Here is a 72,089-nt window from a genome sequence, read left to right on the forward strand (position 1 = left end):
GCGGTATTGTTGGATGAAGCGGCCCGGACCGACATTACGCGTACGCTTACGCGAGACTGGTTCTACCGGCGTGCTTTGCACACAGGTGGCTGGTGGGTGTCAGTTTCTCCAACTTTAGTTGAACCGAGTGTGGCTACGCCCGGTCCTTGAGAAGGTTAAAACAGAACCAACTTGACAAACTATCGTTGTGGTTTTGATGCGTAGGTAAGAACGGTTCTCGCTAAGCCCGTAGCATCCATGTAAAATTTGCAACAACAAAGTAGAGGACGTCTAACTTGTTTTTGCAGGGCATGTTGTGATGTGATATGGTCAAGACATGATGCTAAATTTTATTGTATGAGATGATCATGTTTTGTAACCGAGTTATCGGCAACTGGTAGGAGCCATATGGTTGTCGCTTTATTGTATGCAATGCAATCGCCCTGTAATGCTTTACTTTATCACTAAGCGGCAGCGATAGTCGTAGAAGCATAAGATTGGCGAGACGACAACGATGCTACGATGGAGATCAAGGTGTCGCGCCGGTGATGATGGTGATCATGACGGTGCTTCGGAGATGGAGATCACAAGCACAAGATGATGATGGCCATATCATATCACTTATATTGATTGCATGTGATGTTTATCTTTTATGCATCTTATCTTGCTTTGATTGACGGTAGCATTATAAGATGATCCCTCACTAAATTATCAAGGTATAAAGTGTTCTCCCTGAGTATGCACCGTTGCGAAAGTTCTTCGTGCTGAGACACCACGTGATGATCGGGTGTGATAGGCTCTATGTTCAAATACAACGGGTGCAAAACAGTTGCACACGCGGAATACTCAGGTTAAACTTGACGAGCCTAGCATATAACAGATATGGCCTCGGAACACGGAGACCGAAAGGTCGAGCTTGAATCATATAGTGGATATGATCACATAGTGATGTTCACCGTGAAGCAAATATGCCCTAGAGGCAATAATAAAGTTATTATTTATTTCCTTATATCATGATAAATGTTTATTATTCATGCTAGAATTGTATTAACCGGAAATATAATACATGTGTGAATACATAGACAAACAGAGTGTCACTAGTATGCCTCTACTTGACTATCTCGTTGATCAAAGATGGTTATGTTTCCTAACCATAGACATGATTGTCATTTGATTAACGGGATCACATCATTAGGAGAATGATGTGATTGACTTGACCCATTCCGTTAGCATAGCACTTGATCGTTTAGTTTGTTGCTATTGCTTTCTTCATGGCTTATACATGTTCCTATGACTACGAGATTATGCAACTCCTGTTTACCAGAGGAACACTTTGTGTGCTACCAAACGTCACAACGTAACTGGGTGATTATAAAGGTGCTCTACAGGTGTCTCCTAAGGTACTTGTTGGGTTGGCGTATTTCGAGATTAGGATTTGTCACTCCGATTGTCGGAGAGGTATCTCTTGGCCCTCTCGGTAATGCACATCACTTAAGCCTTGCAAGCATTGCAACTAATGAGTTAGTTGCGGGATGATGTATTACGAAACGAGTAAAGAGACTTGCCGGTAACGAGATTGAACTAGGTATTGAGATACCGACGATCGAATCTCGGGCAAGTAACATACCGATGACAAAGGGAACAATGTATGTTGTTATGCGGTCTGACCGATAAAGATCTTCGTAGAATATGTGGGAGCCAATATGAGCATCCAGGTTCCGCTATTGGTTATTGACCGGAGATAAGTCTCGGTCATGTCTACATAGTTCTCGAACCCATAGGGTCCGCATGCTTAAAGTTTTGGTGACGATTGTATTATGAGTTTATGTGATTTGATGTACCGAAGGTAGTTCGGAGTCCCGGATGAGATCGGGGACATGACGGGGAGTCTCGAAATGGTCGAGACGTAAAGATCGATATATTGGACGACTATATTCGGACATCAGAAAGGTTCCGAGTGATTCGGGTATTTTCGGGGGTACCAGGGAGTTACGGGAATACGAGGAAGAAGTAATGGGCCTCATGGGCCAAGTGGTGGAAGAGAGGAGGCAGGGGGCGCGGCCCCCTAGCCCAAACTGAATTGGACTAGGGGGGCGGCCCCCCTTTCCTCCTTTTCCTCCTTCTCCTTCCTTCTCCTTCTCCTCCTTCCTTTCCTCCTCCTAGTAGGAGTAGGAAAGGGGAGTCCTACTCCTACTAGGAGGAGGACTCCTCCTCCTGGCGCGCCCATAGAGGGCCGGCCAGCCTCCCCCTCCTCCACTCCTTTATATACGGGGGCAGGGGGCACCCCAAAGACACAACAATTCATCTCTTGATCTCTTAGCCGTGTGCGGTGCCCCCCTCCACCATAATCCACCTCGGTCATATCGTAGTGGTGCTTAGGCGAAGCCCTGCGTCGGTAGAACATCATCATTGTCACCATGCCGTCGTGCTGATGAAACTCTCCCTCAACACTCGGCTGGATCGGAGTTCGATGGACGTCATCGAGTTGAACGTGTGCAGAACTCGGAGGTGTCGTGCGTTCGGTACTTGATCGGTCGGATCATGAAGACGTACGACTACATCAACCGCGTTGTGCTAATGCTTCCTCTTTTGGTCTACGAGGGTACGTGGACAACACTCTCCCCTCTCGTTGCTATGCATCACCATGATCTTGCGTGTGCGTAGGAATTTTTTGAAATTACTATGTTCCCCAACAGTGGCATCCGAGCCGGGTTTTATGCGTTGATATAATATGCACGAGTAGAACACAAGTGAGTTGTGGGCGATATAAGTCATACTTCTTACCAGCATGTCATACTTTGGTTCGGCGGTATTGTTGGATGAAGCGGCCCGGACCGACATTACGCATACGCTTACGCGAGACTGGTTCTACCGACGTGCTTTGCACACAGGTGGCTGGCGGGTGTCAGTTTCTCCAACTTTAGTTGAACCGAGTGTGGCTACGCCCGGTCCTTGCGAAGGTTAAAACAGCACCAACTTGACAAACTATCGTTGTGGTTTTGATGCGTAGGTAAGAACAGTTCTTGCTCAGCCCGTAGCAGGCACGTAAAACTTGCAACAACAAAGTAGAGGACGTCTAACTTGGTTTTGCAGGGCATGTTGTGATGTGATATGGTCAAGACGTGATGAGATATAAGTTGTTGTATGAGATGATCATGTTTTGTTGAAGTTATCAGCAACTGGCAAAAGCCTTATGGTTATCTCTCTATTGCATAAGATGCAAGCGCCAAATAATTGCTTTACTTTATCACTATGCGATAGCAATAGTTGCAAGAGCAATTGTTGGCGAGACAACCATGTGACGACACATTGATATAGATCAAGATGATGGAGATCATGGTGTCATGTCGGTGACGATGGAGATCATGACGATCCTTTGGAGATGGAGATCAAAGGCACAAGATGATGATGGCCATATCATGTCACATATTATGATTGCATGTGATGTTTATCTTTTATACATCTTATTTTGCTTAGTTCGGTGGTAGCTTTATAAGATAATCTCTCACTGAATTATCAAGGTATAAGTGTTCTCCCTGAGTATGCACCGTTGCGAAAGTTCTTCCTGCTGAGACACCACGTGATGATCGGGTGTGATAGGCTCTACGTTAAAATACAACGGGTGCAAAATAGTTGCACACGCGGAATACTCATGTTAAACTTGACAAGCCTAGCATATAACAGATATGGCCTCGGAACACGGAGACCGAAAGGTCGAGCGTGAATCATATAGTAGATATGATCAACACAGTGATGTTCACCATTGAAACTACTCCATCTCACGTGATGATCGGACATGGTTTAGTTGATATGGATCACATGATCACTTAGAAGATTAGAGGGATGTATGTATAAGTGGGAGTTCTTAAGTAATATGATTAATTGAACTTTAATTTATCATGAGCTTAGTCCTGGTAGTATTAGCATATCTATGTTGTAGATCAATAGCTCGCAATGTTGCTCCCAGTTTATTGTGTTCCTAGAGAAAAATTATGTTGAAAAATGTTAGTAGCAATGATGCGGATTGGATCCGAGATCTGAGGATTATCCTCATTGCTGCACAGAAGAATTATGTCTTTGATGCACCGCTAGGTGACAGACCTATTGCAGGAGTAGATGCAGGCGTTATGAACGTTTGGCTAGCTCAATATGATGACTACTTGATAGTTTAGTGCACCATGCTTAACGGCTTAGAATCGGGACTTCAAAGACGTTTTGAACGTCATGGACCATATGAGATGTTCCAGGAGTTGAAGTTAATATTTCAAGCAAATACCCGAGTTGAGAGATATGAAGTCTCCAACAAGTTCTATAGCTAAAAGATGGAGGAGAGCTCAAGCAGTGAGCATGTGCTCAGATTGTCTGGGTACTACAACCAATTGAATCAAGTGGGAGTTAATCTTCCAGATAAAATAGTGATTGACAGAATTCTCTAGTCACCATCACCAAGTTAGTAGAACTTTGTGATGAACTATGATATGCAAGGGATAACGGAAACGATTCCCAAGCTCTTCGTAATGCTGAAATCGACGAAGGTAGAAATCAAGAAAAATATCAAGTGTTGATGGTAGACAAGACCACTAGTTTCAAAAAAGGGCAAAGGGAAAGAAAGGGGACTTCAAGAAGAACGGCAAGCAAGTGGCTGCTCAAGTGAAGAAGCCCAAGTCTGGTCCTAAGCCTGAGACTAAGTGCTTCTACTGCAAAGGGATTGGTCACTGGAAGTGGAACTTCCCCAAGTATTTGGCGGATAAGAAGGATGGAAAAGTGAACAAAGGTATATTTGATATACAGATTATTGATGTGTATTTTACTAGTGTTCGTAGCAACCCCTCGGTATTTGATACTGGTTCAGTTGCTAATAGTAGTAACTCGAAACGGGAGTTGCAGAATGAACAGAGACTAGTTAAGGATGAAGTGACGATGTGTGTTGGAAGTGGTTCCAAGATTGATATGATCATCATCGCACACTCCCTATACTTTCGGGATTAGTGTTGAACCTAAATAAGTGTTATTTGGTGTTTGCGTTGAGCATGAATATGATTTGATCATGTTTATTGCAATACGGTTATTTATTTAAGTAAGAGAATAAATTGTTGTTTTATTTACATGAATAAAACCTTCTATGGTCATACACCCAATGAAAATGGTTTGTTGGATCTCGATTGTGGTGATACACATTCTCATAATATTGAAGCCAAAAGATGCAAAGTTAATAATGATAGTGCAACTTATTTGTGGCACTGCCATTTAGGTCATATTGGTGTAAAGCGCATGAAGAAAATCCATGCTGATGGGATTTTGGGATCACTTGATTATGAATCAGTTGATGCTTGCGAACCGTGCCTCATGGGCAAGATGACTAAGACTCCGTTCTCCGGAACAACGGAGCAAGCAACTGACTTATTGGAAATAATACATACTGATGTATGCAGTCCGATGAATGTTGAGGCTCGTAGCGGGTATCATTATTTTCTGACCTTCACAGATGATTTGAGCAGATATGGGTATATCTACTTGATGAAACATAAGTCTGAAACATTTGAAAAGTTCAAAAACTTCAGAGTGAAGTGGAAAATCATCGTGACAAGAAAATAAAGTTTCTACGATCTGATCGCAGAGACAAATATTTGAGTTACGAGTTTGGTCTTCAATTAAAACAATGTGGAATAGTTTTACAAAATCGTGCCACCTGGAACACCACAGCATAATGGTGTGTCCGAACGTCATAACCATACTATTATTGTATATAGTGCAATCTATGATGTTTCTTACCGATTAACCACTATAGTTTTGAGGTTATGCATTAGAGACAGCTACATTCACGTTAAATAGGGCACCATCTAAATCCGTTGAGATGACACCATATGAACTATGGTTTGGTAAGAAACCTAAGCTGTCGTTTCTTAAAGTTTGAGGTTGCAATGCTTATGTGAAAAAGTTTCAACCTGATAAGCTCAAACCCAAATCGGAGAAGTGCGTCTTCATAGGATACCAAAAGAAAATGTTGGGTACACCTTCTATCACAGATCCGAAGGCAAGATATTCATTGCTGAGAATGGATCCTTTCTAGAGAAGGAGTTTCTCTCGAAAGAAGTGAGTGGGAGAAAAGTAGAACTTGATGAGGTAACTGTACCTGCTCCCTTATTGGAAAGTAGTTCATCACAGAAATCTGTTCCTGTGACTACTACACCAATTAGTGAGGAAGCTAATGATGATGATCGTGTAACTTCAGATCAAGTTACTACCGAACCTCGTAGGTAAACTAGAGTGAGATCCGCACCAGAGTGGTACGGTAATCCTGTTCTGGAGGTCATGTTACTTGACCATGACGAACCTACAAACTATGAGGAAGCGATGATGAGCCCAGATTCCGCGAAATGGCTTGAGGCCATGAAATCTGAGATGAGATCCATGTATAAGAACAAAGTATGGACTTTGATTGACTTGCCCAAAGATCGGCGAGCCATTGAGATTAAATGGATCTTCAAGAGGAAGACGGACGCTGATAGTATTGTTACTATCTACAAAGCTAGAATTGTCGCAAAAAGGTTTTCGACAAGGTCAAGGTGTTGACCACGATGAGAATTTCTCACTCGTATCTATGCTTAAGTCTGTCTGAATCATGTTAGCTATTGCCGCATTTTATGAAATCTGGCAAATGGATAAACAAAACTACATTCCTTAATAGGATTTATTAAAGAACAGTTGTATATGATGCAACCAGAAGGTTTTGTCAATTCTAAAGGTACTAACAAAATATGCAAGCTCCAGCGATCCATCTATGGACTGGTGCAAGCATCTCGGAGTTGGAATGTACGCTTTGATAAGTTGATCAAAGCATATAGTTTTATACAGACTTGCGGTGAAGCCTGTATTTACAAGAAAGTGAGTCGGAGCACTACAGCATTTCTGATAAGTATATGTATGACATATTGTTGATCGGAGATGATGTAGAATTATTCTGCAAAGCATAAAGGAATGTTTGAAAGGAGTTTTTTCAAAGAAAGACCTCAGTGAAGCTGCTTACATATTGAGCATCAAGATCTATAGAGATAGATCAAGACGCTTGATAAGTTTTTCAATGAGTACATACCTTGACAAGATTTTGAAGTAGTTCAAAATGGAATAGTCAAAGAAGGAGTTCTTTCCTGTGTTACAAGGTGTGAAGTTGAGTAAGACTCAAAACCCGACCACGGCAGAAGATAGAGAGAGAATGAAAGTCATTCCCTATGCCTCAGCCATAGGTTCTATAAAGTATGTCATGATGTGTACCAGGCCTATTATATATCTGCCCTGAGTTTGGCAAAGGAGTACAATAGTGATCTAGGAGTAGATCACTGGGCATTGGTCAAAATTATCCTTAGTGGAATAAGGATATGTTTCTCGATTATGGAAGTGACAAAAGGTTCGTCGTAAAGGGTTACGTCGATGCAAATTTTGACACTGATCTAGATGACTCTAAATCTCAATCTGGATACATATTGAAAGTGGGAGCAATTAGCTAGAGTAGCTCTGTGCAGAGCATTGTTGACATAGAAATTTGCAAAATAATTACGGATCTGAATGTGGCAGACCCGTTGACTAAACTTCTCTCACAAGCAAAACATGATCGATTATTGACTCTAGTAAACCCTTTGGGTGTTGGTCACATGTCGATGTGAACTATGGGTGTTAATCACATGGTGATGCGAACTATTGGTATTAAATCACATGGCGATGTGAACTAGATTATTGACTCTAGTGCAAGTGGGAGACTGAAGGAAATATGCCCTAGAGGCAATAATAAAGTTATTATTTATTTCCTTATATCATGATAAATGTTTATTATTCATGCTAGAATTGTATTAACCGGAAACATAATACATGTGTGAATACTTAGACAAACAGAGTGTCACTAGTATGCCTCTACTTGACTAGCTCGTTGATCAAAGATGGTTATGTTTCCTAACCATAGACATGAGTTGTCATTTGATTAACGGGATCACATCATTAGGAGAATGATGTGATTGACTTGACCCATTCCGTTAGCATAGCACTTGATCGTTTAGTTTGTTGCTATTGCTTTCTTCATGACTTATACATGTTCCTATGACTATGAGATTATGCAACTCCCGTTTACCAGAGGAACACTTTGTGTGCTACCAAACGTCACAACGTAACTGGGTGATTATAAATGTGCTCTACAGGTGTCTCCGAAGGTACTTGTTGGTTTGGTGTATTTTGAGATTAGGATTTGTCACTCTGATTGTCGGAGAGGTATCTCTGGGCCCTCTCGGTAATGCACATCACTTAAGCCTTGCAAGCATTGCAACTAATGAGTTAGTTGCGGGATGATGTATTACGGAACGAGTAAAGAGACTTGCCGGTAACGAGATTGAACTAGGTATTGAGATACCGATGATCAAATCTCGGGCAAGTAACATACCGATGACAAAGGGAACAACGTATGTTGTTATGCGGTCTGACCGATAAAGATCTTCGTAGAATATGTGGGAGCCAATATGAGCATCCAGGTTCCGCTATTGGTTATTGACCGGAGACATGTCTCGGTCATGTCTACATAGTTCTCGAACCCGTAGGGTCCGCACGCTTAAAGTTTCGGTGACGATTGTATTATGAGTTTATGTGATTTGATGTACCGAAGGTAGTTCGGAGTCCCGGATGAGATCGGGGACATGACGAGGAGTCTCGAAATGGTCGAGACGTAAAGATCGATATATTGGACGACTATATTCGAACATCGGAAAGGTTCTGAGTGGTTTGGGTATTTTCGGGGGTACCGGGGAGTTACGGGAATATGAGGAAGAAGTAATGGGCCTCATGGGCCAAGTGGTGGAAGAGAGGAGGAAGGGCACGCGGCCCCCTAGCCCAAACCGAATTGGACTAGGGGCCGGCCCCCCTTTCCTCCTTTTCCTCCTTCTCCTTCCTTCTCCTTCTCCTCCTTCTTTTCCTCCTCCTAGTAGGAGTAGGAAAGAGGAGTCCTACTCCTACTAGGAGGAGGACTCCCCTCCTGGCGCGCTCATAGAGGGCCGGCCGGCCTCTCCCTCCTCCACTCCTTTATATACCGGGGAAGGGGCACCCCAAAGACACAACAATTGATCTCTTGATCTCTTAGCCGTGTGCGGTGCCCCCCTCCACCATAATCCACCTCGGTCATATCGTAGTGGTGCTTAGGCGAAGCCCTGCGTCGATAGAACATCATCATCGTCACCACGCCGTCGTGCTGACGAAACTCTCCCTCAACACTCGGCTAGATCGGATTTCGAGGGACGTCATCGAGTTGAATGTGTGCAGAACTCGGAGGTGTCGTGCGTTCGGTACTTGATCGGTCGGATCGTGAAGACGTACGACTACATCAACCGCGTTGTGCTAACGCTTCCGCTTTCGGTCTACGAGGGTACGTGGACAACACTCTCCCCTCTCGTTGCTATGCATCACCATGATCTTGCGTGTGTGTAGGAAATTTTTGAAATTACTACGTTCCCCAACACACCGTTGAAACTACTCCATCTCACGTGTTGACCGGACATGGTTTAGTTGATATGGATCACGTGATCACTTAGAGGATTAGAGGGATGTCTATCTAAGTGGGAGTTCTTAAATAATATGATTAATTGAACTTAAATTTATCATGAACTTAGTACCTGATAGTATCTTGCTTGTCTATGTTGATTGTAGATAGATGGCCTGTGTTGTTGTTCCATTGAATTTTAATGTGTTCCTTGAGAAAGCAAAGTTGAAAGATGATGGCAGCAATTACACGGACTGGGTCCGTAACTTGAGGATTATCCTCATTGCTTCTCAGAAGAATTACGTCCTGGAAGCACCGCTAGGTGTACCACCTGCACCAGCAACTGCAGAAATTGTGAATGCCTGGCAGACACGTGTTGATGACTACTCGGTAGTTCAGTGTGCCATGCTTTACGGCTTAGAATCGGGACTTCAATGACGTTTTGAACGTCATGGAGCATATGAGATGTTCCAGGAGTTGAAGTTAATATTTCAAAAGAACGCCCGAATTGAGAGATATGATGTCTCCAATAAGTTCTACAGCTACAAGATGGAGGAGAATAGTTCTGTCAGTGAGCATATACTCAAGATGTCTGGGTACTACAATCACTTGATTCAACTGGGAATTAATCTTCCGGATGATAGCGTCAGTGACAGAATTCTCCAATCACTGCCACCAAGCTACAAGAGCTTCGTGATGAACTATAATATGCAAGGGATGGATAAGACAATTCCCGAGCTCTTCGCAATGCTAAAGGCAGCGGAGGTAGAAATCAAGAAGGAGCATCAAGTGTTGATGGTCAATAAGACCACCAGTTTCAAGAAAAAGGGCAAAGGGAAGAAGAAGGGGAACTTCAAGAAGAACAGCAAGCAACTTGCTGCTCAGGAGAAGAAACCCCAAGTCTGGACCTAAGCCTGAGACTGAGTGCTTCTACTGGAAGCAGACTGGTCACTGGAAGCAGAACTGCCCCAAGGATTTGGCAGATAAGTAGGATGGCAAGGTGAACAAAGGTATATGTGATATACATGTTATTGATGTGTACCTTACTAATGCTCGCAGTAGCACCTGGGTATTTGATACTGGTTCTGTTGCTAATATTTGCAACTCGAAACAGGGGCTATGGATTAAGCGAAGATTGGTTAAGGATGAGGTGACGATGCGCGTGGGAAATGGTTCCAAAGTCGATGTGATCGCGGTCGGCACGCTACCTCTACATCTACCTTCGGGATTAGTATTAGACCTAAATAATTGTTATTTGGTGCCAGCGTTGAGCATGAACATTATATCTGGATCTTGTTTGATGCGAGACGGTTATTCATTTAAATCATAGAATAATGGTTGTTCTATTTATATGAGTAATATCTTTTATGGTCATGCACCCTTGAAGAGTGGTCTATTTTTGCTAAATCTCGATAGTGGTGATACACATATTCATAATATTGAAGCCAAAAGATGCAGAGTTGGTAATGATAGTGCAACTTATTTGTGGCACTGTCGTTTAGGTCATATCGGTGTAAAGCGCATGAAGAAACTCCATACTGATGGACTTTTGGAACCACTTGATTATGAATCAATTGGTACTTGCGAACCATGCCTCATGGGCAATATGACTAAAACGCTGTTCTCCGGAACTATGGAGAGAGCAACAGATTTGTTGGAGATCATACATACAGATGTATGTGGTCCGATGAATGTTGAGGCTCGTGGCGGATATCGTTATTTTCTCACCTTCACAGATGATTTAAGCAGATATGGGTATATCTACTTAATGAAACATAAGTCTGAAACATTTGAAAAGTTCAAAGAATTTCAGAGTGAAGTTGAAAATCATCGTAACAAAAAAATAAAGTTTCTACGATCTGATCGTGGAGGAGAATATTTGAGTTATGAGTTTGGTCTTCATTTGAAACAATGCGGAATAATTTCGCAACTCACGCCACCCGGAACACCACAGCGTAATGGTGTGTTCGAACGTCGTAATCGTACTTTACTAGATATGGTGCGATCTATGATGTCTCTTATCGATTTACCGCTATCGTTTTGGAGTTATGCTTTAGAGACGGCCGCATTCATGTTAAATAGGGTACCATCGAAATCCATTGAGACGACGCCTTATGAACTGTGGTTTGGTAAGAAACCAAAGTTGTCGTTTCTGAAAGTTTGGGGCTGCGATGCTTATGTGAAAAAGCTTCAACCTGATAAGCTCGAACCCAAATTGGAGAAATGTGTCTTCATAGGATACCCAAAGGAGACTGTTGGGTACACCTTCTATCACAGATCCGAAGGCAAGACTTTTGTTGCTAAATTCGGAGTTTTTCTAGAGAAGGAGTTTCTCTCGAAAGAAGTGAGTGGGAGGAAAGTAGAACTTGATGAGGTAACTATACATGCTCCCTTATTGGAAAGTAGTTCATCACAGAAACTGGTTTCTACGACACCTACACCAATTAGTGAGGAAGTTAATGATGATGATCATGAAACTTTAGATCAAGTTGTTACTGAACCTCGTAGGTCAACCAGAGTAAGATCCGCACCAAAGTGGTACGGCAATCCTGTTCTAGAAGTTATGTTACTAGACCATGACGAACCTACGAACTATGAAGAAGCGATGGTGAGCCCAGATTCCGCAAAATGGCTTGAGGCCATGAAACCTGAGATGGGATCCATGTATGAGAACAAAGTGTGGACTTTGGTTGACTTGCCCGTTGATCGGCAAGCAATTGAGAATAAATGGATCTTCGAGAAGAAGACTGACACTGACGGTAATGTTACTATCTATAAAGCTCGACTTGTTGCAAAAGGTTTTCAACAAGTTCAAGGGATTTACTACGATGAGACCTTCTCACGCGTAGCGATGGTTAAGTCTGTCCAAATCATGTTAGCAATTGTCGCATTTTATGATTATGAAATTTGGTAAATGGATGTCAAAACTGCATTCCTGAATGGATTTCTGGAAGAAGAGTTGTATATGATGCAACCAGAAGGTTTTGTCGATCCAAAGGGAGCTAACAAAGTGTGCAAGCTCCAGCTCCTCTCGGAGTTGGAATAAACGCTTTGATAGTGTGATCAAAGCATTTGGTTTTATACAGACTTTTGGAGAAGCATGTATTTACAAGAAAGTGAGTGGGAGCTCTATAGCATTTCTAATATTATATGTGGATGATATATTGTTGATTGGAAATGATATAGAATTTCTGGATAGCATAAAGGGATACTTGAATAAGAGTTTTTCAATGAAAGACCTCGGTGAAGCTGCTTATATATTGGGCATCAAGATCTATAGAGATAGTCAAGACGCTTAATTGGACTTTGACAAAGCACATACTTGACAAAGTTTTGAAGAAGTTCAAAATGGATCAAGCAAAGAAAGGGTTCTTGCCTGTGTTACAAGGTGTGAAGTTGAGTAAGACTCAATGCCCAACCACTGTAGAAGATAGAGAGAAAATGAAAGATGTTCCCTATGCTTCAGCCATAGGCTCTATCATGTAAGCAATGCTGTGTACCAGACTTGATGTGTGCCTTGCTATAAGTCTAGCAGGGAGGTACCAAAGTAATCCAGGAGTGGATCACTGGACAGCGGTCAAGAACATCCTGAAATACCTGAAAAGGACTAAGGATATGTTTCTCGTTTATGGAGGTGACAAAGAGCTCATTGTAAACGATTACGTTGATGCAAGCTTTGACACTGATCCGGATGATTCTAAATCGCAAACCGGATACATGTTTACATTGAACGGTGGAGCTTTCAGTTGGTGCAGTTCTAAACAAAGCGTTGTGGCGGGATCTACGTGTGAAGCGGAGTACATAGCTGCTTCGGAAGCAGCAAATGAAGGAGTGTGGATGAAGGAGTTCATATCCGATCTAGGTGTAATACCTAGTGCATCGGGTCCAATGAAAATCTTTGGTGACAATACTGGTGCAATTGCCTTAGCGAAGGAATCCAGATTTCACAAGAGAACCAAGCACATCAAGAGACGCTTCAATTCCATCAGGGATTTAGTCTAGGTGGGAGACATAGAAATTTGCAAGATACATACAGATCTGAATGTTGCAGACTCGTTGACTAAGCCTCTTCCACGAGCAAAACATGATCAGCACCAAGGCTCCATGGGTGTTAGAATCATTACTGTGTAATTTAGATTATTGACTCTAGTGCAAGTGGGAGACTGAAGGAAATATGCCCTAGAGGTGATAATAAAGTTATTATTTATTTCCTTATATCATGATAAATGTTTATTATTCATGCTAGAATTGTATTAACCGGAAACATAATACATGTATGAATACATAGACAAACAGTATGCCACTAGTATGCCTCTACTTGACTAGCTCATTGATCAGCGATGATTAAGTTTCCTAACCATAGACAAAGTGTTGCCATTTGATTAATAAGATCACATCAGGAGAATGATGTGATTGACTTGACCCATTCCGTTAGCTTAGCACTCGATCGTTTTAGTATGTTGCTATTGCTTTCTTCATAACTTATACATGTTCCTATGACTATGAGATTATGCAACTCCCGTTTACCGGAGGAACACTTTGTGTGCTACCAAACGTCACAACGTAACTGGGTGATTATAAAGGTGCTCTACAGGTGTCAACAAAGGTATTTGTTGAGTTGGCGTATTTCAAGATTAGGATTTGTCACTCCGATTGTCGGAGAGGTATCTCTGGGCCCTCTCGGTAATGCACATCACTTAAGCCTTGCAAGCATTGCAACTAATGAGTTAGTTGCGGGATGATGTATTATGGAATGAGCAAAGAGACTTGCCAGTAACGAGATTGAACTAGGTATTGAGATACCGACGATCGAATCTCGGGCAAGTAACATACCGATGACAAAGGGAACAACGTATGTTGTTATGCTGTCTGACCGATAAAGATCTTCGTAGAATATGTTGGAGCCAATATGAACATCCAGGTTCCACTATTGGTTATTGACCGGAGACATGTCTCGGTCATGTCTACATAATTCTCGAACCCGTAGGGTCCGCACGCTTAACGTTTTGATGACAGTTATATTATGAGTTTATATGTTTTGATGTACCGAAGGTTGTTCGGAGTCCCGGATGTGATCACGGACATGACGAGGAGTCTCGAAATGGTCGAGACATGAAGATTGATATATTGGAAGCCTATGTTTGGATATCGGAAGTGTTCCGGGTGAAATCGGGATTTTACCGGAGTACCGGGAGGTTACCGGAACCCCCGGGGACTTAATGGGCCTTAGTGGGCCTTGGTGGAAAGAGAGGAGAGGCGGCCAGGGCATGGGCCGCGGCCCCTCCCCCCTAGTCCTAATAGGACAAGGAGAGGGGGGGGGGCGCCCCCCCTTCCTTCTTCTCCTCCACCTCTTTCCCCTCTCTCTCCTAGTCTAACACGGAAAAGGGGGGAGTCCTACTCCCGGTAGGAGTAGGACTCCTCCTGGCGCACCCCTCTCTAGGCCGGCCGCACCCCCCCTTTCTCCTTTATATACGGGGGCAGGGGCACACCATAGACACAACAATTGAACGTTTGATCTTTTAGCCGTGTGCAGTGCCCCCCTCCACCATAGTCCACCTTGATAATACTGTGGCGGTGCTTAGGAAAAGCCCTGCGTCGGTAGAACATCATCATCATCACCACGCCGTCGTGCTGACGAAACTCTCCCTCAATACTCGGCTGGATCGGAGTTCGAGGGACGTCATCGGGCTGAACGTGTGCTGAACTCGGAGGTGTCGTACGTTCGGTACTTGATCGGACGGATCGTGAAGACGTACGACTACATCAACTGTGCTAACGCTTCCGCTTTCGGTCTACGGGGGTACGTGGACAACACTCTCCCCTCTCGTTGCTATGCATCACCATGATCTTGTGTGTGCGTAGGATTTTTTTTTTGAAATTACTACGTTCCCCAACATGATGTAGAGGGATAAACTCATGCAATATGATATAAACCCCATCTTTTTATCCTCGATGGCAACAATACAATACGTATCGGTTCCCTTTCTGTCACTGGGATAGAACACCACAAGATTGAACCCAAAGCTAAGCACTTCTCCCATTGCAAGAAAGATCAATCTAGTAGGCCAAACCAAACTGATAATTCGAAGAGACTTGCAAAGATAAACCAATCATACATAAAAGAATTCAGAGAAGAATCAAATAGTGTTCATAGATAATCTGGATCATAAACCCACAATTCATCGGATCTCGACAAACACACCACAAAAGAAGATTACATCGAATAGATCTCCAAGAAGATCGAGGAGAACTTTGTATTGAGATCCAAAGAGAGAGAAGAAGCCATCTAGCTAATAACTATGGACCCGAAGGTCTAAAGTAAACTACTCACACTTCACCGGAGAGGCCATGGAGTTGATGTAGAGGCCCTTCGTGATCAATGCCCCCTCCGGTGGAGCTCCGGAAAAGGCCCTGAGACGGGATCTCTCGAGTACAGAAAGTTGCGGCGGTGGAATTAGGTTTTTGTGGTGCTCCTGGATGTTTGGGGGTACGTGGATATATATAGGAAGAAGAAGTACGTCGGTGGAGCAACGGAGGGCCCACGAGGGTGGAGGGCGCGCCCCCCTGCCTCGTGCCTTGCTCCCTTGTTTCTTGACGTCCACTCCAAGTCTCCTGGATCACGTTTGTTGAGAAAATCACGTTCCCGAAGGTTTCATTCCGTTTGGACTCCGTTTGATATTCCTTTTCTTCGAAACCCTAAAATAGGCAAAAAAAACAGCAATTTGGGCTGGGCCTCCGGCTAGTAGGTTAGTCCCAAAAATGATATAAAGGTGTAATATAAAGCCCGTTAACATCCAAAATAGATAATATAATATCATGGAGCAATCAAAAATTATAGATATGTTGGAGACGTATCATAGCCTAGATGGATTTAATGGTTCTTTTATCAAAGCACGTTGGGGAGTTTTTTGCAAGGACTTCTATAAGCTTTCTGGAGATATTTTATTTTGGCAGAGCAAGCTTGCTGAGTATCAATGCCTCATTCATTACTCTTATTCCTAAAAAAATATGCTCCTTTAAATGCTAATGACGTCAGGCCCGTCTCTTTGCTTAGTGGCATCATTAAGATCATAACAAACTGCTTGCCAATAGACTTCAAAAAGTGATCTTGCAGTTAGTGCACACAAATCAATATGAATTTCTCAACACAGAGCTATTCAAGACTACCTAACTTGGGCTTTTGAGTGTCTCCATTAATGCCATCAATCCAAGAAAGAAATCCTAGTTCTAAGACTTGATTTCGAAAAAGCTTTTGATCTGATTGAGCACAATACCATCCTTGCGATTTTGCAATCTAGAGGATTTGGCCCTAGATGGATGCTGGATGAAAATGATTTTCTCCTCTGGTACATCTTCAGTGTTGCTAAATGTCATACCTAGCAAAATCTTCCACTTCTAAAGAGGTGTTAGGCAAGGGGAACCTCTTTCTCCCGTGCTTTTTGTTTTAGTTGCTGATTTGTTGTAATCCCTCTTTAATGAAGCTCAAACCCACAAACTAATTAGAGCTCCAATTCAAGTGAATTCTTATCAATATGTTGTTGATACATTCTTGGTCTCGCTTGCCGAGGAAGGTAAATTAAATTATTGCAAAAATCTCATTCTCCACTTTGCAGATCAAAATGGGCTTAAGGTTAACTATCACAAATCTACGATAGTGCCTATTAATGTTTCCCCTAAAAGAATACTGAGAATGGTGGCAGTTCTAGGATGCCAGTAAGCATCCTTCCCTTTCACATACGTAGGTTTGCCCTTGTGCCTTCACAAGCCAAGAATTGAGGCTCTTATTCCTTATTATACAAAGGATTAATGGGAGGCTATTAGGTTGCTCCATTCTTTTATCTTGTGATGGTAAACTGCTCATGATCAAGCCTGTCTTTTCTGCCTTGCCTATATTTTTCATGTGTTATGTCTGCTTCCGATGGCAACTGTCAACTAAATAAATAAATATTTGAGACATTGTCTATGGACAAAGTATGGTATGGAGGCTCAAGCATCAGGGTGGTTTAGGCATCTTGTTTGTAGCTACCCATATAAAAGCCTTACTCATGAAGAATCTTAACAAAAAAACTTACCCTGGAATAAGCTCATTTGAGAGAAATATTATAGCACAATACCACCTGAAGATAAGATGGAGAGTTCTTTCTGGTATAGAGCTTATTCGCAACTTCCTCCATTCTTTAAGGAGTTTGTAGTTTGTGATAGGGGCAAAGGGGATACAGCTCTTTTCTGGCATGATAAACTGCCAGTGGAGCCCCTCAATCAGAAGTTTCTCAAGCTACATTCATTTTTTGCAAATGAAAATAATGTTTTGTGGCCAATTTCGTAATTGTTGATAGCTTGATTGATTATTTTCATACTCCCTTATCTACTCAAGCTTATGATCAATTCAATGAGTTTTAGACAATCATTCCACAAAGTCCACATCCAACTAAGGACTGCTGGAAAAGCAATGGCTCTCAAGTGAGGTACTCCTCAATCCAAATGTACTCTACTTTCATGGGCTCCCAAAGACAACACATTCTACTTCATAAGCTGTGGAAAATGCAAGTAGAATCAAACACAAGGTTTTTGGCTTGCTTCGCATGATAGTGTTAATGCTAGAGCTATGTTGAAGAGAAAGGGATTTCTATTGCCGAATTATTTGTGCTCTCTATGTAAACAGCCTGCCGAAGAGACCATCATGCATATTCTCTGGGATTGCTATTCTGCCTCCAGTTGTTGGCACTCCTTTGTTGCTAATAGAAGAATATGTACTTAAGTATATGAAGATTCTATGATGCTTTTGGAAGCTCTGCCCAGATAGATTAGTCTTGAAATTCTAATTTTGGGATGCTGACGTATTTGGTTGCACATAAATGGAAAAATCTCCAAGAACATTAACCCTTCAGTTACTTCTTGGAGGATCTGCTTAAAAGAGGACATTTCCATGCTTTTATACAGAGTTACAGACAAATATGTTACTTATCTACAAAATTGGATCAATGTTAACCTCTGAATGAGTCACGAATTCCTTAGAGTTGGCATAGGTTGATTGGTGTGTAGGCATTTCTCTTAGTTAGTTTGTTTCCTTTTCTTTCTCTTTGCTTCACCCCCTTTTGTATCATACTGATTTATACTAATAGGAAAATACCATAGGAAAATTGTTCTACGATTCAAGGCTTCCAAGAAATGTTATGCACATTCGAATCCTACAGGAAATTTATAAGATTTTTTGGAGGACTTGGATCCTCATGAATTTTCATACTTTGGTTGTTTAATCCGTAGGATTGAAATCCCTTTGATTTTTTTTCTTCATGTGATTCATGTGTACTCCATTTTGGAGGAAAATTTCCAACTACTCAGACATGTGGGCAGATTTCCTTTGTTTTCCCATGCTATCAAAGAGAACAAACACTCTTTTCCAAATTCCTATAGTTTTGTAATCTTGTAGGATAGGATAGAACATGAAATTATATTCCTATAAGTTTCCTATTCTAACATTCCGAGAATATGGAAAATCAACGCGGCCCTAGTTAGTTTGATTGTACCATAGGAAAATACACTTTTTTCCAAAAGGTTTGGGTGGATAGTATATTTCCTATGAAATGCAGGGTATGTTTGATTTGTTTCAATAGTTGCCAGGCCAAAACAATTAGCAAAAGAATTTATTGAGGTTTCACTTGCCTATGGATTGACAAACATCATAAAGTTGGACTTCATCCAAACAAAAGCCAATATTTTGTCCATGAACAAAAAATTGGTATGGTTCACTTTGGTCACAATCCAACCACACTCATAATACAAATGATTCAATCCTACGAATCAGAGAAACAACTCTTACAGGCTTCAATCCTACGTATAAAATAATCAACATAGAAGAAAGTCATAAGGATTCTAACGCTCGAAAAATCCTATGAAAATCCCCGAACCAAAGAGAGCCTTACAAAAGAATAATAATCATTTTTACGAATAGGTAAAAGTTCACATGGTAGGTGATGGTTTTATTGAGCTTCGATGAAAGCCTACCATCGACCTTTGTTGATGTCAGCAATGACAACATCATCTGACATGCTTTACCTCATTGGATCCATCATTGTGGAGCCCATTCACCTTAGTGGTAGACCTGGCGCTTGAGGTTTGCTAGGTGGAACACTCTTTCATGATGTGCTTGTTGGTCGACCAAGCCTATAGATAGGCAACTAAGGGGCGGGAAGTGCTCTTCTCCGCCACAGAAGACCCAAGGTGACCATCCCTGCTTGCCCCTATGGAATACCCGCCATTGCTTCACCTTCCTTGTCGTTTGAGTCTCCGGCTTTCTAGGTGAAAAGCAGTACCGGCCTTGGCCGGAGTAGTCGTCCTCCTCGTTCCCGTCAGTTTCCCCTTGGGATGGTCATCTTGGAGGTCTAATCTACCGCTAGATAATAATGGCTTGTGATGTGTAGTAGTTTTGTTATTGAGCTAGGTGTGTGCACGTTCTCGTCGCTGGTGTGGCAACCTGAGCGATGTCTGTGGGAATTATCTTTGACTGACTGGTGCAACGCCACATGACCAGTGTGTATGTAAAATCTAGAGTAACTCAACTTAGAAAATCATCATTGTGTTGTAGGGTAGCGACTCTAGTCGCTTGGACAACGAAGATATAAATTGATTGTTGCATGCGTACATGTTTTGTAAGCCAGAGTGACGGCTTCTCAAAGTGTTTTCATGTGACAGTATGTGCTCACTTGAATGGCAAACTCATCGACTCGACTGTGTGCGGCGTCGGAGTTAATGTGTGCGCCTTTGATGGTTTTAGATGAATTTTCTTTTATTATTGTATCGATTCATTTTTGAGTTAATGAATTAGATATCTACTATCGGTTGCTCGAATTTCTTTGAAAGTTGATTTGGCATGCATCTGAGGCATCGATGCACCAGCACACTACCTAGATGTATTATTTGATTTCACTGTGCAGTGCATGGCGCCTGCAAAACATTTGCAGCTTTGCTTGTTTCCCTAATAGTAGAAGCAAAAAAAAAAAAACTTTGCAGCTTTGCTTGTTTCCCTCCCTCCCCACGTACACGCAAAGCGCTCCACCCTTTTTTCCTAATCATGGGGCGGAGGCTGCATGGGCCATCGGCATAAGAGCCAAAGAGGAAGGCCATCCAACTTTCTCTTAGCCTAATAATTACCCTGGCTACTATAACGGGGGTAGCGCTCTCGTGGAGCATATGTTCTTTCCACTCCAGAGACATGGCCGATTAGATCGTGATCCGTCTCTGGATTCGCCAGTACTTCTTCTAATTAACGACGACGAGGAGGAGAAGAGATGCTCGGGCGCAGTGTGGCCGCCCCCACCATTACCTTTTGTTTGTCTAATCGGGGTGCGGCTGGCTGGCTGGCCGGCTGGCCGGCCTCCTGCTGCTGCCGCGGCAGCAATGGCTGGCAGGGCCGCAACGTGCTTTTGCCTTGGAAATGACAGGCGCTACAGTTCTGGTGTGGATAGAATAATTGCCTTTTCTCGGGAAACGCGTGTGACACACCGACGGACACGGCTGAACTGCAGTGGGCGTCGAAGCGGATTGGCATTGGATAGCGGCGGCAGCGGACGAGCCAGCCCTTCTTTTCTCTCGACCATGCTCGCCATGGCGCCATACATGCACACCGCAGTGCTGCTAGACCATCGATTTGTAGGATCGTTTATAAATTACTCACTCGTAGTAGTCTACTGCATGTAGTGCATTGTTTAGATTAATGGGAGTAGACGTAGACCACTGGAAATGTGGCTTCGGTGCTGCGTGTCCATTTTTTATGAGGTGGCGCTTGGATCTGAGCAGATCCCTTGAGATCTATCGGGTACTATAGCACGTTACGGTACAAAATGTGGCCGTACTGTGGTATCAAATGGGAAACATATGGTTGAAGTTTTCAACCAGATAGACACCATGGAAAAACAATAATGTAGCTCTATGCGTTGCTTATGCAACCACGTGAGACTCTCATGATTAAATATTTGTTCCTCAGTTCTCATTTTTGGATGATTTTCTGCTTCTTAGGAAATTTCTCTTGTACTTTGGTTGACCGTAAGACTGGAATCCTAAGAGTTTTTTAAAAGATTGGCCCTAAGATTGGAATCCTTACACTTTTTGCAGGGACTGTATTGCATTATGTTTTGTAGGGATTCTTTGTTGTTTTCTGTGATGTCAAATAGTCTTTGGGACAAAATCTTCTAGCTTTCAAATCATGTAAGATTGAAAATGACATAACACTACACTCCAGCCTTTTCCTATTCGTGTGTTTAAAAATCCTATGAACCAAAGAGAACATTATGGCTAGCGATAGGCTAGGATCCAAGTCTAAGTGGAATAGAATTTATTCCTTAAAAAAGAGCAATATGACTGCTCATTCGGTTTGTAGAAATTTTGGATGACACCCAAAGGATTCGTTTCCATATAAAAAAATTCCTATGTATGTAGTTCATTTCGTAGGAACAGAGGTACTAGATTCCTTGTGATTATGTCTATATTAGTCGACTCCCATGGATTCTTAGCATTAGTGAGCCCTCATGAAAATTTTGTAAGGATTGAAGTGGAGTGAGCATCCCAGTCCTTCACTTTTCCTATTTCTTTGGTATGGAAAACATGTAAACTGAATGAGCCCTAAACGTGCTGATATATACATTGAAAGGAATGCTTGCTGGCAAGAAGACATATGCCACAACTCAAACATGCTCTAGGACTATTTTTTTAAAGGGTTGTCTCTAGGACTGTTTTGCTCACTTATGTGTAGTAGTTATTTTCTGACTAGTAGTTGTGAGGTTCTTGGAGACTAATTGGTTTTTCCCCTTATATAGTTGTTATTCTGCATGGTGGTAGTAGGTTTTCATCTGATAGTAAGTGTTTTGAAGGCGAGCACTTGCAACGAGTTTCAAACGAGTTCCTCGTCGAGAACCAATCAGTTGTTGAATGGTTAGAAAGGTGGTTGTTTCCCCAGCCCATTAGGGATCCAGCCTGTTGTTTGAGGACCACCTATTCAGATGTGAAGGCTACATCTCACTCGGCAAATCCTATTTAGCGCTGCAGGCGCCGGTTTCTTCAGTTTCTGCAAACCGGCGCCTGTAGGCGCGGTAGCTGGGCTCGACCCATTTGTGTTTTTTTCTACCATTTAAAATGTTCAAAAAGATGCAGCCGCAGGACGTCGAACCCACACCCAGCTCCTTCGAGGCAACCAAGCGTAACCACTAGGACAACGAAGGACTTGTTCTCTCTAAACTTTTTTCTATTTTACTCTTCAATCGGGGATCCCCTAGTTTGGGAAGCTTCTAGAAGCTTCCCAAAAACGGGTTTTCACTGATTCGCTGGTCATTTTCAAGGACGGTATTATTTGAGTTTTCTTTTCTTTTCCTTTTTATAAACTTTTTGTTTAAAAAAACCGATGAACTTTTTCTCAAATTCCATGAACTTTTTTCGAAAACGATGAACTTTTTTAAATGCAATGAACTTTTTTGAAATTTTGATGAACTTTTTTCTAATTTGAATGATTTTTTGGAAAACAATGAACTTTTTTCAAAGTAAATGAACCTTTTTCAAATTTGATGAACTTTTTTAAAAATTTGATGAACTCTTTTGAAATTTGGATGAACCTTTTTCAAACACCGTGAACCTTTTTGAATTATCAATTTTTTCAATGTTTTGTAAAAAATATTCTTTTTTTAAGTCAACCGTGACCATTCAAACAGTGCTAGAGCGAACGGGCGACTAGGCAGCGCGCAAGTCGAGCGCTCTCGGAGCAGGCGAGCGCCCAGCTCTTGTAAATGGGCCGGCCCAAAACCAAGCTGCTGCGGGCGCCAGTTCTGGATCAGGCACAGCTGGTTCCTATTCGGCGCCTTAAGCGCCTGCTACAGTTGTTTCTACTAACGGGCGCATACCCCCCCTTGTCACATTGGGCCGGCCAATTTTTCGATTTTTTTTTGTTTTCTAAACAGCAAAAACTCCGCGAGAGCTGGGTTTCGAACCGTGACGGGCGAGTTCCGAGTGCGACGCAACAACCACCAGGGCAGTTCAGTTGGCGTGATTACATACAGGTTTTCTTTCTTCTTCTTCTTCTTTTCTTTTTTTCTTTTTTCAAATTCGTGAAACTTTTCTTTCTTCATGAGTTTTTCCTCTACAAAATCAATGGAGTTTTTCTCGAATTTGATGAGTTTGTGAAAAACTCGATGAACATTTTTTCAAATCGGATGAACCATTTAAAAATTCGATGATCTTTATCAAATTCAATGAACTTATTTTGAAATTTGGTGAACTTTTTCAAAACCAATGAACTTTTTTCAAATTCGATGAACTTTTTCAAAACCAGTGAACTTTTTTCTAATTCGGTGAACCTTTTTCCTAATCCGATGAGCTTTTTTCAAATCCGATGAACTTTTTTTCAAATCAGATGAGCCATTTAAAAATTCGATGAACTTTTTATCAAATTCGATGAACTTATTTTGAAATTTGGTGAACTTTATTTGAAAATCGATGAACTTTTTCTCAAATTCTATGAACTTTTTTCAAGTTCAGTGAACATTTTTCAATATCAATGAACTTTTTTCTTGAAAATCGATGAACTTTTCTTGAAAATCGATGAACTTTTTTTGAATTCAGCGAATTATTTTTGAATTTTGTGAACTGTTTTCGAATTCGATGAACTTTTTCTCAAACTCTATGAACTTTTTTCAAGTTCGGTGAACTATTTTCAATATCAATGAACTTCTTTCTTGAAAATCGATGAACTTTTCTTGAAAATCGATGAACTTTTTTCGAATTCAGTGAACTATTTTCGAATTCGGTGAACTATTTTCGAATTCAATGAACTTTTTCTCGAAATCAGTAGAGTTTTTTTTAAATTCAATGAACTTTTTTCAAAGGACAAGAGTACATACTGTAGCAGAACAGTTTGTTTTTTCCAAGAAAATCAATACACACTGTAGCATTTTTTCGAGTGAAGAAAAAAAGAAGTGATCGAGCGGGAGCCAAGGATCGAGCTGGTAGCTATCGAGCGAGCTGCGGGAGCGAATGATCGAGCGGGCAGCTAGCGAGCCAGTTGTCGTGGTTCTAAATTTGAAAGTAGAATGGGGGTAGGAATGTAGAGGCAAGATCCTAGCTATGGAGGAGTTGTACACGAAGGTTTTACGAGTTCAGGCCCTTCTCAGAGGAAGTAATAGCCCTACATCTTGGAGCCCGGAGGCGGTCGACTGGATTATAAGCGTGTGAATTACAGGGGGTGCGAACCCTTGTCCCAGAGGAGGGGGTGGCTTATATAAAGTGCGCCAGGACCCCAGCTCCCCTCCGTTACATAGGATTCAATGTGCATAAAGGGGTGGCGTTATAGGTAACGCCTGTATTGAAGTGCTACAAATGATCATTAAATATATGAGTAAATACCCGACCGTTGCTTCGTAGAGCGGCTTTAGGTCTTCTTCTATGTCGAGTGGTTTCATGGTCGAGTGACCTGGATTAAGAGAGGTCTCCGAGTGAATGGTAGGTCGAGTGGACTTCACTAGACACCTTTGCTGGATCCCTTCTTCTGATTCTTGAACTTCTTTGTTCTTAGGACAAGGACCTTAGGTAGGACGTATAGGTCAGGCCTATTACCCTACCCCAGGTTTGTGTCCTCATCATTAGCCCCCGAATGGATTGAGGTTTGTGTGAAAAAGAAGGATGGAGTTGACCTTGCTTTTGCTCTTGCTTTGTCTTGTCTTTATCTCCCGGTGGAGGCCAGTTGTTAGAACTTCAGCTTCGTTTCAATCGCCTTGATCAATTCAGGAATTGCCGACTGGTTTATGCAATGACATCCGTCGAGTGACATCTCTGACATGAAATCTTTGGCGTGATCGGTTGTAGAGGATCCCGGATCTCACGGGATTCGAACTTTTGGTGGACGCGCGCCAGGCGGAGCGCTTCGCGGTAAGTGGAGTAGATAAATAGGACGTTTCGATTTCCATGCCACCTTTTTCGCCACGTATCCCGTGTGCGACTGTTGGGGGGATTTGACAAGATCGCTCAGGCCCACGCGTCAGCCACTCGGAAGCAGGCCTTTAAAAGCGGCAAGGCCGAGGCATTTGCACTGTGCGCGTCCATTTCCCTTCTTCTTCCCCTCGCATCTCCACTCCATCCAGCCCAACCACCCTCGACGCCGCTGCTCCGCCGCTATGGGGAAGGAAAAAACGGCAGCGCTAGAGCGTGCGAAGAAGGCGACGGGGGCGGCGAAGAACAAGAAGATGAATCGGGGGTCTTCATCGCGCTCGGGGCTACCGTCGGGTTGGATCCAAGGAGACTGGATCCGATCTTCGCTTCGGCAGGAGGACTTGGATGATATGGCCGAGTTAGGGCTGATCGTCCATAAGTCTGCTCGTCTGTCGAGGGGGGAAACGGAGCCGCAGCCGCGACCGGGTGAGTGTGTTCTGCTCGCCACTCATGTCAACCGCGGCTTCTCGCTTCCACCACACCCCTTCTTTTGAGGTTTCCTGAATTTCTTTGGTGCCCAACTCCACCATTTTACTCCCAATACCATCACATATCTTGCTGCATTCATCTCCATGTGTGAGAATTTCCTGGGGTGCCGACCGCACTAGGGTCTTTTCAAGCACATCTTTACCATCCGATCCCAAACTGTGAAGAAAGCGAAATCGAACGATGAGAAGACCCACGTTATCCAGATGTGTGGGGGTCTGGGCATTCATAAGAGGAAGAGGAGTTCTTTTCCCCCGATGACTCTTCCGGAGTCGGTCAGGGGCTGGCAGTCGACCTGGTTCTATTGCCAGGATATCACGACCCCAGGCCAGTCGACCGGGCTCCCCCCTTTCTCTTTTATTAGCGTTCAAACTCCATCTTCATTGAAAGTGACTGCTGCAGAGAAGGCGGAGACAGGCATGCTAGTCGAGAAAGTAGTCCAACTGATCAACCAAGGTGTCACCGGTATGGACCTGCTCGAGGTGTTCCTCAGACAGCAGATCCAACCTCTCCAAGCTCGTGACCACTCCATGTGGATGTACTCCGGGGCTGGCGACACTGCTCGGGTTCATCCGGAGGAGGTGGAGGCCAAAACAGTGGCCAAGTGGTTGATGGGTATCACCGGGAACAAGGACAACCCCAGGGGTGCTAGGAGAGTCGACCCTTTCGGCGACAGCAACCTGCCAGACAAGGTCTGGTCATCATATCTGAGTTTTTGAACGTATTTTCCGATTGATTGTTGATCCGACTAACTTATAATCGGTCCCTCGTTTTGCAGATCTACACAGAGATGTATTCAATGCCCAATGGTGAACAAGCTCTGGAGCAAGACCAAGAGGGTGAGGACAGTGCCAAGGAGAGCGTCGAGTGGGAGTCCCCAGTTGACGATGATGAAGACGAGAGCGACGAGTCGGACGATGAGGAAGTGGCCGACTCACCGCCTCGTTCTGAACGTCGATCCAAGCTGCGCCATGATCCCGCGATCAAGCGCGGCAAGGCTGTGGCGTCAAATGTCCCATCTCACAAGCGCGCTCGGTCCTCGACTCCAGAATTGGCTGAGAAGGTCACCAAGCAGTCCAAAATTAATCCTTCGAAGGCTCGGAAGACCTTGCCTAGAATCAAGATGGACGTCCCTGTTGCCTCCGGGTAAACGTTCTTCTCGTATTTTCTTGTTTCGACCGATTTCCTGTTCCGGCCGGTTTTCTTGTTCTGACCGAGTGGATGATGAACCTGTATAGCCCGACCTTTGTTGCGACTGATATGGATGTTGACAAGACTCTAGCCGATGAGGAAGCTGACAACGCCATCACCTCCAAAGCTAGTAAGTCTGCCCGATTCGAATTCATTAAGTCGACTGGATGGTTTGTCAGTTATCCTTATGGCTTTCTCTGTTTATTGCAGTTCCACGAGACGTTGTTGTGCTCCCGGACGATGAAGAAGAAGTACCACTGAGAGGGAGGAGGAGGAAGGACAAGGAACTGGGCGGAAAGGCGCCTAAAGTCCAGGTTCTTCGGTCGACTGTGACTCCTGGGACGACGGTCGAGCGATCGACGGATCCGGCTCGAACCAACGTCACCTTCGTTGTTCCTCTGTCGACTGATTGCCCCTCAGGATCAGCTGCTTAGACTTCTGCTGCACCGATACAACTCTTTGCTTCAGATCCGGCGGCTGCTTCAATTGCTCTGCCTTCATCACTTTTTACTGCATATCAAACTCCGGACGATCCACCGGCTGCTGATAAGGAAGCTCTTCTTCAGTTGAATCTTGTGATGGGGCAAATGAAAGTGCTGCATGAGGCTAGTCAGATAGCCTTCAACGCCGGAGCTGCTCTGCAAGCCAATGTCCAGGTTAGCCGATTTTTCGATCAACCGTATTTCTTGTCTGATCACCCACTGGGGTGTGGCTGTTTTGAAATTGCATGTCTCTTTGTGTCGATTCAAGCTGAATCTTTGCACTAGTGGGGGCACGCTGAGTGCACCCACTGGGTGTAGTCCCCGAGACCATAGTTGGCTGCGGGCAGTTGACTGTGGTCTGAGAATCTGAACCTCTCTCTCTTCTTTTTTTTTCTTTTTTTTACAAAATTAGTGGGGGCACGCTAAGTGCACCCACTGGGTGTAGTCCCCGAGACTGCCATTGAATGTTTGATTCGGTGGTAGTCTTAGAGTAGCTATCATTGTGATGTCTTTTATCCCTGTCGACTGATATGGCTTTAACTGCAGAAATCTTGTGATCTTGGGGCTCAGCTTTCTGCAATGAACAAATAGCAAATCAGCCTCAACCTTGATCTGAAATTGGCCAAGAAGAATCTCAAGACCGCTCGTGACGAAGTAGCTGCCATGGGAGGTAACCAATCGCTAACTGTATATCCCACTGCTGGCACTTTTCCTTTCCATTTTTTGAACCGAGTGACTCCACTCGAGCAGATGTACGTAGTGAAAACCGCCAACTCCAAGCCTGTCTGAAGAATGTTGTTTCTTTAGAGAAAATGAAGCAGGCTTTGGAGAAGAAGGATCTGGATCTTGCTGCAGCACAAAAGGAGGCGCGCGATAAAACTGCACTTGCTGAAAGGAAGCTTGCTTCAGTCGGCAAGTTAGAAGAAGAAAACTCCAAGCTGAAGACTGTTGTTTCTGACACCAATTGGGAGGTCGAGCAACTGAAGAAGGACAAGGAGAAACTGGCCGACGAGCTTGGGGGTCTCAAGGCCAAGAATGGCGAACTGGAGTCTTATCTGGGCCAGCTTGCTGCGAAGCTGGTTTTGAAACTTGAAGGTACTGATTAATCTGTCTTATTTCTGTCGACTGCCAAGTCTAATTATACCGTCGACTCACCATTCACTCGACTGTGCAGAATTTTGCCAAGACTTTGAAGTAGAAACTGGGCGGGTCGAGACGGGTCTAGATCCCATAAACTGTCCAGTCAAGGATGATGTTGCGATGAACGTGTTGTGGTTGGAATCTCGTATGGACAGTGCGGTAGCTTATCTTGCGCGCCTGAAAGCTGCGATGACTCGGGTTGATGTTGAACTCTGGCCTCGGGCGGAACTGTCTCAAGACCTTGAGTCCCTGATGACTCGACTGAATCAAATCCCCGAGCGTGTGCAAGAATCAAAGAAGTCATCTGCTCGTTGTGGTGCTGATGTCGCGTTGTCTTTGGTCCGAGTGCACTGCAAGGACGTCAAAGAAGACAAGCTGGCGGAACTCAAGGTTGCTAACACGAAGAGGCACACTTTCCAGTCTTTCATGGACACCTTCCTTGATGCCGCCACTCGCATTGCAGACAACATTGACCTTGACAGTTTCTGCAACCCAGTCAGTCCTTCTCCTGATGCGTGACCGAAAAAAACATTATGCCTCACTTTTATTTTCCTCGGAATGCCGAGTGATTATGTAACCGTTAAACTTCTTCAGGCTTGATGCTCGAATACTTTTGATCCGTCGTCCGGTACTTTAGGATTTATCCGAACTTGGTTTATTTCCGAATAAGCTTGCGTTTGCCTTCGAGTGGACTTTGTTCTTCACTCAGAATAATCTTTGTGCTTGAGATGCAGCTCTGAGGTGGTGACTCCAGTCGACCTGCACTTCATCGTCCTTGCGGATAGGGACGGAGCACGCATTGTAGTCGACCTGCACCTCGTCGTCCTTGCGGATAGGGATGGAGCGCACATTGTACTTGTGGCGTAGCTCCGAAGGAGAAGGTTGCAGTCAACCTGCACCTCGTCGTCCTTGCGGATAGAGATGGAGCGCACATTGTACTTGTGGCGTAGCTCCAAAGGAGAAGGTTGCAGTCGACCTGCACCTCGTCGTCCTTGCGGATAGGGATGTGTTTCGAACTTAGGCGAGTACTGGACTGCAGCTAAGCCCCTGAGTGGGAGGGTTGCTCTCCACTCGGTAGGATTTTTCAAACTTAGGCGAGTACTATACTGCAGCTAAGCCCTCGAGTGGGAGGGTTGCTCTCCACTCGGTAGGATTTTTCAAACTTAGGCGAGTACTAGACTGCAGCTAAGCCCCCGAGTGGGAGGGTTGCTCTCCACTCAGTAGGATTTCTCAAACTTAGGCGAGTACTGGACTGCAGCTAAGCCCCCGAGTGAGAGGTTTGCTCACCACTCGGTAGGATTTTTTCAAACTTAGGCGAGTACTGGATTACAACTAAGCCCCCGAGTGGGAGGGTTGCTCTCCGCTCGGTAAGATTTTACAAACTTAGGCGAGTACTGGACTGCAGCTAAGCCCCCGAGTGGGAGGGTTGCTCTCCGCTCGGTAGGATTTTACAAACTTAGGCGAGTACTAGACTGCAGCTAAGCCCCCGAGTGGGAGGGTTGCTCTCCACTCGGTAGGATTTCTCAAACTTAGGCGAGCACTGGACTGTAGCTAAGACCCCGAGTGAGAGGCTTGCTCACCACTCGGTAGGATTTTACAAACTTAGGCGAGTATTGGACTGCAGCTAAGCCCCCGAGTGGGAGGATTGCTCACCACTCGGTAGGATTTTTTCAAACTTAGGCGAGTACTGGACTGCAGCTAAGCCCCCGAGTGGGAGGATTGCTCACCACTCGGTAGGATTTTACAAACTTAGGCGAGTACTGGACTACAGCTAAGCCTCCGAGTGGGAGGATTGCTCACCACTCGGTAGGATTTTACAAACTTAGGCGAGTACTGGACTGTAGCTAAGCCTCCGAGTGGGAGGATTGCTCACCACTCGGTAGGATTTTACAAACTTAGGCGAGTACTAGACTGCAGCCAAGCCTCCGAGTGGGAGGATTGTTGTAACACCCTTGATGCAGCTATATCTCCCACGTGTTGAAGCACGACTTAGAGGCATAACCGCATTGAAAGCAATGTCGCAAGTGAGGTAATCTTCACAACAACCCATGTAATACAATAAGGGAAAGGATACATAGTTGGCTTACACTCGCCACATCACACAAATGCATAAATAACATTACATTCATCAAAATATACTCAAGGTCCAACTACAGAACCAAAATAAAGATAAACCCCAAATGCAACATAGACCCCGATCGCCCCAACTGGGCACCACTACTGATCATCTGGGAAAGACACGTAGTAACGTCCTGATTCCTCATCGAACTCCCACTTGAGTTCAGTCGAATCACCTGGAGCGGTATCGTCGGTCCCTGCATCTGGTTTTGGAAGTAATCTGTGAGTCACGGGACTCAGCAATCTCACACCCTCGCGATCAAGACTATTTAAGCTTATAGGAAGGGTAAAAGGTTTGAGGTGGAGCTGCAGCAAGCGACTAGCATATATGGTGGCTAACATACGCAAATGAGAGCGTGAAGAGAAGGTAAAGGCACGGTTGAACAATTATGATCAAGAAGTGATCCTAGAACAACCTACGTCAAGCATTACTCCAACACCGTGTTCACTTCCCGGACCCCACCGAGAAGAGACCATCACGGTTACACACTCAGTGAATTCATTTTAATTAAGTTAAGTTCAAGTCTTCTACAACCGGACATTAACAAATTCCCATCTGCCCATAACCGTGGGCACGACTTTCGAAAGATCATAACCCTGCAGGGGTGTCCCAACTTAGCCCATCACAAGCTCTCACGGTCAACGAAGGATATTCCTTCTCCCAAGACAATCCGATCAGACTCGGAATCTCGGTTACAAGACATCTCGACAATGGTAAAACTAAACCAGCAACACCACTCAGATGTGCCGACAAATCCCGATAGGAGCTGCACATATCTCATTCTCAGGGCACACCGGATGAGCCAGACGTCGGGTAGGCCAGCCCAGAGTTGCCCCTGGTAGCCCCGGACATCGCTTAGTTGGACCAACACTTAGAGAAGCACTGGCCCGGGGGGGTTAAAATAAAGATGGCCCTTGAGTCCGTGAAACCCAAGGGAAAAAGGCTAGGTGGCGAATGGTAAAACCTATGTTGGGCATTGCTGGAGGAGTTTTATTCAAGGCGAACTGTCGAGGGGTTCCCATTATAACCCAACCGTGTAAGGAACGCAAAATCCGGGAACATAACACCGATATGACGGAAACTAGGGCGGCAAGAGTGGAACAAAACACCAGGCATAAGGTCGAGCCTTCCACCCTTTACCAAGTATATAGGTGCATTAAGATAGACAAGATATAATAATGATATCCCAACAATAAACAAGTTCCAAACAAGGAACAAACTCCAATCTTCACCTGCAACTAGCAACGCTATAAGAGGGGCTGAGCAAAGCGGTAACATAGGCAAACAACGGTTTGCTAGGACATGGTGGGTTAGAGGTTTGACATGGCAATATGGGAGGCATGATAAGCAAGTGGTAGGTATCGTAGCATAGGCATAGCAAAAGAGCGAGCATCTAGCAAGCAAAGATAGAAGTGATTTCGAGGGTATGGTCATCTTGCCTGCAAAGTTCTCTGAGTTGGCTTGATCCTCGTAAGTGTACTCAACGGGCTCCTCGATCACGTACTCGTCTCCCGGCTCTATCCAAAACAAGACAACAAGCAAAAGGGAACACAATCAACCACGTGCAATGCTCAAACAACATGATGCAAACATGGTATGATATGCGGGATGCGATATGCGATGCATATGCATGATTTGGAAAGGAATGATTGAACCTGGCCTCTACATGGAAATCCAAGAGTGCCACTGGAAATAGGAGTTGATTTCGGTCGAAATCGATATAAAGATCACCGGAATCGGATGCACGGTTTGGAAATGGCAAGCAAAACAAATATGACACCGGTCTGCGATTAACAGCAAGTAGCCTTCTAAATGCATCACGATAATTAAGCTACTGCACTCAAACATAGCAACAAAGTACATGGCAGGGATCCACTCAAGATGCTTGACAAAAGATGAGCACTGAGCTACGGCTAATTCACTCAATAGCAGGTTCAAACAAGCATGGCAAAAGTGCAAATGATAACAGGTTACAAACTTAGTGAAATAATTAACAAGTCTGGAATTTAACATCAGGAAGCAATGTTTAGAGCACGATAACAACATGCTACAGGAACATATCATGGCAAAGCAAAGCATGGCATGAAGCTACTCAAAGCATACAACAAAAGTCCCTTAGTGACCATGAGCCAAAAGGGATCAGAAAATACAATTGCAAGCATGTGAACATAGCAATTAACGAACACAGATTCAGACTTAGTGAAAAACTAGAACATGGCAAAACAGTTAACAAGTAGGCATGTTTACGAGCTCGATGCACTCACTACAAGGCAAGACATGACAAACTAAGCATACACCCAGCAAGTAGACATGGCATAGAAGCTATACATGGCAAGAGAAGCATCATAGCATGCACGGATCAACAACAACAAGCTCGGCAAAATTGCTAAACATGTTAACAATCTGCCAGGAACATTTTATAGCAAAAGTAGAGCTCGATTGACTCAAGCTAGGGTGCTCCATAAATGCAAACAAATACATGAATGGATAGAGCACCACAATATCTACAAAACATCCTTACTGATCATGCTCAAAAGATGCACGGATCACTAGGAATCAACATGAACATATGGCATAACAATTATAACAAGACAAGGACTTAGAATATTTGTAAGTCCCTGAAATCAGCAACATTGAGTAAGCTACTTTGCATGCTCGTGCTAGTCACCATGACGATCACAAAAATACATGGCACATACCACTGTAAAGATAACATGGCATACTACAAAACACATGTAGAGATCAGGATCATAGCATGCACACATTAATCATGGCAAAAATGACAAAAGTGCATTTGCTGAAACAGATCTGAAACTATCATCACATAGCCCTCTTCCAACAGTATTTCGGGCATCAAGATGAGCTCAAATGAAAATGATGCAATGAGATGAAATGGAGTACTCGTCGAGACGAACATTTCATATGCTACACGCGCGAATCGGAGCAACGGTGATGAAGTTATGCTGCGTCAAAGTATGCAAAATATTAGGGTTTCGGGGGGGGAAGTCAACCGAGGGGATTTCCAGATCCAGATCAGATCGGGCCGATGCACTGTAGCACGCACGTGAACCGAGGATCGACGGCGCCGGAGCTATTCACCAGAGGCGCGGTACTTGCCGGTCTTGAGAGGCCGGGGCGGCGCCGGCGTTCGGGCGGCAAGGGGCGACAGCCGCAGGGTCGAGGGACGAGACGACGGGGCCCGGCGAGGTGCGGCTGCCTCGGGGCGGCACTGGCGGAGCTCGCCGGAGCTCGGTGGCCGGCGATGGCGGCGAAGGGCGGAGCCGGGCGGCGCGGTTGGTGGCGTGGGAGGAAGGCGCGGGGCGACGCGGATCTGAGCCGCGAGGGCCGGTTGCGGGCTCCCGCGGGTCGCGGCGGCGGCGGGCGCCGGTTGCCATGTGGCGCAAGCCGATAGGGCGCGGGCGGCGGCGGCGGCTTGTCCTGCTGGATTCAGACACGTCCGGCGCGGGGCAAGGGAAATAATAGGGTTAGGGGGGAGAGGAGACCCGGGATTTCGTTGAAGTGGTCTTTATATAGAGGTAGAGGGAGCTAGGAAGCTCCAAATGAGGTGCGGTTTGCGGCCACACGATCGTGATCGAACGGCCTAGGTGATGGAGGAGGTTTAGGTGGGTCTTGGGCCACTTTGGAGAGGTGTTGGGCTGCAACACACACGAGGCCTTTTCGGTCCCTCGGTTAACCGTTGGAGTATCAAACGAAGTCCAAATGGCACGAAACTTGACAGGCGGTCTACCGATAGTAATCCAAGGCTGCATGACAAGTCTGGGTCCAATCCTAAAACGGTTAGCACCCACACACGAAAAGAGGTAGAAAGGGACACCGGAAGACATAGGAGCGAATGCAAAACGGACAACGGGGAAAATGCTCGGATGCATGCGACGAACACGTATACAAATGCAATGCACATGATGACATGATATGAGATGCATGACAAAGACAAAACACATGGAGACAAAAACCCGACAACGAGGAAATAAAATAACTTAGTACCGGAAACGGCAAGAGTTGGAATACAAATAAGGTAGGTTACATCCGGGGTGTTACAACACTCCACCACTACGAAAGGATCTCGTCCCGAGATCTAGGAATGGAAAAAATCCGGGTACTCAGAATGGAGGTGATCCTCGCGTTGCCAGGTGGCTTCACGGTCGGAATGATGTGACCACTTGACTTTCAGGAATTTGATAGACTTGTTGCGAGTATTGCGCTCAGTTTCTTCAAGAATAGCAACTGGGTGCTCACGATAAGACAAGTCTTCTTGAAGATCAATGTCTTCGAAGTTGACGGTGCAGTCAGGAGTCTTGAAGCACTTGCGGAGTTGAGACACGTGAAACACGTCGTGCACGTTTGCAAAGTTAGATGGAAACTCAAGTTGATAGGCGAGATCGCCTCTTTTGCTGATGATCTTGAAAGGACCCACGTATCTAGGGGAAAGCTTCCCTTTGATACTGAAGTGACAAGTACCTTTCATTGGAGAGACGCGGAGGTAGACATGGTCTCCGTTCTCGAAAGCCAAGTCACGATGCTTACTATCATAGTAACTCTTCTGGCGTGATTGCGCGGCTTTGAGATTATCACGAATGACTTTGCACATTTCTTCAGCCTCTATGATCAAGTCATTTCCAAGAAGTTGACGTTCACCAGTTTCTGGCCAGTTAAGAGGAGTACGACACTTCCTGCCATAGAGAATCTCAAATAGGGCCTTGCCCGAACTCGCTTGGAAGCTGTTGTTGTAGGAGAACTTGGCATATGGAAGACAATCTTCCCACTTCATACCGAAAGAGATGACGCAAGCCCTGAGCATATCTTCAAGAATTTGATTAACTCGCTCGACTTGGCCACTAGTTTGAGGATGAAAAGCTGTGCTGAAGCGAATGTTGGTGCCCATGGCCTTCTGAAAAGAATCCCAGAACTTTGAGGTTAAGATGCTACCACGATCTGAAGATATCAACTGCGGAATGTCGTGCAGAGAGACAATCCTGGAGGTATATAGCTCTGCCAACTGAGCTGCTATGATAGATTCTTTGATAGGAAGAAAATGAGCCACTTTAGTGAGTTTTTCGATGACAATGAAGATAGCATCATTGCCACGCTTGGACTTTGGAAATCCAGTCACGAAGTCCATCTCAATATGGTCAAACTTCCATTCTGGAATGGCAAGAGGTTGGAGGAGACCAGCTGGTCGTTGGTGTTCTGCTTTAACTCTTCTGCAGACATCACATTCATTCACGAACTGAGCAATCTCGCGCTTCATTCGAGTCCACCAATACGACTGCTTGAGATCATGGTACATCTTTGTACTTCCAGGGTGGATAGAGAGGAGTGAATTGTGAGCCTCGTTCATAATGACTTTGCGAAGGTCACCTTTAGGCAAAACAATGCGATCCTCGAAGAATAGAGTATCCTTGTCATCAAGGCGATAGCACTTGTACTTGGGTTTACTCTTGGCAATCCCAATCTTCACCTTCTTCACCATAGCATCAACAAGTTGAGCCTCATGAATCTGATCTTCCAAAGTAGGAGAGACTTGGAGGTTGGTGAGGAAACCTTGAGGAACAACTTGAAGGTTGAGTTTGCGGAAAGCTTCACAAAGCTCTGAAAGCACAAGTGCTCCCTAGGTGGTTTTGATAATTGATGACAACATATCTCTTGTTGGACTAACATTTCTATCTAGCATGTTTCAGATAAGTTCAACAATGGAGTGGCATGGACTAAAGGTTGTGGGAACTCCTTCAAGATGATAAGGACAAAGGATTGGCTAAAGCTTAAAGCTCAAGACTCTTCATTTTACATTTTAGTGATCCAAGATCACATTGAGTCCATAGGAAAAGCCAATACTATCAAGGAGGGATGAGGTGTTGCTTAATGAGCCTCTTGCTTCATGTGCTTAGTGATATGCTCCAAAACCCTCAACTACTTTCCCACTTCCACATATGACCTAAACCCAAAGCCAAACTCGGACCTACCGATTATTCCTATCCGGCGCCACCGAGTTTCACCTGTCATAGCCACTGCCAGAAACCCTAATCAGTTCGGTCTCACCGATGGGATCTCGGTCTCACCGAGATGGGCTTGCAAACTCTCTGTTACCTATTGCAATATTTTCGGTCCCACCGAGATATGCAATCGGTCCCACCGAGTTTGAGTAATCGGTCAAACCGAGTTTTGGATTTACCCTAACCCTAGCACATCGGTCCGACCGAGTTGATCCAGTCGGTCCCACCGAAAATCTCTAACGGTCACTAGGTTTCCTATTTCGGTCTGACCGAGTTTGTTGATTCAGTCCCACCGAGATTGGTAAATCGTGTGTAACGGTTGGATTTTGTGTGGAGGCTATATATACCCCTCCACCTCCTCTTCATTCGTTGAGAGAGCCATCAGACTAAGCCTACACTTCCAGCATCCTATTTCTGAGAGAGAACTACCTACTCATGTGTTGAGGCCAAGATATTCCATTCCTACCATATGAATCTTGATCTCTAGCTTTCCCCAAGTTGCTTTCCACTCAAACCTTCTTTCCACCAGATCCAAATCCTATGAGAGAGAGTTGAGTGTTGGGGATACTATCATCTGAAGCACAAGAGCAAGGAGTTCATTACCTACACACCATTTGTTACTTCTTGGAGAGTGGTGTCTCCTAGATTGGCTAGGTGTTACTTGGGAGCCTCCGACAAGATTGTGGAGTTGAACCAAGGAGTTTGTAAGGGCAAGGAGATCGCCTACTTTGTGAAGATCTACCGCTAGTGAGGCAAGTCCTTCGTGGGCGATGGCCATGGTGGGATAGACAAGGTTGCTTCTTCGTGGACCCTTCGTGGGTGGTTGCTTCTTTGTGGACCCTTCGTGGGTGGAGCCCTCCGTGGACTCGCGCAACCATTACCCTTCGTGGGTGGAGCCCTCCGTGGACTCGCGCAACCGTTACCCTTCGTGGGTTGAAGTCTCCATCAACGTGGATGTAGGATAGCACCACCTATCCGAACCACGGGAAAAACATCCGTGTCTCCAATTGCGTTTGAATTCTCCAAACCCTTCCCCTTACATTCTTGCAAGTTGCATGCTTTACATTCTGTTGCCCATATACTCTTTGCATGCTTGCTTGATATGTATTGTGTATGTTGAAATTGTGCCTAAAACTCCACTCAAACCAAAAAGGCCTAAAAATTGCAACTTTAGCACTAAGTGTCTAATCACCCCCCCCTCTAGACACATCTACTTCTAGATCCTACAAGTGGTATCAGAGCTTTGGTCTCCATTGCCTTGGTTTAATCACCATTGGAGGAAGATGGATGTGTCTACCTTAGGGAGTCTTAGACATAGAGTGCCTATTCTTGACGGAGAGTATTTTCATGAGTGGAAAAATGAGATGCTTGTAATTTTCAATCAATATCATTTGAACAAGTATATTGCTAGCCCTTGTGCACCTCATATTGATCCTTTGCATCCTACCCTAGATGAAGATATTGACATGATTCGCAATCTTAGAACTATTGAGCTCATCATTAGAGGATTGCCCAAAAATTTGATCGCTAGTTTGCCTACTCTTAATTGTGCCTATACTATATGGAAATTTCTTGAGGAACGATTTCCCGATCATTCCTTGAAAACTTTGGATGAAATTCTCCATAAATCTATTGCCTTAAGTAAGATGAACTCTAGTGATCCTAGTTTTGGTAATTGTCTATTTGAACTTACCAATCTTAAGCATGCTAAAGGAGATGTTGGAATCATTAGTGATATCATATTCGAAGCTATAAGAATTCATAAAAGTGACCACTTTGATGATCATTTATCTAATGAATTACCCTCTCTAGGAAATGATGAGTCACAAGATCATGATGAACATGGATACTATGATGATGATGATGATGATAGTGACTTCGATCTTGATGATGCAATGAGACATTTTGGTCTTATGGAAAATCTTCGGGGATATGAATCAGGAGGAAAGGAATGGGTTCTTGATAGTGGATGTACTGATCATATGACCGGAGATGAAGAGATGTTTCGTGAGCTTGCTGAAAATGACGGCCCTCAAAAATATGTCACCTTTGGTGATAATTCAAAGGGTAAAGTGGTTGGCCTTGGTAAGGTGGCCATCTCACATGATAGTTCCATTCAAAATGTCATGCTCGTTGAATCTCTCGGCTACAACTTACTTTCAGTATCTAGACTTGCTGATTTCGGTTTGAATGTCCTATTTACTGAGGTAGATTGCCAAGTATTTCGTCGAGACAATCATAAATTGGTCTTTACCGGTATGCGTAGAGGTGATCTTTACATTGTCGATTTCTCTAAAAAGGCACAACCTAAAACTTGCTTTGTTGCTAAATCCTTAAAAGGTTGGTTGTGGCATAGACGACTAGGTCACGTTGGCATGAGAAACCTTGACAAGCTTATTAGAGGAAATCATATCCTTGGAGTTAACAATGTCATATTTGATAAGGATAGACTTTGTAGTGCTTGTCAAGCAGGTAAACAGGTTGGAGGAAGGCATCCCGTGAAGAACATCATGACCACAAGAAGGCCACTCGAGCTACTTCATATGGATCTTTTTGGTCCCAACGCCTACAAGAGTCTCGGTGGAAATTCTTTTGGTCTAGTTATAGTTGATGATTTTTCAAGATTTACGTGGGTGTTCTTTCTTAATGACAAGTCGCAGGTCCAGAAGATCTTCAGAAACTTCGCTAGGAAGGCCCAAAATCAGTTTGACGTGAAGATCAAGAAGGTTCGGAGTGACAACGGAACGGAGTTCAAGAACGCAAATGTGGACACCTTTCTTGACGAAGAAGGGATTTCACACGAGTTCTCGGCTACGTACACACCTCAACAAAATGGAGTTGTTGAGAGGAAGAACCGGACGCTCATCGAAATGGCAAGAACGATGCTTGATGAATACAAGACGCTGAAGCACTTTTGGGCAGAAGCGGTTGAGACAGCTTGTCACGCAACAAATCGCTTATATCTTCACAAGCTACTCGGCAAGACGGCATACGAGCTTCTCACCGGTAACAAACCCCAAGTTGGATACTTTCGAGTATTCGGCTCAAAGTGCTACATTCTTGATAAGCATCGTCGTTCAAAGTTTGCTCCTAAATCTCATGAAGGTTTTCTACTTGGTTATGGATCAAACTCTCACACTTACCGTGTCTACAACAATTTCACCCGAAAGGTTGAAGAGATGGTAGATGTGAAGTTTGATGAATCTAATGGCTCGCAAGTAGAGCAATTGCCAATTGATGTAGGAGACAAAGACCCTTCAGAAGCAATCCAAGACTTGTCCATTGGCAAAATTCGTCCAACGGAGGTGAAGGAGAGTACTTCATCCGTCAAAGTGGAAGCTTCTACTTCACGACAAGGTGAACCAAGAATCGACACGGAAGCATCCACAAGTGGGACACACCAAGATGAAGAAGACAAGGAAATGCATCAAGACAAACATTAACAACCTCTTTCTCCACCACGACAAGAGAACGACGACGTCAACAATGAAGAAGGCCAAGAAGAAGAACAAGATGAATAAGATGTTCAACGAAGACCCAAGCAAAAGCTCTCACGAGTTCGAGCAAGAATTGCCAAAGATCATCCCGTCGAGCAAATCCTCAATGATATACAAACCGGGAGAATCACTCGCTCAAAAACTCGTTTAGCTAACTTTTGTGAAAACTATTCATTCATCTCTAGCATTGAACCTATGAAGGTTGAAGAAGCATTGGAAGATCCGGATTGGATAAACGCTATGCATGAAGAGCTACACAATTTTGAGAGAAACCAAGTTTGGACATTGGTTGAGAAGCCCGACAACAACCACAACATCATTGGTACCAAATGGGTGTTTCGCAACAAGCAAGATGAAGATGGACAAGTGGTTCGCAACAAAGCACGTCTCGTCGCCCAAGGGTACACACAAGTCGAAGGTATGGACTATGGTGAGACATATGCTCCCGTTGCTAGACTTGAGTCCATTCGCATCTTACTTGCCTATGCTAATCACCATAATATCACCTTGTACCAAATGGACTTTAAAAGTGCTTTTCTAAATGGTGAAATAGAGGAGGAAGTTTATGTCAAACAACCTCCCGGCTTTATCAATCCTAAGAAACCAAATCATGTTTACAAACTTCACAAAGCTCTTTATGGTCTTAAACAAGCTCCTAGAGCATGGTATAAATGCTTGACCAAGTTCCTTATTACAAGTGGTTTTGAAATTGGTAAAATTGATTCTACTCTTTTTACTAAAAGGGTTAATGGAGAACTATTTGTATGCCAAATTTATGTCGATGATATCATATTTGGTTCAACTAACCCTCTCTTTAGTGAAAAGTTTGGAAAGCTAATGTCAGAGAAGTTTGAGATGTCTATGATGAGTGAACTCAAATTCTTTCTCGGTTTGCAAATCAAGCAAACTAAGGAAGGTACATTTGTCTCTCAAGCGAAGTACACCAAGGACTTATTCAAGAAGTTCAATATGCAAGAATGCAAAGGTATGTCTACACCCATGCCTACTAGTGGACATAATGATTTGACCAAAGATGGTGAACCGGTTGATCAAAAGGTTTATCGCTCTATGATTGGTTCATTGTTATACATATGTGCTTCACGTCCCGATATTATGCTAAGTGTGTGCATGTGTGCACGATATCAAGCTGCTCCTAAAGAATGTCATCTTAAGGCTGTGAAAAGGATAGTGAGATCTTTAATCCATACACCAAATTTTGGCATTTGGTATCCTAAGAGGTTTTCTTTTGATCTTGTTGGCTATTCCGACTCGGATTATGCCGGAGACAAGGTTGATAGAAAGTCCACTTTGGGTACTTGTCAATTTCTTGGTAGATCTCTTGTGTCTTGGTCTTCCAAGAAACAAAACTCGGTATCCTTATCCACCGCCGAAGCAGAATACATTGCCGCTGGTTCATGTTGTGCTCTATTACTTTGGATGACCCAAACTCTTAAAGATTATGGGATTTATGTGAAACATGTTCCACTGCTTTGTGACAATGAAAGTGCTATCAAAATTGGTCATAATCCTGTACAACATTCTCGAACTAAGCATATTGAAGTTTGTCATCATTTCATTCGAGATCATGTTGCTAAGGGTGACATTAATCTTAAGCACGTTCGCACCGATAAGCAATTAGCGGATATATTTACTAAACCTCTTGATGAGAAAGTATTTTGCAGGTTGAGAGGTGAATTGAAAATCATTGATGCTTCGAACTTGGAGTAGAAACTCCATTGGATACATGCAAGACATGAGCTTATGACTAATCCATGATATATCTCTTATGATGACTATCTTATGTCTTGGATATATTTGTACCTTGCATGTTGTCTAACCCATGTAGGTGCTTGGTTGAATCTAATTCCATGAGATTGCAACTCACTCACATCTTGAGCAATCTCTACATCACCAAGTCTCTACACAATGGCGGTTGAAGACAAGGAAGCACAAAACCATTCAAACATATCCTTTGACAAATTCTATGTTGAGCTTCATGATTGTCATTTTTGGATACACAAGTGCTCTTCCTTGCAAGAACTAACCCATGTAGGTAGATGAACTCAAACTCCAAGTGGTACTCTCAACTCTTGATGAGCTACATCAACCTTGAGCACACACACAAGTTCAACTACATGAGCAAGAACCACACCACCACCCAAGGTATGTTATTCCATCTTAGAGAAGATTTACTCCAAGACATGAGTCAAAGCAACTCAACAAGATGTGAATACATCAAGATGCTTAAACAAAAAATGGTAACCCCATTTTGAGCTTAAACGATGAGTATGACCTATGATCAAGTGTTCTCACTTGACTCCTAAGTCAATATACTCTAACATAGGTGACTATGTCACCGCCCAACTCTAGATGAAGTTCTCTTGTGTTCTTTTTGTGTGTATCTCATGCATGTTTAGTTTCTTTCTCTTTTTCAAAAACAAAAAAAAAACTCCATCTAGATTTTTCAGTCTCTTCTCTTTTCTTTCTGTTTATGTTCTGCATTTTCTGCATTTAATTCCTTGTAAATCCTTCAGGTAATTCATTGCAAATCTTTGTGAGATCCTACATGTCTAGTGAGCTGAGGTGACAAGTGTTTTTCTCTATGTAAACTCGGTTTCACCGACTTGTAATTTTCGGTCCAACCGAATCTTTTCGGTGCCACCGAAACATACCACTCGGTGCCACCGACTTCGCAACAGGAAAAATAATTTGCCACTTGTTCTATATTTCTTCTGATCCAGCTCTACTCAATGAATCTTGTCCTCTACAAGCATCACAGTTTTATCCATTGCTTTGTGCTGAGTCTCAAGGACCAAACCTATACGACGGATTCCAGAAAGCCCTTCTTGGAAATTGATGTCAAAGGGGGAGAGAGAGAGATCACATCAAAGCTTGTAGGAGAGAGAGATCACATCAAGGGAGAGAAAAAGTCTCAAGGACCAAACCTACAAGAGAGAAAGTATTAAGGGGGAGAGAGAGACTTCCAGGGGGAGAGAATACTCAAGGATCCCAGATGTCCCAGATGCTTGATGCTTGATGTTCAAGAGGAGAGATGTCACATGCCTTTTTGGGGGAAAGACATGTATTTGCATTAAGTTCTATCCATTTGTATCTTTCAGCTCTGATTTTATGTTCCCTATCTTCTCCCAATATCCCATGTAAGATTCAGGGGGAGCAAGACACCTAAGGGAAAGAAATCAATCAAATTCATTGCATATCTTTATTCTTGGGGACATGTTGAATCCAATGTGGTACCTTGTACTCACTCTCTACATGTCATCCCAGTCTTGGTATTCTTGTGGTTTCTTTTGTTTGCTCTGGCTAGTGGATGTACCTGTGTTATCTAACTTTGTTTGTGCAGGTTCATTCCATCATAAGCCAACTCAAGACCACAAGGTAAGTATATGCATCAAAATCATGAGTATGAGGAGTTATTGCTTATGTACATACTGTTTGCAAGAAGGACTCATGAGCATGAAGGTATTTTCCTTGATAATCTTTTGCTCTGATGCATATGGCCAAGATACATGTAACACATTGCCTACTCTATCATGGTTATGCTCTCACATGCCTCTATATTTCATATTTACATGAGTGCATACATGTAGGGGGAGCCTATGCTTGTTACATGTCCTTCCAAAGCTTTACTTGCTGTTCTTTATATCTTTATCTAAAGCTTTGATGTATGTTGCCATCAATTACCAAAAAGGGGGAGATTGAAAGCACAAGTGCTCCCTAGGTGGTTTTGATAATTGATGACAACATATCTCTTGTTGGACTAACATTTCTATCTAGCATGTTTCAGATAAGTTCAACAATGGAGTGGCATGGACTAAAGGTTGTGGGAAGTTCTCCAAGATGCTAAGGACAAATTATTGGCTAAAGCTTAAAGCTCAAGACTCTTCATTTTACATTTTAGTGATCCAAGATCACATTGAGTCCATAGGAAAAGCCAATACTATCAAGGAGGGATGAGGTGTTGCTTAATGAGCCTCTTGCTTCATGTGCTTAGTGATATGCTCCAAAACCCTCAACTACTTTCCCACTTCCACATATGACCTAAACCCAAAGCCAAACTCGGACCTACCGATTATTCCTATCCGACGCCACCGAGTTTCACCTATCATAGCCACTGCCAGAAACCCTAACCAGTTCGGTCTCACCGATGGGATCTCGGTCTCACCGAGATGGGCTTGCAAACTCTCTGTTACCTATTGCAATATTTTCGGTCCCACCGAGATATGCAATCGGTCCCACCGAGTTTGAGTAATCGGTCAAACCGAGTTTTGGATTTACCCTAACCCTAGCACATCGGTCCGACCGAGTTGATCCAGTCGGTCCACCGAAAATCTCTAACGGTCACTAGGTTTCCTATTTTGGTCTGACCGAGTTTGTTGATTCGGTCCCACCGAGATTGGTAAATCGTGTGTAACGGTTGGATTTTGTGTAGAGGCTATATATGCCCCTCCACCTCCTCTTCAGTCGTTGAGAGAGCCATCAGACTAAGCCTACACTTCCAGCATCCTATTTCTGAGAGAGAACTACCTACTCATGTGTTGAGGCCAAGATATTCCATTCCTACCATATGAATCTTGATCTATAGCTTTCCCCAAGTTGCTTTCCACTCAAACCTTCTTTCCACCAGATCCAAATCCTATGAGAGAGAGTTGAGTGTTGGGGATACTATCATCTGAAGCACAAGAGCAAGGAGTTCATTACCTACACACCATTTGTTACTTCTTGGAGAGTGGTGTCTCCTAGATTGGCTAGGTGTTACTTGGGAGCCTCCGACAAGATTGTGGAGTTGAACCAAGGAGTTTGTAAGGGCAAGGAGATCGCCTACTTTGTGAAGATCTACCGCTAGTGAGGCAAGTCCTTCGTGGGCGATGGCCATGGTGGGATAGACAAGGTTGCTTCTTCGTGGACCCTTCGTGGGTGGTTGCTTCTTCGTGGACCCTTCGTGGGTGGAGCCCTCCGTGGACTCGCGCAACCATTACCCTTCGTGGGTGGAGCCCTCCGTGGACTCGCGCAACCGTTACCCTTCGTGGGTTGAAGTCTCCATCAACGTGGATGTAGGATAGCACCACCTATCCGAACCACGGGAAAAACATCCGTGTCTCCAATTGCGTTTGAATTCTCCAAACCCTTCCCCTTACATTCTTGCAAGTTGCATGCTTTACATTCTGTTGCCCATATACTCTTTGCATGCTTGCTTGATATGTATTGTGTATGTTGAAATTGTGCCTAAAACTCCACTCAAACCAAAAAGGCCTAAAAATTGCAACTTTAGCACTAAGTGTCTAATCACCCCCCCTCTAGACACATCTACTTCTAGATCCTACAAGCTCGGGCTGGTAAGGCTTGAGAATCAAACTGTTGCAGTAAGCCTTCCTGCTCAATGCGTCAGCAATTACATTGGCCTTGCCTGGAGTATATTCGATACTCGGATTATACTCTTGAATCATTTCGACCCAACGAGTCTGCCTGAGGTTGAGATTAGGCTGAGTGAAGATATACTTGAGACTCTTATGATCAGTGAAGATGTCCACTTTTCTTCCCAATAAGAGATGTCTCCAAGTTAAAAGAGCATGGACAACTGCCGCCAACTCGAGGTCATGAGTGGGGTAGTTCTTTTCGTTGGGCTTCAACTGGCGAGAGGTATAGGCCACAATTTTCTTCTCTTGCATCAACACTGCACCAAGACCTTGAAGGGAAGCATCACAGAAGACCTCAAACAGTTTGGATTCATCAGGAGGAGTCAGAACTGGAGCAGTGACTAACTTCTCTTTCAGGGTGTTGAAAGCGATGTCACATTCAGGAGACCAAACGTACTTCACATGCTTCTGGAGAAGGTTGGAAAGAGGCTTCGCGATCTTAGAGAAGTTCTCGACGAACCTTCGACAATAGCTTGCGAGCCCAAGGAAACTGTGGAGTTGCTTCACATTCTGAGGTGGTTCCCAATTCACAATTGCAGACACCTTCTCAGGATTAACCGTTATGCCCTTGGCGGAGATGATATGCCCAAGGTAGAGAACCTCATCGAGCCAAACTCGCACTTTGAAAACTTCGCATAGAACTGATGTTCTCTGAGTTTATCCAGCACCAATCTCAAATGCTTGGCATGATCCTCCTTGTTCTTGGAAAAGACCAAAATGTCATCGAGGTAGACCAAGATGAAGTCATTTGTGTAGGCGTTGAAGATGAAATTCATCATGAGAGAGAACGTTGGCAGAGCGTTGACGAGGCCGAAAGACATGACAGTGTATTCATATGAACCATAGCTTGTTCTGAATGCTGTCTTGGGGATATCTTCTTCACGAATGCGAATCTGATGATAGCCCATATGGAGATCAAGCTTAGAGAATACTTGAGCACCTTTGAGTTGTTCAAATAGCTCATTGATGTTGGGAAGTGGGTACTTGTTCTTTATAGTCTTCTTGTTCAATGGACGGTAGTTGACACAAAGTCGGTCCGTTCCATCCTTCTTCTTGACGAAAAGAACACCACAACCCCATGGAGAAGAACTTGGTTGGATGAGACCCATACGCTCTTGAATATCGAGTTGCTTCTTCAGCTCCTTCAACTCTTCAGGTCCAAGCTTGTAAGGACGTTTGCAAACAGGTTCCGTGCCAGGCTCAAGATCGATGACAGATTCAACTGGCCGGTGCGGAGGCATTCCTGGAAGCTCTTCTAGAAAGACGTCTTGATATTCACAAACGACCGGAATATGCGAGATGGCATCTAGCTCGCCCTTCTCATTGAGAGAAAACAGACGGATGGTATCGTCATGAGCGGCAAAGACAATTACATCCTCAGACGAATGAGTCAATTGAATCTGCCTGGCAGCACAATCAAGGTGAGCCTTGTGCTTAGAAAGCCAGTCCATTCCAAGAATAAGATCGATATCCGAGTTACCAAGGACCACTGGAGAGGATAGAAACTTATAGTCGCCCAACGTGATAGTAACATCCGGGATCATAGCGCTTGCATTCATGAATTTACCCGGAGAAACAACTGATAACTGTCTAGGCAAATCTTTTAAATGCAACTCATGCTTAGATACAAATGGTCTTGAAATGAAACAATGCGATGCACCATTGTCAAAAAGGACTTTTGCAGGAATATCATTAACAGGAAGATTACCCATGATGACATCTGACGAGTCCTCTGCCTGAGATGCATTCATCAAGTTGACCTTTAGAGACTTGGGGTTATGCTTGACCACTGCGGTGCTGGCAGATCTCACAGGAGGAGGAGGAAGACGCCTCTGATTGAAGCATTTGTTGGCATAGTGACCCTTCTGCTGACACTTGTTGCACGTGACCTCCGATAGCGGACGGTGATACGGAGCACTTGATCTTGGAGCATGAGACGAAGTCTTGTTCTGAAAGCCTGGGTTGGGTGGGTGGAAGATCCATTGCCACCTTTGCTCTTCTGTTGATAAGGCTGACGGAACAGAGGAGGAGACAGCCAATACTTTTGCTGCTTAGAAACCACTTGAGTTGAGGAAGAAGGAGTCGCATCTCTGACTCGCTTCTTGGAAGCATCGCACTTCAGCTGAGCAGTCTCTTGTTTCAGTGCCATGTTGTAAAACTCATTGTACTTCTTCAGCTCGAAAAGCACGAGAGCTAGTTGAAGATCTTCTCTGAGGCCACCCCTGAACTGATATATCATGCTCTTCTCGTCAGGGACGTCCTGCTTGGTGAAACGAGCGAGCTTCTGGAACATGATGTTGTACTAGTAAACAGACAAGCTGCCTTGCTTCAAGTTGCGGAATTCCTCACTCTTGCTCTCAACAACACTCAGAGGAATGTGGTGAGCTTTGAAGTCTTGACGGAATTCATCTCAGGTAATCACACGGCCTCCTCTGGAATCTTTGTACTGCTGAAACCATTCTGCAGCTTGGTCTTTGAGTTGGAAGGAGGCAAAATTGACAAAGTCCTCAGGCCTGACGTTGCTGCACTCGAAATGCTTGCAGATATCCACGAGCCAATCATCAGCGTTTGTTGCCTCAACACAGTTGCTGAAGGTCTTTGGCTGGTTAGCGAGGAACTGGTTGAGTGTAGCAAATTGATTCTGATTGTTGCCATGGCCATGATTCCCTTGGTTGCGCTCTTGCAAGATTTGCAAAAGCATCTGCGTGTGTGCATTGGTAACGGCCATCACAGCTTGCCATGCCTCCGGAGGTGGAGGTGGTGGTGGAAGATCAGGATTTGGAGTCGTGCGCGTTGGAGGAGCCATCCTGAAGAGGGTGACATCCATTAGCATCTTGACAGACAAATATTCAAGCTGAATCAAATAGATCGATATTGCAACATATAGTCTTCACATCCGAACAAAATGAACGAATGAATTCCAATTGAAATGGTCACATTTCCATAAATTGAGAAGCCACTTCGATAGAGGTAGAAGAATAAAACAACAAGGTACGAACAAGAACAAATACTTAGTGAGGATTACCCAATCACAAACCAAGTATTCGCGGAAGAAATATGAGAGCTACATGAATTCCCACCTATGAAACTCCCGAACCTTTCCGGTTATGCAATCAGGTGTTGGGGTTACAGGGGAAGCATAATATCTCACCCAAAGCTAGCAAATCCTACATCCAGTTGTATCCATCCTTCAACACATAACCAAAAAACCTTCAGAAATCATTTACCTCAACCTTCGAAAAGCATCCGTTATACGAGTTATGGCGATACTCCCGAACTCCCGCCCCAGTACTGGGTGGCGTCGAGGTTATCTCACCAACAACTACATAAAAGAGATTTTCGATGTCGGCGAAACTCAGGTATTCCAGAATTGCAACGATAAAATTGTGACGATAACACCTCGGAGCTCAACTCCCCGGGACACTTCCATAACCCCTAAATGTTAGGAGGCACCAAGAACAATGTTCTCGTCACAAAACCATCGAAACGATTCCAAGATACCCGCGTGATCCTAATTTTTTTAGTGAAATTTGAGAAGAGAAGAGTCAAAACTCTACGTCAGGATGCCTCACCAGAGCGACGAAGGGACTGAGGAGTAAAAAGAAGCCCTACTCTCCGATATATATAATTCCTAAATGACTCAAAACTTTTTGCTAGACTCAACAACGCCAACGATTCGATCAAGCAGGGACTGTCAAGGGGTTCCCATTATAACCCAACCGTGTAAGGCTAGGTGGTGAATGGTAAAACCAATGTTGGGCATTGCTGGAGGAGTTTTATTCAAGGCGAACTGTCAAGGGGTTCCCATTATAACCCAACTGTGTAAGGAACGCAAAATCCAGGAACATAACACCGATATGACGGAAACTAGGGCGGCAAGAGTGGAACAAAACACCAGGCATAAGGCCGAGCCTTCCACCCTTTACCAAGTATATAGGTGCATTAAGATAGACAAGATATAATAATGATATCCCAACAATAAACAAGGAACAAACTCCAATCCTCACCTGCAACTAGCAACGCTATAAGAGGGGTTGAGCAAAGCGGTAACATAGCCAAACAACAGTTTGCTAGGACATGGTGGGTTAGAGGTTTGACATGGCAATATGGGAGGCATGATAATCAAGTGGTAGGTATCATAGCATAGGCATAGCAAAAGAGCGAGCATCTAGCAAGCAAAGATAGAAGTGATTTCGAGGGTATGGTCATCTTGCCTGCAAAGTTCTCTGAGTTGGCTTGATCCTCGTAAGTGTACTCAACGGGCTCCTCGACCATGTACTCGTCTCCCAGCTCTACCCAAAACAAGACAACATGCAAAAGGGAACACAATCAACCACGTGCAATGCTCAAACAACATGATGCAAACATGGTATGATATGCGGGATGCGATATGCGATGCATATGCATGATTTGGAAAGGAATGATTGAACTTGGCCTCTACTTAGAAGTCCAAGAGTGCAACTGGAAAGAGGAGTTGAGTTCGGTCGAAATCGATATAAAGATCACCGGAATCGGATGCACGGTTTGGAAATGGCAAGCAAAACAAATATGGCACCGGTCTGCGATTAACAGCAAGTAGCCTTCTAAATGCATCAAGATAATTAAGCTACTGCACTCAAACATAGCAACAAAGTACATGGCATGGATCCACTCAAGATGCTTCACAAAATATGATCACTGAGCTATGGCTAATTCACTCAATAGCAGGTTCAAACAAGCATGGCAAAAGTGCAAATGATAACAGGTTACAGACTTAGTGAAATAATCAACAAGTCTGGAATTTAACATCAGGAAGCAATGTTTAGAGCACGATAACAACATGCTACAAGAACATATCATGGCAAAGCAAAGCATGGCATGAAGCTACTCAAAGCATACAACAAAAGTCCCTTAGTGACCATGAGCCAAAAGGGATCAGAAAATACAATTGCAAGCATGTGGACATAGCAATTAACGAAAACATATTCAGACTTAGTGAAAAACTAGAACATGGCAAAACAGTTAACAAGTAGGCATGTTTACGAGCTCGATGCACTCACTACGAGGCAAGACATGACAAACTAAGCATACACCCAGCAAGTAGACATTGCATAGAATCTATACATGGCAAGAGAAACATCATAGCATGCACGGATCAACAACAACAAGCTCGGCAAAATTGCTAAACATGTTAACAATCTGCCAGGAACATTTTATAGCAAAAGTAGAGCTCGATTGACTCAAGCTAGGGTGCTCCATAAATGCAAAAAAGACATGGATGGATAGATCACCACAATATCTACAAAACATCCTTACTGATCATGCTCAAAAGAGGCACGGATCACTAGGAATCAACATGAACATATGGCATAACAATTATAACAGGACAAGGACTTAGAATATTTCTAAGTCCCTGAAATCAGCAACATTGAGTAAGCTACTTTGCATGCTCGTGCTAGTCACCACGAAGATCACAAAAATACAGGGCATATACCCCTGTAAAGATAACATGGCATACTACAAAACACATGTAGAGCTTAGGATCATAGCATGCACACATTAATCATGGCAAAAATGACAAAAATGCATTTGCTGAAACAGATCTGAAACTATCATCACATAGCCCTCTTCCAACAGCATTTCGGGCATCAACATGAGCTGAAATGAAAATGACGCAATGAGATGAAATGGAGTAATCGTCGAGACGAACATTTCGATATGCTACACGCGCGAATCGGAGCAACGGTGATGAAGTTATGCTGCGTCAAAGTATGCAAAATGTTAGGCTTTCGGGGGGGAAGTCAAATGAGGGGATTTCCAGATCCATATCGGATCGGGCCGATGCACTGTAGCACGCACGCGAACCGAGGATCGATGGCGCCGGAGCTGTTCACCGGAGGCGCGGTACTTGCCGGTCTTGAGGGGCTGGGGCGGCGCCGGCGTTCGGGCGGCGAGGGGCGACGGCCGCGGGGTCGCGGGACGAGACGATGGGGCCCGGCGAGGTGCGGCTGCCTCGGGGCGGCACTGGCGGAGCTCGCTGGAGCTCGGTGGCCGGCGATGTCGGTGAAGGGCGGAGTCGGGCGGCGCGGTTGGTGGCGTGGGAGGAAGGCGCGGGGCGACGCGGATCTGGGCCGCGGGGGCCGGTTGCGGGCTCCCGCGGGCCGCGGCGGCGGCGGGCGCCGGTTGCCACGTGGTGCAAGCCGATAGGGCGCGGGCGGCGGCGGCTTGTCCGGCCGGATTCGGACACGTCCGGCGCGGCGCGAGGGAAATATTAGGGTTAGGGGGGAGAGGAGACGCGGGATTTCAGGGAAGTGGTCTTTATATAGAGGTAGAGGGAACTAGGAAGCTCCAAATGAGGTGCGGTTTGCGGCCACGCGATCATGATCGAACGACCTAGGTGATGGAGGAGGTTTAGGTGGGTCTTGGGCCACTTTGGAGAGGTGTTGGGCTGCAACACACACGAGGCCTTTTCGGTCCCTCGGTTAACCGTTGGAGTATCAAACGAAGTCCAAATGGCACGAAACTTGACAGGCTGTCTACCGGTAGTAAACCAAGGACGCATGACAAGTCTCGGTCCAATCCGAAAACGTTTAGCACTCACACACGAAAAGAGGTAGAAAGGGACACCAGAGGACATTGGAGCGCCGGAATGCAAAACGGACAACGGGGAAAATGCTCAGATGCATGCGACGAACACGTATGCAAATTCAATGCACATGATGACATGATATGAGATGCATGACAAAGACAAAACACATGGAGACAAAAACCCGACAACGAGGAAATAAAATAACTTAGTACCGGAAACGGCAAGAGTTGGAATACAAATAAGGTAGGTTACATCCGGGGTGTTACAACACTCCACCACTACGAAAGGATCTCGTCCCGAGATCTAGGAATGGAAAAAATCCGGGTACTCAGAATGGAGGTGATCCTCGCGTTGCCAGGTGGCTTCACGGTCGGAATGATGTGACCACTTGACTTTCAGGAATTTGATAGACTTGTTGCGAGTCTTGCGCTCAGTTTCTTCAAGAATAGCAACTGGGTGCTCACGATAAGACAAGTCTTCTTGGAGATCAATGTCTTCGAAGTTGACGGTGCAGTCAGGAGTCTTGAAGCACTTGCGGAGTTGAGACACGTGAAACACGTCGTGCACGTTTGCAAAGTTAGATGGGCACGTTTGCAAAGTTAGATGGGCAATATTCCGTGTCCTCAGCATATTTGAGAGATCCCTTCTCTCTCTCTCTTGCCCCAGCGGTAGTACCTCACTGCCTGCGGTACTACGACCGAAGGGTCGCAAGCGGCAGTACCGCTCCACAGCGGTACTACCGCCCTTGACCCCACTGCTATAGTACCGCTGGGTAGTCTGGGTCCTACCGCCTCGATTCGAGAGGTCTTTTTCTTGTGTCGGGTTTTGCGGCACTAGTCACGGTTTTAGTGGCGGTAGTACCGTTCCAGGAGCGGTAGTACCGCCCTACCACCGTGGTAGTACCGCAATTGGGGTCCGTTCCCTACTAAATCTCCTCAGCGCGGCAGTACCGCTGAGTGGCGCGGCAGTACCGTCGCCTGGCGGTAGTACCGCCCCCCTCTCAGCGGTAGTACCGCCCTGTGCGGGGCTGGTTGGTGGGGGGCAACGGGATTGTTGCCCCCACTATAAAAGGGAGTCTCCTTCCTCCTTCTCACCTACCTTTTCCTCCCCCAAGCTCCATTTATTGCTCAAGCTCCATTAAATACTCCAAGCTTCATTTCCGCCCGATCTATCTCTCTAGCCAATCAAATTTGTTGATTTGCTCGGAGTGGTTGAGAAGGCCCCGATCTACACTTCCACCAAGGGATTTTCGATTCCCCCACTCATCCCTAGCAGATCTTATTACTCTTGGGTGTTTGAGCACCCTAGACGGTTGAGGTCACCTCGGAGCCATATTCCATTGTGGTGAAGCTTCGTGGTCTTGTTGGGAGCCTTCGATTAAGTTGTGGAGTTTGCCCCAACCTTGTTTGTAAAGGTTCGGTCGCCGCCTTCAAGGGCACCAATAGTGGAATCACGGCATCTCGCATTGTGTGAGGGCGTGAGGAGAATACGGTGGCCCTAGTGGCTTCTTGGGGAGCATTGTGCCTCCACACCGCTCCAACGGAGACATACTTCCCCTTAAAAGGAAGGAACTTCGGTAACACATCCTCGTCTCCACTGGTTCCACTGTTGGTTATCTCTTACCTTTACTTGTGCAAACTCTTTATTGTTTCTACCCTTGCTTGCTTGTATGATTGTTGTTATTGCATCATATAGGTTGCTCACCTAGTTGCACATCTAGACAACCTACTTTGATGCAAAGTTTAATTTGGTAAAGAAAAGCTAAAAAATTGGTAGTTGCCTATTCAACCCCCCCCCCCCTCTAGTCAACAATATTGATCCTTTCAATTGGTATCAGAGCCTCGTCTCTTTGTTAAGGACTTTACCGTCCAAAGAGTATGGTTGATACCGTAGACGGTGTGGAGAAACACTCCGGTGTGAATCCGATCTCGTCTACGGGAGATGGGGGAACTTCGGTCTCTCGTGAGGAGTTCAATGTGGCCTTGGAGACATTGAAAACCTCCATGACGACCGAAGTTGAAAGCATGTTTACTAAATTTCTTGAGGGGCTTAAACTTTCCACCGCACCGTTGAAAGTGGGTGATCCCGCCAACAAGGTGACGGATGCTATCCCCGACAAGGGGGAAGCTAGTAGTGAAAAGGCTCCTTCTTCTAGTGGCAAGAATGGCACCAGCATCTTTGCCCATGTGGAACCACCACTTGTTTATGGTGGACCGGTTCCTTCCACTCATTTGAATCATGCCGGTTCTCCCCCTAAGATTGTGAAAAATGAGGATTTTGATTCTTGGGTTTACCGCTTTTAAACGTCGTTTAAATCATGTGAACACTAACCTTTGGAGAATCATTGAAGAAGGCTTCTATCCACATGATCCAAGCAACTTCACTCCTCGAGAAGTCGCGGACAATCAATTCAATGAGAATGCTCTCTTCATCATACAAGATGCAATTCCACCCGAAGACCTACCTCATCTTCGTCCCTTCGCCTTGGCCAAAGATGCATGGCATTGTGTCGTGTCTCTCTACCGGGGAAGCGCAAGCATTCAACGCTCCAACTATGAAGTGGTACAAGATGAGGCCGATGAGTTTGCAATGAAGGAAGATGAAGAACCTCGTGAGCTTTATCGGAGAGTAACCAAACTCTCGGTCTCACTACGAGATCACGGGAGCAAGGACACGGATGACAATTGGATCGAGCGCAAATTCCTCAAGGCAATGATGCCCTACCACAAGGCCATGTCCTCTGTCATTCGTCAAAGACCGGACTTCCACACTTTGACCTCAAGTGAAGTGTTGGATGAGTTTGTGGCCATGAACATTTTGGACAAGACCGCCGACAATGCGGTGCTCCATTCTCAACGGGCAAAGAAGCCTAACCTTGCATTGAAGGCCAAGCTCACCATGGAAGAAGAAGAAGAGGAAGAAGAGGAGAGCAACCCCAAAGATACAAAGTATGCATATCATGAACACATGGCACTTGCTTCAAGTCAATTTTGGAGCAAGAAAAACTCGAGGCCCAACTTTAGCAAAAACAACTCGAGTGGCACAAGGGGCAAGCAACGTGTAAGAACTTACTACAATTGCGGCAACGTGAGTCATTTCGTTGCGGAATGCCCGTATGAGAAGAGGGAAGACAATGGTGGCAAACTCATCCGAAAGGACAAGGCCAAGTCGTTCCCCAACAAGAACAACTTCACCAAGAAGACTCCTCCCAAGGCCTTGGTTGTGCAAGAAGAGTACAATGAGGATGATGAAGATAATGAGTCGGTTGCCATGGCCTCCGTTGCCATTGCAACAACGTCATGGGTGTCTCTCTTCGACTCACCCAACGAGAACATCACCGCCAAGTGCCTCATGGCTAAAGCCACCAACAAGGTAACCTCTAACATCAAAACTACCATCATTAATCATCCTTCCCCAACAGATAGCATTAATGAACTTGAGGGAGCTAATGTGGAGGCTAACGAGTTTGAGGCTTTTATGGGCAAACTCAAGGGAAAATCCAAGAAGCACTTTGTTGCTCTCGTGGAACAACTTGGTGAGGCCAATGACATGATCGAGGCTCACGAAGACACCATCTCTAAGATGGAAGGGCATAGTCGTGACTATGCCGATGAGATTTCAGATCTTTCCAATGCTCTTGAGGAAGAGCGTGCTCTTCGTTTGGCTCTTGAGGAGTCACACAACGTTGATCATGCTAAGTTAAAGAAAGATTATGATCATGCCCTCATTGTTTCTCGTGTGCTAAATTCCGAGAAGGCCAAACTCGGGGTTGATCTTGCTAGACTCAAAGAGGAGTTTGATATACTTGACAAGGCCCACAAGGCCTTGAAGGGTATTCACGCTAGTCTCAAGGAGTCTCATGATCAACTCCAAGTGAAGCTAAGTAAGGAGAAAGCAACTTTTCCTCATATAGTTTTAATTGATAATGCAAATGCTACTAACCCGTGTTGTGAGCATATACACCTTATTGATGAAAATGCTAAGTTGAAGGAGCAACTTGAGAGAGGTCTTGCGACTTGCATACAAGGCAAGAAGAACCTCAACGATCTCTTGATCAACCAAAAGGGAGGTGTGGCCAAGGAAGGGGTTGGGTACGTGCCCGACTCCAAGAACAAGAAGAAGAATGACAAGACCAAACGACCTCCTCCCCTCATGCAAACCTTTGTGAGGGAGGGAGAGAGTGCCCCCAAGGAGAAGAAGAAGAACAATGTCAAGAAGGGCAATGTCATCCCTCCCAACAAAGCCGGCGATTTTAATCCTTCTTATGTGTTATGCCGTGCTAGTGATGGGCATGTTTATGCCAAATTTTTTGGTTCTCTTCATGAGTACATTGAATGGTCTATTTGGGTTCCTAAGACCCTTGTTACTAACATCAAAGGACCCATTACAAAATGGGTACCTAAAACCAAGCATTGATCTCTTGTAGGTGTTTGCTTCCGGAGGTGGATCATGGTTGCTCGATAGCGGAACAACAAATCATATGACCGGAAGCAAGGACTTGGTGGTGGACGTGCACAAAGTTCCATCTATGCCCACCAATGTCGAGTGGGGTGACGCCTCATCCTCTAAGGTATTGGGACTTGGCAAGGTGGTCATCTCTCATGATCTCACGATCGAGAAGGTCATGCTTGTTGAGTCCCTTGCATACAATTTACTTTCCGTTCGTCAACTTGCAATCATGGGCTTTGCCACTTTCTTTGATATCGATACCGTGGCCCTCTTGTGGAGCAAGACTCTTAAAGTAGCTTTTGTTGGGCATGTCGAGAATGGTCTATATGTGATTAACTTTTCGGAGTGACCCACTAAGACCGCGACATGCCTAATGGCTAAACTTGATGTGGGATGGCTTTGGCATCGCCGTTTAGCCCATGTCAATATGAGATCTTTGCAAAGTCTTCTCAAGGGGGACCATGTCCGTGGACTAACGAATGTTAGTTTTGCTAAAGATCGTGCTTGCAGTGCCTGTATCGAAGGAAAACTACATGAGAAGGCTCACCCTCCCACGACTATCATTTATTCAAGGAGGCCCTTGGAGCTCCTTCACATGGATCTTCTTGGGCCCCCATCCTTCGATAGTCTTGGAGGTAGGAAGTATTGCTTGGTGATTGTGGATGACTACTCAAGGTACACATGGGTGTATTTCTTCAAGAGGAAGAGCGAGACCCAACAAACCGTCATTGACTTTGCAAATGAAGCACAACGTCAACACAATGCAAAGATCTTGATAATAAGAAGTGACAACGGCACCGAGTTCAAGAACTACACCTTGGATGAATTTCTTAGTGATGAGGGAATCAAGCATCAATATTCCGCACCATACACCCCTCAACAAAACGGTGTTGCGGAGAGGAAGAACCGGACGTTGATGGATGCAGCACGGACCATGATGGCGGAGTTCAAGTCTCCATACAACTTTTGGGCCGAAGCCATCAACACTGCGTGTCATGCATCCAATCGGCTCTACCTCCGCAAGGGCTTGAACAAGACCCCATATGAGATACTCACCGGTAACAAGCCCAACCTCAAGTACTTCCGGGTATTCGGGTGTAAGTGTTTCATTCTTAAGAAAGGTGTTCGGTTGTCTAAATTTGAGGCTAGAGCTTATGAGGGCATATTTGTTGGTTATGCTACAAACTCTCATGCTTACCGTGTCCTCAATAAATCCACGGGACTTATTGAGGAGACGTGTAACGTGGAGTTTGATGAGAATAACGGCTCCCAAGTGAAGCAAAGTGGCACTTGTGATGTAGGTGATGAAATTCCTCCTCAAGCCATAAGAAGAATGGGTGTTGGTTTCATCCTACCCATTGAGGAACCCCTTGTGGCCGAAGGAGAAGGACAATGCTCCACTCAAGTGGAGCCATCACCAACCCAAGGCCCACACGCTTCCGAAGAACAAAGTGAAGGCCCTCAACCTCATGAACAAGACCAAGGGCAAGATCATACTCAAGACGGTGTTGACACACCAAGTGATGCCCAAGGTCAAGTTCTCTCCCCCGAGCAAGTTCAAGATCAAGAACAAGTTCATGACGGCGCTCAAGATGATCAAGTAACCGCTCCTCAACTCACCACCGAGGAGGAATTAGAGCGTCGTGCCGCCAAGATTGCTTCCAAGCTCTCCACCAAGGATCATCTCATGACGAATGTGCTTGGAAGCTTAAGAAAGGGGGTAAGCACTCGTAGACAATTAGCAAATTATTGTGAGCATCACGCGTTTGTCTCTTGTGTGGAACCCCACAAGGTCTATGAGGCGCTAGAAGATCCGGATTGGCTCAATGCCATGCACGAAGAACTCAACAACTTTGAGCACAACAAAGTGTGGAGATTGGTGCCAAGGCCAACGGGGAACCATAATGTCATTGGAACCAAGTGGATATTCAAGAACAAGCAAGATGCCCATGGGATTATCATTCGCAACAAGGCTCGTTTGGTAGCACAAGGCTACTCCCAAGTCGAGGGTATCGACTACGGTGAAACCTTTGCTCCCGTTGCTTGTCTTGAATCCATTCGCATGTTGATTGCATATGCTTCTCATCATAACTTTAAGTTACAACAAATGGATGTGAAGAGTGCTTTTCTTAATGGTCCCATTAATGAATTGGTTTACGTCAAGCAACCCCCAGGGTTCGAGGATCCCTACTTTCCCGATCATGTGTATCAACTCGATAAGGCACTCTATGGCCTTAAAAAAGCCCCACGTGTGTGGTATGACCACCTTACCGAGTTGTTACAAGATCGTGGTTTTGAAGTTGGGCTAATTGACCCCACTCTTTTTACTAAGAAGGTCAAAGGGGAGTTGTTTGTGTGCCAATTATATGTTGATGATATTATCTTTGGTTCTCCTAACAAAGCTTTCGATGAGGAATTTGCCGCTCTCATGACCTCAAAGTTCGAGATGTCCTCCATGGGAGAGTTTAAGTTCTTTCTAGGGTTCGAAGTGAAGCAAAGAAGAGAAGGAACCTTCATCAATCAATCCAAATACACCCAAGACATGCTCAAGAGATTCAAGCTAAGTGACGTCAAGCCGGCCTCCACTCCAATGCCCACCAAGTGCCAACTTGACTTAGATCCCAATGGTAAAGTGGTGGATCAAAAGGTATATCGTTCCATGATTGGTTCCTTGCTTTACCTTTGTGCATCTAGACCGGACATCATGCTGAGTGTGGGAATTTGTGCACGGTTTCAAGCCGCACCTAAGGAAAGTCACTATGTGGCGGTCAAACGAATCTTCCGATATTTGGCTCATACCCCAAACTTTGGCTTATGGTACCCAAGAGGATCAAACTTCAAGCTTGTAGGGTACTCGGATTCTGATTGGGCGGGAGACAAAGTGGATAGGAAGTCCACTTCCGGAGGGTGCCAATTCCTTGGTTGCTCTTTGGTAAGTTGGTCTTCCAAAAAGCAAAGTTGTGTGTCTCTCTCGTCCACTGAGGCGGAGTATGTCGCCACCGGCAGTTGTTGTGCACAACTTCTATGGATGAGGCAAACTTTAAAGGATTACGGTGTCACTTGTGACAAAGTGTCTCTTTGGTGTGACAATGAAAGTGCCATCAAGATTTCTCTCAACCCAGTGCAACACTTCAAGATGAAGCATATTCAGATTCGGTATCACTTCATCCGGGATCACATTAGGCAAGGAGAGATCGAGCTCAACTATGTCAACACTCATGACAACCTTGCAGATATTTTCACGAATCCCTTGGATGAAGCAATATTTCGCGAGTTAAGGCATGAGCTAAATATCATTGATTCGAGCAATGTTGCTTGAACCCGTGCACACCCTACCACGCTCAATTTGTTGTCTAGTTTGGGTGTAGGCATGGACATAGGGGGAGTGTTGTTCTCTCAATGAACTCTCCCTCCCCCCATTATGCATAAATTGATCAAGTCTTTCACTTTAGCCATTGTAGATGGCACTTGTGCTTAAAAGATGAGTTTTGGTCATGGGCCCAAGGTTAAAATCTTCGCGGTGCCATACCTTTTGACTCAAACATAGGTGGCCTCGGCCACCGCCCTCTTGTGAAGAGGTGTGTCTTGGTCGTTTGCTGGTGTGTTTGCCGGTTTTTTTGTCGTTTCGTCGAGCTAAGCCGTGTCTGTTTAGTTGTCGTGGCGCGCTGGGCGGTACTACCGCTGGTGGTGCGCGGTACTACCGCTCGTGAGCGGTACTACCGCCCCCCAGCATGGTACTACCGCTGGGGGACGAGAAAAGGGGGTTAAGTCGGGGGCAGGGGGAGGTTTCTTCTCTCCCATACCCATTCACTTCGCCCCTCTTTTCTCTTCCTCTCTCCAGCCTCCTCTCGCCGTGGGAGGGCTCCGGCGGATCTCCGTCTCCGGGGCATCCCTCTCCATTTCCTTTGGTGGAGTCGATCCCCATCTCGTCCTCTTGCCATGGATGCCGGTATTGCCTCCGTTCTTTCTTTCGTTTTGTCTCCTTTTAGTTCTTGTTTCTTAGGGGCAATGGTGGTTGCATCTCTAGATTTTTGGCAAAATCTAGGCTTGAGTTGATTGGAGAAGGCAACTAGACTATCTAGATTAGAGTTTGGTAGGATTATTTTTGAATTTGGTAGGACGGTAGTGCCGGATCTGACCATGGTAGTAGGAAACCACTGTTTCACCGCCTCGTGCTTTGAAACTGATGTTTATCCGCCTTAAGCCGTACTACCGCTCCCTTTGGGGCGGTACTACCGCTTGGGGCGGTACTACCGCGGGCAGGTCACGGTACTACCGCTGCATGCCAATTTCCATCATTCTCCTGCCTTACCTTGATCTTTTGTTGTGTTGCTGGCTTATGCTCGTTCTTTCTGGTTGTTTCGCATTGTTCTTGTGTTTGGCTCCAGGTGATGACCATTCCGAGCAGCAAGGTCGCCGTATCAACCCCGGGCGTGCCACATCAAAATGCTATCGCACCTCAGAGCCTGCCGGTGGTTCCTCGAGCACCCAACCGCCTCCAGCAAGTGCTTCTGCAAGTGTTCCTCCACCTCCTCAGCAATCGAAGCGAGCCGCCAACAAGCCAAAAGGGAAGACTGTGACTGAGATGACCAACAAGGAGTTTTGGGAGAAGCGTCGCCGCAACCCCTACGCGGTGGACCAAGAACCCAATGGTCAACCGCCCGTTCTGGAACCGTTTTCAGTTTGCCATCTACTTTGATGTGATCAAGGCCAAGAAGAATCTTTTTGTTGATGTTCGCTCCATTGACACTGATGCTATGGAGAAGGATCCAGAGTACTTTGGCGAAGCTCTTCAGATGTGCACTCAGCTGAACATTCTCAGGATCATGCAATTCAACAAGGACTTTGATGCGGATTTGGTAGCTCAATTCTATGCCACCGTCCATCTTGGGACGGATGTCGACAGGACTCTGACATGGATAACCAATGGCAAGCTGCTTTCTGTCAAGTGGAAGGCTTTCATGGAGTTACTTGATGTGGTGGATACTGGGCTTGAGACTCCTGTCGGTTTCCGTCCTCACCGCAATGCTACATCCACCCACAAGCAAGCCCTTTGGCCCTACTGCACTGTGAAGGTTCACCCAGTCACTCAGAAGAAGACCTATGAGCTGTCTCCGTATCTGGACATTCTTCATCGCATATTCCGTGAGACTCTCTTCCCTCGGATCGGGAATCTGGATATGGTCCACTCTTACCTCGTGGACATGCTCCTTTTCTGTCAGCATGAGAAGGAAGCAAGCACTGGAGAGAGCCTGGATATCTCTCATGTCATGTGGTCTGAACTTCTATCTGCCATGTCTGAGCGCAAGTGTCCTATCTATGGTCCATTCATCATGAGGCTCATTGAGAGGGCCTGGGCACAGACTTATCCCAGACTGTTGCTGGAGACTGGAGACTTGGTGTCTCATGAGATCAAGCGTCTGAGGAAGAAGGACAACTGGACAGCGCCTCACACAGGAGGTCCATCTGCTACTGCTGCCACAGGGGGTCCGTCTGCTGATGCTGCTGCTGCTGCCATGGGGACCGAGGGTGAGGCTGCTACAGATGATCATGAGGAGAACTTTGGTCCCTCTAGTGCAGAACCGTCGTGGGCACAGAAGCTTAAGCGCAAGATGAAGAAGCTTTTCTGCATGGATTCTCATGGTCAGTACATGACTCATGTGGCAGAGAAGCATGCCAGGACACGCCACAAGGAGCTCATGCGTCAGATGGGAGCAACAGTTGCCAGTGGGTCTGAGGGTCAGATCACTGAAGAGGAGGACTGGATTCATCAGAATTGCCACTGGACCGACTACGATGCCGAGCAGTTTTCGACCCACGATGAAGATGCAGAGATGTGATGTTCGAGCTCTTCCATCTCCCATCACCTGGAGTCGTAGTGTCACTCTATGCCCTTTTTGGTGTCTCGCTGCCAAAGGGGGAGAGAGTGTAGGGATTTGCCTCTTGTGTCGTGTTTTGTGTCGTCTTGTGGTTTCTTGTGTGTTCTCTTGGTGTCCTTCTTTGGTTTGGTTTGGTGTGAGACCTAAGCTCTAGACATATGGTGTGAGACATATGCTCCCTATCACTACCTTATTACTTATGTCATGTCTGAGTAATGTAGTTTATTGTGAGATGCATGCTTGTCCTGTTTATTCAATTCTCTCATATATCTTGTGCTTAGTATTGTTGGACTATAAAATATAGGGGGAGTTTTGATCCGAATGTGTGGGTCGTGCCATCTCTTGGTGCACACATTCTGGGGGAGCCCGTCTATATTTTGTAGTTCTTAGCTTTCTTCGTTTTATTTCTTTTCCTTGCATAAATCCCTAGTTGTCATCAATCCACCAAAAAGGGGAAGATTGTTACGGCATATCTCTCTCAAGGTAGTTTTGGTGATTGATGACAATATGTTTGCGGACTAATCTTGTGCTTTGAATAATTCACAGATTCTCCCCTGGCACGAGACGCCTTCTTCCCCTCGGAGTGTATTTCAAGACGGTGTAGCTCTTTCGTTTCTTTCTCAGTGGACTAGTTGCGTAGAGGGCACCGTACTATCAAGAGGGGGTCCGTTGGGGTTTTGCATGGGTGGAATCATCACGTACACATCTGCTTCTCACCCTCCGAGCATTTCCTTTCCATTGAAGAGATCTCTCCTCTCTTCCTTGTCCTGTCTGGGTCTAAGCGGTAGTACCGCGCACCCAGCGGTAGTACCGCTGAGGAGCCAAGCGGCAGTACCGCTCCACAGCGGTAGTACCGCCCTTGGCTCCATAGCAGTAGTGCCTCTGGGGGCCTGGCACCTCCGCCGTGTCCTCAGCATATTTGAGAGATCCCTTCTCTCTCTCTCTTGCCCCAGCGGTAGTACCGCACTGCCTGCGGTACTACGGCCGAAGGGTCACAAGCAGTAGTACCGCTCCACAGCGGTACTACCGCCCTTGACCCCACTGCCGTAGTACCGCTGGGTAGTCTGGGTCCTACCACCTCGATTCGAGAGGTCTTTTTCTCGTGTCGGGTTTTGCGGCACTAGTCACGGTTGTAGTGGCGGTAGTACCGTTCCAGGAGTGGTAGTACCGCCCTACCACCGCGGTAGTACCGCAATTGGGGTATTTTCCCTACTAAGTCTCCTCAGCGCGGCAGTACCGCTGGGTGGCGCGGCAGTACCGTCGCCTGGCGGTAGTACTGCCCCCTCTCAGCGGTAGTACCGCCCTGTGCAGGGCTGGTTGGTGGGGGGGCAACGGGATTGTTGCCCCCACTATAAAAGGGAGTCCCCTTCCTCCTTCTCACCTACCTCTTCGTTCCCCAAACTCCATTTATTGCTCAAGCTCCATTAAATACTCCAAGCTTCATTTCCGCCCGATCTATCTCTCTAGCCAATAACATTTGTTGATTTGCTCGAAAGTGGTTGAGAAGGCCCTGATCTACACTTCCACCAAGGGATTTTCGATTCCCCCACTCATCCCTAGCGGATCTTGTTACTCTTGGGTGTTTGAGCACCCTAAACGGTTGAGGTCACCTCGGACCCATATTCCATTGTGGTGAAGCTTCGTGGTCTTGTTGGGAGCCTCCGATTAAGTTGTGGAGTTTGCCCCAACCTTGTTTGTAAAGGTTCGGTCGCCGCCTTCAAGGGCACCAATAATGGAATCATGACATCTCGCATTGTGTGAGGGCGTGAGGAGAATACGGTGGCCCTAGTGGCTTCTTGGGGAGCATTATGCCTCCACACCGCTCCAACGGAGACGTACTTCCCCTCAAAAGGAAGGAACTTCGGTAACACATCCTCGTCTCCACCGGTTCCACTCTTGGTTATCTCTTACCTTTACTTGTGCAAGCTCTTTATTGTTTCTACCCTTGCTTGCTTGTATGCTTGTTGTTATTGCATCATATAGGTTGCTCACCTAGTTGCACATCTAGACAACCTACTTTGATGCAAAATTTAATTTGGTAAAGAAAAGCTAAAAAATTGGTAGTTGCCTATTCACCCCCCCTCTAGTCAACCATATCGATCCTTTCAAACGCCCACTGGTCACAACCTGGGAAAGGTGGGACTGATCTTTGCAATTAGTGATTTCAGGGATACGGTAGCATCCGGGTTCAATGCAATGATAAATAGTATAGCATCCGGGTTACAGTATCGGACAGGTTTTTTGGTCTATTTTTATTTCAAACATTTTGTAATATGTTTGAACATTTTCATAATGCTGTTTGAACTTTTTAATAATATAGCAAGAATGTTTTAAATAAAGTGAACTTTTCTAATATATGGTGAACATTTTCTTAAATAAAAGATGAATATTTTGGTATAAAATTAACAATATATTAATGCACGATGATTTTTTTAAATGCATGATGAATATTTTCAGAATATATGGTGAACATTTTCTGAAATAATGTTTTTTGGAATATAGAATAAACATTTTATTCATACATGATGGACATTATTTAATGCATGGTGATTGTTTTTCATAATATGTGGTTGAATTTTTCTCAAAAAATAATGGAAATTTTGTAGTATACAATTAAATTTTTATTAATACACAATAAATAATTTATAATGCATGGTGAAGTTTTTCATAATATACGGTGAAAATTTTCTAAAATAAAAGTCCTACCTATTTTTTCAATATGTACTGAACTTTTTACATAATACAAAAAAACATAAAAGGTAAAAAATATTACTGAAAGTTCTGGAACAAAAGCAGAAAAGAAGAGAAAAGAACTGGAACAAAAACAACTGAAAGATCGAACAAAAAAGTGAAAAAAAAGGAAAAGAATAAAAATGAAAAAACACCGCAGGAAACAGCGAGCCAACACCACGTGAATCCCGAACGAGAGCGGCCCAATCGGAGGCTTGATTCAGCGAAGCCCATGACCATTTAATGCCCGTATGTGGGAAAAATAGGATTGGCTACGGAGGCTAGTACTGCCGCACTATTTGTTTATCATTTAGTATTTTATTTATTTTTGTAAAATCATGAATTTAAAAACGTTCATCGATTTTGAGACAAAAGTTCACAAACTTTTGAGAAATAGTTCATCAGTTTTTAAGAAAAATTCACAAACATAAAAAGGTTCACCGATTTTGGAAAACAACTTTATGAAAAAGTTTAGAAAGATCATCGTTTTTGAAAAAACAAAGTTCATCGATTTTGAAAACAGTTCATCAATTTTGAAAAAAGTTCACAAATTTGAAGGGAAAATGCATCAATCTTGAAAAAAGTTCATCAAATTTTAAAAAAGTTCATCGGATTTGGGAAAAATTCATCGAATTTGAAAAAAGTTCACTGAATTAGGAAAAAGTTCATCGAATTTTTAAGAAAGTTCATTGAATTATCAAAAAGTTCATAGAATTTGAAAAGGGTTCATAAAAAAATTAAATATGGATGGATTTGAAAAAAAAACATCGAACGAAGATGAAGGAAAAATAAAAAGTAAAACAGAAAAAAGAAGACGAAAAAATGAAGAATAGAAAACAGAAAAAACTAAAGAAAAGATGGTAAGGAAGATAAGTGATTTTCGCAAAAACAAAGGAAGATAAGTGATGTAAGTTAGCACATGCAGTTCCTGGGGCCAGGAGATCACCGTTTCGACTCTCTGCTCCAGCTCTTTTTCTGCGCTAAATACCCAAGCAAAATGGGCCGAGCCCAGATAAAACGGCTGCAGCGAAATAACCGGCGCCTGCAGCGCCGAATAGAGTTCGCCGGCTGCGGATATGTGCCGCCCGTTGTGATTCCCGAGCGCAGCATCGCCTCAAGGAACGCACTGCTCGACCGGCCTATTAGCGAGACCGAGTGTCGACTTCGATTTTCTGTTCGTTACTTCGTTTCCTTCAGTTTTTTCATCATTCATTAGTTCCATTTTTTAATTTGTATATACTTTTTAGAAATATTTTAAATACATCTCTTTCAAAGCTTAAACTTTGCTTATTTTTTGGAAAGAATCATGAATTTGAAAATGTTAATGCAGTGTAAAACATTTGTTAACGTAATTTGATTTTTAATAGCATTAAATAAATGTAGTGACTTTTAAAATTATTTTACACATATTAAAAAATAATCTATATTAAAAATAGAAATATCTATTTGAAATAATGCCGATCATGTGTTTAAAAACTGTTAAACATGTGTAAAAAAATATGCCTAATGTATATACAAAAAATGTACAGCTTGTATGAAAAAGTAGATTTGGAACATATATATTCGAAAAAATTATTAACCATGTATAATAATAATGGTTCATATGTGTATAATTGTTTTTGCAATGTGTGCAACAATAGGCATCAGAATCTTATACTTCAAATATTGTTTATCATGTACTCAAAAAAGTTAAACTTGTGTAAAAATGTATTCCTTATGTATATAGAAATGTGCAATACATATGGAAAAGGGTAAACCTGAAATCATATAATTAAAAAAATATTAATCATGTATTTGAAAAATGTTTGCCATGTACGAAAAATGGTTCAGATATGTACGAAAAATGTATAATGTATATTTGAAGAAAGTACAGATGAAAACATAAATTTTACAGAAAATGGTAATTATGTACTCCCTCAAGGAACACACTGCTCGACCGGCCTATTAGCGAGACCGAGTGTCGACTTCGATTTTCTGTTCGTTACTTCGTTTCCTTCATTTTTTTCATCATTCATTAGTTCCATTTTTTTAATTTGTATATACTTTTTAGAAATATTTTAAATACATCTCTTTCAAAGCTTAAACTTTGCTTATTTTTTGGAAAGAATCATGAATTTGAAAATGTTAATGCAGTGTAAAACATTTGTTAACGTAATTTGATTTTTAATAGCATTAAATAAATGTAGTGACTTTTAAAATTATTTTATACATATTAAAAAATAATCTATATTAAAAATAGAAATATCTATTTGAAAAAATGCCGATCATGTGTTTAAAAACTGTTAAACATGTGTAAAAAAATATGCCTAATGTATATACAAAAAATGTACAGCTTGTATGAAAAAGTAGATTTGGAACATGTATATTCGAAAAAATTATTAACCATGTATAATAATAATGGTTCATATGTGTATAATTGTTTTTGCAATGTGTGCAAACAATAGGCATCAGAATCTTATACTTCAAATATTGTTTATCATGTACTCAAAAAAGTTAAACTTGTGTAAAAATGTATTCCTTATGTATATAAAAATGTGCAATACATATGGAAAAAGGTAAACCTGAAATCATATAATTAAAAAAATATTAATCATGTATTTGAAAAATGTTTGCACGAAAAATGGTTCAGATATGTATGAAAAATGTATAATGTATATTTGAAGAAAGTACAGATGAAAACATAAATTTTACAGAAAATGATAATTATGTACTCCCTCCGTCCCGAACTAAGTGACGCAGGAGAGAATGTTTTTGCACTAATGTCAGTTTTACACTATAGTCCAATACATTTCAAACTCTTGACTTCAAGCTCCCTCCACCTCAGCGATCCTCAGCACCTCGCGATCCCCAGCACCTCGCCGGGGCAGGATCTCACGATCCCCAGCACCTCACCGGGACAGGATCTCGCCAGCACCTCCTCTTCCTGCTCGCTTCCCTCAAGCTCCTACTGGCGCCTCTCAAATCTCCCTCCTGAAGCTGCTCGAGCTCGAGGCTCTGCTTGCACTCCAGGATCTGCTTGCCGGAGCTCCTTCTTCCCCTGCCGCCGGTGGAGCTCCCTCCACAAGCTCCTGCCCCCAAGCGCCCTCAAGGTCCCGCTCGCGTTGGAGGCTCTGCTCGCTGGAGCCCCTCCCCTCCAGGCTCCTACTCGAACTCCAGGCTCTGCTCGTCGGAGCTCCTTCAACCCCTTCCGCCGGTGGAGCTCCTGCTCGCCCTGCCCCACGGCCCCTGCAATTCACCGCACTCCAGGGTCGAGGCTCTAGGCTCCTGCTGCTTCTCCTCCATAGCACCTACAGTTCATCTTTTGCAAATTTAGACAGAATTTGGTGATTCCAGCAGCAACTCAATTTTAGAGGTAACTTTCCCTAAGATAAAAAAATGATTGCATGCATAATTTCAGATGGACTAACAACACAGGTGGCTAGTATAGTGATAGTCAAATTTATGTGTGCTCGGCAATCAAAAAGTGGATCCGCTACAACAATTTTCAAGGATACAAAAACTAGAAATATGAAAACAGTCGAATAATAATTGCAAGTAAACCCCAATGCCACTTGTAAGGTGGTAATATGTGTTGGGGAACGTAGTAATTTCAAAATTTTCCTACGCACACGCAAGATCATGGTGATGCATAGAAACAAGAGGGAGAGTATGTCTATGTACCCTTGTAGACCGAAAGCGGAAGCGTTTATCAACGCGGTTGATGTAGTCATAGACCTTCACGATCCATCCCGATCAAGTACCGAACGTACGGCACCTCCGCGTTCAGCACACGTTCAGCTCGAAGATGTCCTCGCCTTCTTGATCCAGCAAGAGGGGCGAAGTAGTAGATGACTTCCGGCAGCACGACGGCATGGTGACGGTGTTGGTGAAGAACAATCTCCGCAGGGCTTCGCCTAAGCACTACGAAAACTATTATGGAGGATAAACTAGAGGGGACGGGGTTGCCGGCACACGGCTTGGTGTTTCTTGATGTGTCTTGGGTGCTAGCCCTACCCCTCTATTTATATGTTGAGCCTTGGGGTCGAAACTTGGAGTAAAAGCCTCCACAAAGTCGGTTTCACCCGAAAGGCAAGAGTCCTTCTCGGACTCCAGCGCCAGAAGCCAGGGTTCCCGGCGTCTAGACCCAGACGCCAGGGACCCTGGCTTCTGGCCCCTGGACTCCGCAAAACTTTCTTTTGCGCTTTCCAAAAACCTTGTGGGCTTTCCCCTTTAGCCCAAATAAAGTGTTCTCGTACCCAAACATTTCGGGAAACATCCAGAACCCCTTCCGGTGAATTCCGGAACCCTTCCGGAGACCAAACACTATTATCCCATATATCAAACTTTATCTCCGGACCATTCCGGAGTTCCTCGTCATGTCCGTGATCTTATCTGGAACTCCGAACAACATTCGGTTACCAACATACATAACTCATAAATACTATATCGTCAACGAACGTTAAGCATGCGGACCCTATGGGTTCGAGAACTATGTAGACATGACTGAGACACTTCTCTGGTCAATAACCAATAGCGGAACCTAGATGCCCATATTGGCTCCTACATATTCTACGAAGATCTTTATCGGTCGAACCGCATAACAATATACGTTGTTCCCTTTGTCATCGGTATGTTACTTGCCCGAGATTCGATCGTCGGTATCTCAATACATAGTTCAATCTCGTTACCGGCAAGTCTCTTTACTCGTTCTGTAATGCATCCCCGCAACTAACTCATTAGTTACATTGTTTGCAAGGCTTATAGTGATGTGCATTACCGAGAGGGCCCAGAGATACCGCTCCGACAAACAGAATGACAAATCCTAATCTCGATCTATGCCAGCTCAACAAGTACCATCGGAGACACCTGTAGAGCACCTTTATAATCACCCAGTTACGTTGTAACGTTTGGTAGCACACAAAGTGTTCCTCCGGTAATCGGGAGTTGCATAATCTCATAGTCATAGGAACATGTATAAGTCATGAAGAAAGCAATGGCAGTAAACTAAAATGATCAAGTGCTAAGCTAACGGAATGGGTCAAGTCAATCACATCATTCTCCTAATGATGTGATCCCATTTATCAAATGACAACTCATGTCTATGGTTAGGAAACATAACCATCTTTGATCAACGAGCTAGTCAAGTAGAGGCATACTAGTGACACTCTATTTGTCTATGTATTCACACATGTATTATGTTTCCGGTTAATACAATTCTAGCATGAATAATAAACATTTATCATGAAATAAGGAAATAAATAATAACTTTATTATTGCCTCTAGGGCATATTTCCTTCAATATGAAAACATAGATGCAAGAGTATATTATCACCTAGCTAATGCTCATGTCAGTTAGGTTTGTAAGGGTGAAGTAAAATGCTCATAGTTACACTTAAATGATTTCTTGGTGTTGCCGAGCTGCGTGCAGGAGAGCTTGATGATCCTCCTCCCCCACATCCACTTGAGCAGGATCTTCATGTGGGTCTTGTTGTTCAGGCCGTCGATCATAGCATCCTGTTCATGTTGCCATCATTAGATATTTTTCATCAACGCAAGCACTTGATTAAAGATAAGAAGTGGTATGACATGAGATCCGAATCACAAGCTCTTGATTAGATATAAACAGTAGTATTGCATGAGCTCAAAATGCTACAACGATAAGCATGTCCTAACAGTACTAGTTAGAATGCCAGAATGTAAGAATGGATAAACATATGGTCAATGTCTAGAAGGACAGGCCATTCCCAAGCGATTCAATAAGCTTTGAATAAGCATAACAAACTCATGAAGTAAGCACACTAAGCATCTACTCCCTCTTTTCCGCATTTGTTTTTCCATCAGACACGGTTTGTCCATCAAGTTCTTTTGAAACTTAAAGAATATAATCATCTTTCTTTTGTTTTTAGATACCAAAAGGCTATTGAAGAAATCACTAGGCAAATGGGACCAGACATGGCTAAATTTATATCTAGGTAAATCTAGATGACCCAATAGACTCCAACAGTTTGAAGAAGCAACAGCAGTTTACTCCGGCAGTTTGAACCAGCAACAACACATACCTGTAATAGCAGCAGCAGTACTCCAGAAATAGCAGCAGCAGCCATGAACACCACCACCAGCAGCAACAACTACAACAATAACAGCTACACCAGCAGCAACAGTAACCAGCACATACCTGCAGGTAGTTTTTCAAAATATTCAATTGAATTTACTGTCAAAATTCAGTGAACATTCAGTTAAATTTAGTGATTTGAGTAAATTTATTGTTTAAGAATACTTTGCTGAAATAGCTAGACGATTCTTTGCTTGATTTACCCTTTGCAATAGCTAGATGACTTACCATTTGCTCCTTATTTAACAGGAGATGAGATGTTGCTGGATGAGGAAGAAGCAATTCATCAGGAAGCAATAAGAAGAACTTCAGTGAACCTGTCGGATAAGGAAAGATTTGCTGTTTATTTTGCTTTGAAAGTGATCAAGAGTAGAGATGGAGCTATTCAGCCAGAGGACAAGATACTCATTGCAAACCTATTGAATACAGGCATACGAACAGTTGAAAGAATATGTAAAGATGCAAATAAACAAATTGTAGAAGGCCAAGAAGTGGTTGTCGCAAGCAAAAGACCAGGTAGAGTTGGAAGAAAGAGAAAGAACTTGGATTTGTCAA

General features: G+C 44.2%; 2 protein-coding genes across 2 annotated transcripts; both read left to right on the forward strand.

Annotated features, from left to right (window-relative positions):
* The first annotated feature begins 26,142 nt into the window (after positions 1 to 26,142).
* On the forward strand, positions 26,143 to 27,567 carry LOC147991796 (uncharacterized). Its single transcript, XM_087538821.1, has 4 exons — positions 26,143 to 26,634; positions 26,721 to 27,088; positions 27,181 to 27,263; positions 27,344 to 27,567. The coding sequence occupies exons 1-4, from the start codon at positions 26,149 to 26,151 to the stop codon at positions 27,565 to 27,567; spliced, it is 1,161 nt and encodes a 386-aa protein (XP_087394947.1). The 5' UTR covers positions 26,143 to 26,148.
* An 860-nt stretch (positions 27,568 to 28,427) lies between these two features.
* LOC147991797 (uncharacterized) lies at positions 28,428 to 29,274 on the forward strand. The gene is made up of 2 exons (XM_087538822.1): positions 28,428 to 28,710; positions 28,790 to 29,274. Exons 1-2 carry the CDS (start codon positions 28,428 to 28,430, stop codon positions 29,272 to 29,274), a joined length of 768 nt encoding a protein of 255 aa, XP_087394948.1.
* The last annotated feature ends 42,815 nt before the right edge of the window (positions 29,275 to 72,089 follow it).

The sequence above is a fragment of the Triticum urartu genome, chromosome 1A (genome assembly GCF_056163025.1).
Source record: "Triticum urartu cultivar PI428250 chromosome 1A, HENAU_Tu73, whole genome shotgun sequence".
Classification (NCBI taxonomy): domain Eukaryota; kingdom Viridiplantae; phylum Streptophyta; class Magnoliopsida; order Poales; family Poaceae; genus Triticum; species Triticum urartu.

Excerpts from the sequence above, each read along its gene's own strand:
- LOC147991796 (XM_087538821.1), top strand. The coding sequence starts at position 26,149 with ATGTGTGGGGGTCTGGGCATTCATAAGAGGAAGAGGAGTTCTTTTCCC. Across the intron at positions 26,635-26,720 it reads ACAGCAACCTGCCAGACAAG|ATCTACACAGAGATGTATTC; the intron begins GTCTGGTCATCA and ends CTCGTTTTGCAG. Across the intron at positions 27,089-27,180 it reads GACGTCCCTGTTGCCTCCGG|CCCGACCTTTGTTGCGACTG; the intron begins GTAAACGTTCTT and ends GAACCTGTATAG.
- LOC147991797 (XM_087538822.1), top strand. The coding sequence starts at position 28,428 with ATGAAGCAGGCTTTGGAGAAGAAGGATCTGGATCTTGCTGCAGCACAA. Across the intron at positions 28,711-28,789 it reads GCTGGTTTTGAAACTTGAAG|AATTTTGCCAAGACTTTGAA; the intron begins GTACTGATTAAT and ends TCGACTGTGCAG.